This window comes from Cornus florida, unplaced genomic scaffold (genome assembly GCF_030987335.1).
Source record: "Cornus florida cultivar Cherokee Brave unplaced genomic scaffold, ASM3098733v1 CherokeeBrave_3.0.0_Hap2_Chr08, whole genome shotgun sequence".
Lineage (NCBI taxonomy): Eukaryota > Viridiplantae > Streptophyta > Magnoliopsida > Cornales > Cornaceae > Cornus > Cornus florida.
In genome coordinates this window covers 64,890,118-64,962,206 of record NW_026775578.1, presented here as the reverse complement: position 1 = coordinate 64,962,206, position 72,089 = coordinate 64,890,118, and the positions used below count along the sequence as shown (strand labels likewise).

General features: G+C 35.7%; 2 protein-coding genes, 1 long non-coding RNA gene and 1 pseudogene across 3 annotated transcripts; 3 read left to right on the top strand and 1 right to left on the bottom strand.

The window, feature by feature from the left end:
• Positions 1-19,592: 19,592 nt before the first annotated feature.
• LOC132272033 (small nucleolar RNA R71) lies at positions 19,593-19,690 on the top strand (annotated as a pseudogene).
• A 6,768-nt stretch (positions 19,691-26,458) lies between these two features.
• Positions 26,459-28,030, bottom strand: LOC132271910 (uncharacterized). The gene is made up of 2 exons (XR_009469875.1): positions 27,813-28,030; positions 26,459-26,816 (listed from the first exon to the last, which is right to left on the bottom strand). It is a non-coding gene; the product is annotated as an uncharacterized LOC132271910 (long non-coding RNA).
• Positions 28,031-36,348: 8,318 nt separating this feature from the next.
• Positions 36,349-37,029, top strand: LOC132271909 (receptor-like protein EIX1). The gene has a single exon (XM_059773417.1). The coding sequence runs from the start codon at positions 36,349-36,351 to the stop codon at positions 37,027-37,029; it is 681 nt and encodes a 226-aa protein (XP_059629400.1).
• Positions 37,030-37,258: 229 nt separating this feature from the next.
• On the top strand, positions 37,259-39,861 carry LOC132271908 (receptor-like protein EIX2). The gene has a single exon (XM_059773416.1). It carries the CDS (start codon positions 37,277-37,279, stop codon positions 39,461-39,463), a length of 2,187 nt encoding a protein of 728 aa, XP_059629399.1. The 5' UTR covers positions 37,259-37,276; the 3' UTR covers positions 39,464-39,861.
• The last annotated feature ends 32,228 nt before the right edge of the window (positions 39,862-72,089 follow it).

Here is a 72,089-nt window from a genome sequence, read left to right as displayed (position 1 = left end):
TTAGGAATAGTCCTATAGATTCATTTGCAACATAGATGTTAGGTGGCATGACCCACTTTGGTTGTTCTTGCATCTTAGATTTCAAGTTGATAACCTTGAGAATCTATATCTTGTTGCTTGTATATCATGCTTCTATGTGGTTTGAATTGCATGGGTGATGTGATTTATGCTAGAAATGATCTACGGTAGCTTAGGATGCTCCCTGAGTCTCACCCTTGACATAGACGTTAGGTGGTATGAATCCTTTAGCATGTTTCACCTTAAGGTGATAAAATTGTAAAATATAGGTCGATGCATGCTCATTTCCTACGAGTAGCTTTATGTTGCTCACCCCAAAGTTACTGGGGCATATTTCAAGTACACGATGCAAGATTGGAGATTTGCACTTGCTTTGATGATTTGCAGAATTAAAGTTTCTGTAGAAGCATTCTTGTTTACATGCAAGTGTTAGCATGTTTAAATTTTGCCTATGAAATGTAATTTTTCTAACTTGGAGGTTTGACATGTCAAATGTTGTAAATGAATTGTAATAAGGTCATAGGCCATTTTAGCATGTTTAAAATGTTATTTTACACTTGTGTGTATGTTCACATCATCACACACTTGCATACAATTTATTTTGATCATGCAATGGGGGATCTATTTGAGACTTAGGAATTTCTTTTCAGTATTGGTGCATAACAGGTTCATTCTTTGCATTTCTACCTGTTTCGGTCGACCGGTGGCTTGTTTTGGTCGACCAATGGCCTTTGAATTTCAATTGAACCGTAAAAGCCCAATTACAGTAGCCATTTTTCACTTCGAGCCACAAACTGGTCGACCGAAATGAAGGCTCATTTCTCTTCTCTTCCTGGTCCATTTCGGCAGACCGAAGCTCCATTTCGATCGACCGAAATGGAGCTGTTTTGGGGGTTTTACTTGGTCAGTTGTTTTCGCTGGTTGGCTTTATTTGTTTGTTCTAACATAACCTTGTCGATCTCATTTAAGCAATTTAATGGTGTACATAGTCTAGTTTGAACCAGATCTCATTCCTTTGGTCATCATTGGTGCCATAGGGTATCATTTGACCTTTTTACTCTAGTTCCGCTTCCGGTTATTTCTTTGAGTTTCATGACTTCATGGAAAGTCATTTGGGTGTCTTAGAGATGATTGATATCTCTACAGGTCTTGTTTTTGGTTTCGCTTCTGCATTTCGGATCCTTTATTAACGACCTGCTCCACCACATAGTATGATATTGTCCGCTTTGGGCCTGAGCGCGCACGGTTTTGCTCTTAGGCTTTACCCCAAAAGGCCTCATACCAACTGGAGATGACACACCTACATATAAGCACTTCACATTTCCTTTACCCAGGTGATGTGGGACTATGCACCCATAGCTCGCCAGTATGGTAGCCTGATAGTGTCTCTCGCACCTGCCCACGGCACACTCGCCCATAAGGTCATCACAATCCACCCCCCTTGGAGGCCCGACGTCCCCGTCGGCACATTTCCGGCCGGGTCAGGCTCTGATACCATTTGTAACGACCCACTCCACCACATGGTATGATATTTTCCGCTTTGGGCCTGAGCCAGCACGGTTTTGCTCTTTGGCTTTACCCCAAAAGGCCTCATACTAATTGGAGATGACACCTTTACATATAAGTACTTCACCTTTCCTGTACCCAGGCGATGTGGGACTATGCACCCGTAGCTCACCAGTGTAGTAGCTTGTGATGACCTTGTAGGCAGGTGTGCCATGGGCGTGTGCGAGAGATACTGACAAGCTACTATACTGGCGAGTTACGGGTGCACAGTCCCACATCGCCTGGGTAGAGGAAAAGTGAAGTACTTATATGTAAGTGTGTCATCTCTAATTGGTATGAGGCCTTTTGGGGTAAAGCCCAAGAGCAAAACCGTGCGGGCTCAGGCCCAAAGCGGACAATATCATACCATGTAGTGGAGTGGGTCGTTACAAATGGTATCAGAGCCTAACCCAGCCGGAAATGTGCCAATGGGGACGTCGGGCCTCCAAGGGGGGTGGATTGTGATGACTTTATGGGCGGGTGTGCTGTGGGCGGGTGCGAGAGACACTGACAAGCTACTACACTGGCGAGTTACGAGTGCACAGTCCCACATCGCTTGGGTAGAAGAAAGGTGAAGTGCTTGTATGTAAGTATGTCATCTCCAATTGGTATGAGGCCTTTTAGGGTAAAGCCCAAGAGCAAAACCGTGCGGACTCAGGCCCAAAGCGGACAATATCATACCATGTGGTGGAGTGGGTCATTACATTTATCGGGTAAACTTTCAGTTCATCACTGATACACCAGGTTGAAAAACTTAGGCCGTCATAAGTGGTATCAGAGCTCCTAGGTTTGAATATCTTGGACGACGGGTTTGGGTGCATATCATGCTTATGTTGCCATACTTTACATGTTTATATGCTTCCGGATAACATGTTGTGGTTTGATAACATGTTTATGTGCTTATGTGGCATATATGGTATGCAGTTTGTTTAAGCATGATTTTAATTCTTATGTAAAGAGCATGACATATGATGTATGCTAGATTAGATTTGTATATGCATAACTATTTTGTATATTTGGCATGACACGGGATTGGTCATTGAGGTATGAGTTGGGATTGATGGTGAATTTAGTCACAATCTCATGGTAGTATAGGTTGTTGTTGGCCCAGCATTGGTTTTTGGGGTAGGTGGATGGTCACCTTTTGTTTAGGCCCTCGTGAGGTGAGTCATTTAGAGTTGCTATAGTGCTGGATTTGTTGGTTTTGAGCCATGATGAGGTTATGGACCTCTTAAGATCCTTGGTTTTTCGGGATGATTCCTCTGGGATTGCGATTTTCGTGGGCGGGTACGTTTGTGGGCGGGTGCATGGCACTGTCATGCTACCGTACTGGCTAGCTACATGTACAGTTCGGATAGAATCAGTGTTGGTTTTGTTTTGGTAGGCGTTGTCCTTCTGATCGATGATGATGATGGTTGTTTTGGGGATCAGTCGCAGTGATTAATTTTGGTTGCTGTTGGTATGGCTATAGTTGCCATTTTCTTTGGAGTTCTCCTTGCGTGATAACGCTTTTGGGATTAAGTCGATTGATTGATGTTTCGGGTAGAGAGAACATTGCATTGTTAGTGTCACTTGTAGTGTCACCTTTAGATTCAGAGATGGATTGTTAGAGTCTTACCATTGTGGTAAGGGCTTACGTTTGTTTTGAGACAGGTTGTTGTCGCACTGATTTTTGGAGTCAGTTTATTGTTAGGACTAGTTTTTCCTTTTATTTAGACACTCTAGGACACGATGTCCATAGGGTTCATTGTTGCATCATTTTTATTTTCCGCAGTTTCATTTGCTACCATGTTAGTGGTTTGAATTATGATATTGTGATACATGAGTAGGTGGAGGTCTATCCACATTTGCCTTCTTGTTGTGTGGCATTAGCATGCTTTTTTTTGTATGCTTATAGATGCCATGCAGTTATTGCGCTTTAATGACATGCTTTTGTGCTTACGTGGAGATGTGTTGCATGTACCCTTAAATTTTATCTATGTGAGTAGATTTACTTTCTTGGTAGTTGCATTTCCTTATTATTTGCATGACTTCCACATTTAGTTTTCCCTTTTGTTTCCCCTTGGTCGCACGTAGCATGTATGTGGGTTTCTGTAAGGGTTTCATTGTGAAATTCCTTGTGGAGAAGTTGTCACATTTGTTTTGTCTGGAGCTGTCCACTTCCCTAAGGTGGGAATGACGCTCCATTTTTATGTTGCCATACACCTGTGGGAGAATAGGGTTTATTCTCTTTTCTTGGTTCGTGTTAGGGACTTCACAAAGAGTGAATCTCTTTTCTTCAAAGCGTTGTACGCTGTTTTGGGTTTGGCTGATCTGTGAGGATCACTATCATTGTCTTGAGTCCTTGGTGAGGAGTTGATGGATTTTGGTCGACTTACTTCTATATAGGGGGTGGAGTCTTTGACCTTATTGTCTTTTGTTTCAGAGATGGGATCGTCGTGTTGTTCTTTTTAGGACCGGTGGTTCCTTTTCCTTCGTGTTTTCCCTTGGGGAGCTTTTGCCGTGGTTGTTGATGGAGTTGTGGTGCTCAGAGTGAGTTGAATGATGTGAGGTCATTTTATGGGGACTTGTGTCCGTATCATTGAGGAATTATTTGATTCGTGAGGTGAGCTTGATGCTCTTTTGAGGATGTCTTTTAGAGACTTGTTTCTGTTTTGGAGATCTGGATGTGGTTGACTCTTAGGAGGAGTTTTGGAGGATCGCTGTTAGATATGGGTTGTTTGTAGAGTTTTCTCATCCTAGTTATGACTAGGCGTGGTCTTGAGGAATTGTAGTTCCAGTGATTGTTCTTGGATTGAAATTGAGGGATTTTGATTTAGCTTGGTGTTGCCAAGCGCGATTTTGAGAGATTCATTTTGTGACCTTGGTTGTTGGTATTTTGGTGTGTGTGCCACTTAGTGGACTTGTATTTTGAGGATTTAGTTATCCATGATAGGGATGTGGATCTGATGTTTGATCATGGTGATTGGTTTTGTAGTTGATCTGTTTCAGAGAGAGATGTAGGATTTTCGATGAAAAGTCTTGTGGTGAGGTTCGTTTTGATTTTTGGAGGTTTTGATTTGCTTTTTAGGTTTTGGATTCTTGATTAATGTTGTTGGTCGTAGCATTTTGAGACATTAGAGATGCTAGATTTGTTGTATTGAGGATTTGGGGCCTTAAGCATAATGGTGCCTATGACATTGTTGTCAGAATTTGGGATTGGCCAGGACGGTCCGGAACTCTTTGGACCATATTCCAACTCTCACAAATGCCTGGTTCCCATATTGCCTTTGGCCATGATCATTTTGCGACATTGATGTCATTTGTATTGAGAGTTTCATAGGTAGACCTAGTGGAGGGCAGGTTATGAACTAATGTTTTATACTGTCATGCTACCATATAAAGTTGTTTGTTGTGGGCGAGTGCTAGTTGCCGTTAATGTTACCTTACTGACGAGTAAATGTGGGCCGGCGTTGTGCACTGTCTTTGCTACCACACATTTGAGTACGCCGTAGGCGGGTTCTAGTCGCTATTTGTACTGCCCTGTCGTCTTTGTTCGGTACCCTGATTTGATATATGGTTATCTTGGAGTTCCTTTGGTGGTTGTTTTTGAATTGGTATGATGGTTCAGCAGGACGGATGGTTACGGTTGTTGTTTTCCGTTCCTTTGTCAGGCCTTGGGTTTAATATGTAAGTTCTGACTTGTCGTGTGGCCATATGGTCACTTTACCTTTGAGAGGTTGTCTTGTCATGAGTACGTTGGTGCAAATGACACTAGTTTGTGTGTTCCTTTCAGCTTTGAGGTCGCTGGTGTGGCGTGTTGTGTGGGGTACTCGGAGATGTGCTCCGTAGTTATCTTGGTTTTTCCTTTTGTTTTGTTTAGGGCTGGATTTTGGGGACGAAATCCCTTTAAGGTGGGAAGGTTGTAATGACCCGGTCATTTTCATTCCTTTCCTTTTCTCAAATTTTCACGAATTTTTTTTTTTTTTTTTTTCGTTGATCTTTTCCTTTCTGAGTTCAGTTTCTCATCACTTAGTGTCATCTTGAGTACTCGGGGATGGTTTTCGAGACTCTTTTCTTTGGATTGACAACTTTCTTTGAGGACCGAGTCATTTCCATATTTTCATTTTTCGGACACTATTCACTTTTCGTCGTTTTTCCTATTTCATCTTTTTCCCTATTTTGTCTTTTCCCCGTTTGTCACTTTATTTGCAAAACCATACTTCATGTGTTCAGAGTTGGTTTTTGACTTCATGTATCTTCATTCTAAGTGGTTTCCATGAAATACGTATCTTTACTTTTGTAAGAAAGTACTCTGGTTGCTCCTGGTATCCATAGGGGCATGGATGTATAGTTTTTCAGAATCTTTTTCTTTTCCTGGGGTGTTTTTCGTAAATATATTTTGAAGATATTTTATTTCAGGGGTTTTTAAGAAAATATTTTTGGAAGATATTTTTATTCTGGGCCATTAGCTCAGTTTTCACTTTTTGGAGGGGCCATTGTGCAATTAATGAAAGTTACTGCTAAAAGCCTTGTTTTGAACTTGGATCCTCGTGCGGGATTCATTTTCACTTTTCGTCGAGTCATGTACTCATAGAATTTCCTCCTGGTCGTTGTTTTCCAGTTTCAGGGTTTTTGGCCCCTGTTGCTGCCAAACTTGTTTGGGGCATAACTTTCTGCTCGGGACTCAGTTTTTGACACTGTTTCTTCCGTTATTTATCTTTTCTTATTTTGAATCTTTTTTATTCACAGAATTTTGCCATTTGAGCATGGCTACTTGAATTTCACTTTTTCAGACTCGGCGGGGTCCGTTCGGGGCACTTTTTGAGATTTCTATAAAAGGGGGATGAGATATTTTATTTTTCATCCTCTCCATTCTCCTTGCACGACCAGTAGCTCCCATGGCAGCCCAAGGGAGGTTGCCACCTTCTCTTTCCTCTTTTGAGCTTCATTCCTTTGTCAAAACATAGTATGGCCTTTGTGTTTATTGCTCGTCTTGGCGGTACGCATCTTTCACTCTTATTAGAACCCATTTTTGGCCACGTTTTGAGTTCGGGTTTGAGGTCAAGTTGGGATTTTGGTAGGTCCTCTTTGGAGTTTAATGTTCACGGCATTGTCCCCGACAAAACCCTGAAGTATCGTCGGATTCGGAGCCGTTTCATTTTGGTAGCTTTTGAGATTTTCATCTCAAATTGAGGTAGGGGGTGTTTTAGGATTTTATATGTGTTGTATGGAGTGTTTTCCATAATTATACAACTTGTATGCATGCTTTTGTTTAAGTCCTAGAATTTAATTTAATTAATTTATATGGTTAGAATTTAATTCTCATGATGATGTATAACTTAGAATTAAATTGTAGCATGCTAGAAATTTTGGATTTGATATCTTTGTTAACATATATTAAATTGAAATTATTTGAATACGAATTTCACTTTTTATTTAATATTTTTTCTTTTGCGAAAGATTAATTCCCATGGTCATACCTTGCATGAAATGAACTTGTAATATACTTTTAAATTAAGTCTTGGCATGTTCCTTAACCTAATTAATTTAAAAGCATTTGGATAAGTATAAAAATCTAGAGATTTTAATTAAAATCCATTTAATGGTTCCATTGGCTTAATTAAGTTTTTAACCTGATATTTGTGATGACTAGGGCTTGTATACTAGCATATGTTGATTTGGGACCATTTGATATTGTTTTAGAATTTAGGGATTTTATTATCATGTTTTAATTAAATTCTATCATATTGATCCAATGACCTAAGTAAGCTTTTGATTTGATTCATGTAATGAATAACTTATGTTGTTTAACATGTGTTAATTACTGTTCATTTAATTAAGATATGAAACTTAGAGAAATTAATTAGGTTATATAATTAATTTTCGTTTCTATTGCATTATTGATTAAATCATGTGTTTAACATTGATATTATGTTTGAAGTATGATTTTAGACTTGTAATGGACTTATGCGATTATGTTTCAATATTGGATTATGTTGTTATAGCGTGTAACGAATCGCACACTGAAGATTCGACATGTGATGTTATTATAGCGTGTAACGGATCGCACTCTGAAGATTCGACATTGTCATCCTATAGTAGTTGTGGATTTAGAGTATGTATTGTGTGGTTTCAACCTATTTGTGCATAAAGGTAGTTTCGTGTACTATTTAATACGTATATAAGTTGTTGACTTATTTATTTTGGAGTCACTTGGGACATTGTTACTGCGTTATGGCTAGAGTTTGGCTCTAGTGCGGGAGGTAGGAGTTCTCCCCGTCGAGATTGTGTGCACTAGGGGTGGTATTACCAGGGGTTAGTGCCCGTAATAGCCGTTAAGGTCTCGGCAGAATTCCGAGCTTAGATATCCAAGTATTCCACTATTTGATTTCGCACTTTTAGATTTCTAGTTGATAACCTAGAGAATCTATGTCTTGATGTGTGGTATTAGAAATTCTAATTATACTAAATTGCTATATTTAATTGATTCCACTCTTTTAGATTTCAAGTTGATAACTTTGAGAATCTATATCTTGTTACTTTCTATAGCATGCTTCTATGTTGGTTAAATTGCATAGATATTGTGATTCGTGCTTTAATATTCAAATGTGACTTAGGAATGATCCTATAGATTCGTTTGGAACATAGATGTTAGGTGGCATGACCCACTTTGGTTGTTCTTGCATCTTAGATTTCAAGTTGATAACCTTGAGAATCTATATCTTGTTGCTTGTATATCATGCTTCTATGTGGTTTGAATTGCATGGGTGATGTGATTTATGCTAAAAATAATCTAGGGTAGTTTAAGATGCTCCCTGAGTCTCACCCTTGACATAGATGTTAAGTGGTATGAGTCCTTTAGCAGGTTTCACCTTAAGGTGATAACTTGTAAAATGTAGGTCGATGCATGCTTATTTCCTACAAGTAGCTTTATGTTGCTCACCCCAAAGTTACTGGGGCATATTTCAGGTACAGGATGCAAGATTGGAGATTTGCACTTACTTTGGTGATTTGCAGAATTGAAGTTTCTTTAGAAGCATTCTTGTTCACATGCAAGTGTTAGCATGTTTAAGTTTTGCCTATGAAATGTAATTTTTCTAACTTGGAGGTTTGACATTTCAAATGTTGTAAATGAATTGTAATAAGGTCATAGGCCATTTCAGTATGTTTAAAATATTATTTTACACTTGCGAGTATATTCACATCATCACACACTTGCATACAATTTATTTTGATCATGCAATGGGGGATCCATTTGAGACTTAGGAATATCTTTTCAGTATTGGTGCATAACAAGTTCATTCTTTGCATTTTTACCTGTTTCGATCGACCGGTGGCTTGTTTCGGTCGACCGATGGCCTTTGAATTTCAATTGAATAGTAAAAACCCAATTCCAGTAGCCATTTTTCACTTCGAGCCACAAACTGGTCGACCGGTTTGTCATTTCGGTCGACCGAAATGAAGGCTCATTTCTCTTCTCTTCCTGGTCCATTTCGGCAGACCGAAGCTCCATTTCGGTCGACCGAAATGGAGCCGTTTTGTGGGTTAGCATGGTTAGTTGTTTCGGCTAGTTGGCTTTATTTGTTTGTTCCAACATAACCTTATCGATCTCGTTTAAGCGATTTAATGGTGTACGTAGTCTAGTTTAAACTAGATCTCATTCCTTTGGTCGTCATTGGTGCCATAGGGTATCATTTGACCTTTTTACTCTAGTTCCGCTTCCAGTTATTTCTTTGAGTTTTATGACTTCATGGAAAGTCATTTGGGTGTCTTAGGGATGATTGATATCTCTACAGGTCTTGTTTTTGGTTTCGCTTCTGCATTTCGGATCCTTTATCAGGTCAACTTTTGGTTCATCACTGACACACCGGGTTGAAAACTTAGGCCGTCATAATTTGGGGTCTAGTATCAACTTTTTCATGCCCTACACTGGGCCGCGCTCCTTCTAGGTCGAATTACCCCCGGGCTCTCGAAACTCGGTTCCATTTACAAAACCTTTTCTCATAAACCTTTCCAAACACATTTCTTTACAAAGAATCATTCCAACCTCACTTTTCCCAAACCATGCCCATGCCATTAATGGAATCATGCATGAATTAAATCAACATATATATGCTTGCAACTTTATCAATTTAGCCATGCATACTCATCATCATCATCATGTATATATATGTAACCTTAAGAAAATAATTCAACACAAGGCATGCTCATTAAACTACTTTGTAACTAAGCACAAATATATACATAATTAACGTCATCCTGAATATGCTTCGTCACATAAACACATAGCCAACATTCAAAATTTCAAAATTTATCATTTTAAGCATGCTAGGTAGGGAATTAAACTAAACTACTCAACTAAATTCAAAACGTAATGGCTTAGACATCCCTACCTCAAAATGCAGCTCAAAGGTATCCCCCGCCAAGAAGTCAACGCCGATCAACGACGGCCAAACATAGAACTATTCCATGGAAACATAGCCAATGACGAGGAAAGTAAACTTCTCTAAAGGCGTGGCTCCGGAATCTGACTCAAAATGACCCAAAATCCCCTCCGAAGCCTTAGATCTAAAATCTTCAAAAATTCATAAAATAATCATCGCTCCACCGAAAATTAAACCCTTGGGCTATGTGATAGATGATGATGAGAGGAACTAGTGTGTGCCGTACCTACACACCAAAAGTATGCAAAATGATATGAACTAAAAGTGTGAGTGTGCAATGTGGCTAAGTTTTAAATTTGTAAAAGCCACCACTACCTCTAACTAAAAATATAGCTAGGTTGAGTAGGGATCGTCCCAAGGGATTTGTGGGTGCCTTTGTAATGGAAACAATATATCGGGTTAGTAGGTCGAGTGATCAAAGATTGGTTAGATAGATTGATTAAAATATTATGCAAGTGAAATTAAAGAAAACAAAATTCATTGATTAATAAAGTAGAGAAAGATTTAGAAGGGAGGACTTGGGGTACTAGAGCTCACCACTAAGCTTGACTTTACTAGACACTAGCAATTGTAAATTAATGGGGAAATTGACATGTAACTTGTGTATGTGTGTAACATTAATTGAAACTAGGCATGGATGGCAAATAAGCATAGATTGTCAAGCCAAATCAAATGGAAAGCACAATCTATCAAATGAGACCAAAATTCATTGAATGAAACCACAATTTATACACACAGAACTATTTAGAAACATACACCTAATGCATTCATAAGTATGGAACACTAAGGAACAAGAGTAGATTGTCCACCTATCTATAAATTTAAAGCAACTACACTATATCTACACTAAAGAGATGAAATTTAACTAAATAAGCTAAAGTTGTGGTACAATCCATCAAGAAACAAGTGTGAACCATCAAATAAATTGCAAAAGTGTTCAATTAAGCTCTATGTTTTAACCATCTCTAGATTAACTTCATCCATACACATAAACATGCATAAATTCCACTAAATCTAGAGAAAAGCACATAAATCATCCATTCTAGCATTTATAGACATATGGTTAGAAATAGATAATCAATTGAAAGCATTAATCCATATACATTAAGTAGAAACCACAAGATATATATAAAAATCCAAGATCAAAACATTGTTACAAATAAATCCCCAAAAATATACAAAGAACAAAGTCTAGGAAGTAAACTTAGGGGCTATTCTAGCTCCAAGTAAATGTCTAGCCACTCATTGAAGTAGTCATCTAACCCTTAAGGGCTATCCCAATGGTAGGAATGACCTCCTTCTTGATGGAAACCCTAGTAGAATGGAAGAACTCCAAAAATGTGTAAAGCTCTCTAATCTCTAGCCTACTCTCCAACATAAGAAATATGTTGAATGTTACAAGTTATGAATATCAATTATGTTCTAAAAGTGGCTCTCAATCCTTATATAGGTAGGTCAAATATCACCCCAATGGTTTGGGCTCGTACACCAAGGTCCCTCCAATGATTACACCATGAGCCAACTTTTAATGAGCTGGAATCTATTTTTTTTTCAGACTTGAGGAAGTTCGATCGATCAAACTATGTTGAGATCGATCGAACATGGCTGAGATCCATCGAATGCTGCAGAGATCGATCATCCTTAGAGGCACCTTTTTGAATAAAGACAAATTTATGAGATATGTTTGGGAAGAAAACAAAAGTGGTAAGTGGGTGGTAGGTGTGGATAAGATCGAATCATTTCAATCGATTTGGAAAATATTTGATCTTGGATTCTAGCTCCAAGGCTTGGATCTATCTTGAACTGTTTAGATCGATAAACTTTCGATCGATCGAAGAAATGCTGAGATCGATCGAACATGCTGAATTTCTACACTTTGCTTCATTTTGCTCCTACTTTGCTCATTTCTTCCATTCAGCTTGAGTTAACTTCTTTAATGCTCTTATTTGGCTGAATTGACTTATTTTTGGGATAAGCACTTGAAAAGGGCAATAACACGAAATTAGTCTAAAATGAGAAAGTAAAATAGATAAAGGTCTTAGAATACCTTAGCTTAAGGGGTTTAAACGCACACTTTTCAGCGCTTATCACACCCCCAAACTTAAATACTGCTAGTCCCTACCAATGAACTACGAAGTAAAGGAATGAAATGAACAACTATACAACTATGAATCTATAAAGCAATAAATGGATAACGCCACTTTCGTAGGGAACATGATTGCATTTTGCATATGCAACAAGTCTTTTAAACCCCTAGGTTACCCCTAGTGGACTAGTAAAGTTTCGTAAGGGTTTCCAGAAATGATACCCACAAACATTAAGCTCATTCTCACTAAAGAGGCACCATTATTGCAAACAAGTATTGGGAGAAAACTACCTCAAGTATGCAATTTTTCAGCCATTTCCAAGCAATCTCCCAAAATTTCAACACCAAACAAGCAAATATGGTCCTCCACACATCAAGAAAATGATCATGCAAATGAAAACAACTCTAAAATCCTTTTTGAGTGAACCGGCATCAAATATGTTGCTATCTAAGCCAAGTAAAGAACTGATCACATCCTTACCCTTAAATTAGCACACAAATCTAGTACCGATCATCAAGACAAAGAATGGACCTTTTATTAAAACTTTATTGATTTAGGTGCGCTTATTCTTTTCACTCGATTTTTTTTTTTTTAACTAATCCTAAGGATCAAAGATGGAAGCATGGTGAATGTGTTGATCTATTAAACTTTCTAGCAATCTATGAGGTCGAGCGTTAGGTCAATGACTCCCAAACCGGACGGCTTTAGGATATTAGGTGTTCAAACACCCTTAAGGACTTACAAGCTCAAATCAACTAGGTTACAAATTAAAACAACCTCCATCTAATCATTTACCACTTCTCACCTTTTGGGAGATGTCCTCACTTTTTTTATTTGCTGTTGCAACAACTTTTTCTTTCTTTCTTTCTTTTTTTTTTTTTTTTTTTTTTTTTTTAGCAAGTTCAATTATTAACCTAGAGTTTGGGCCCTCCACCTTTCGGCATGAGAAATTCAGTGCTTGATGAGGCTAGAATCCCGGCTACTCAATGAAAAGGGTTTGTTATCCGCCTTTATCAAAAATGAAATCTCTCAATGCACTACTAGCCCAATTGGGATATAACCAATTCAATAATCAACAAAGTATGTATGCCACAAATGAATGTTAGTGTGCGCCAGTGCTAGTGTAGAATACTAGAGTGAATCTCAAAACAATCACAAAATCAGGATGATGTGGACCATAAATGCAAGCGAGATATTAATCTTTCAAAAAATTTACTCCTACATGGCATCCACAAGGCATACAAGGAGTATTGGACTCTTAAGTCAAGTTTTTAAATTCTAATCAATATAGTCTTCAAAAGATCAAAATCATAGCTAGTTATGGACCAATCATAGTAAATCCCTCAAATACACAAGTCATGCTCAAAATTTTGAATTGAGAGCAAATACTGTAAACAATACCCATTACCCCCAAACTTAAATGGCACAGTGCCCTCAATGTGCAAAGAGAATAAAGGAAAGACTATAACAGTGCAGTTATAGCAAGGAATGGTCGGGACAGAAGTATCTAAAGTGGGTGGTATAACCCCCCCAAACTTGGGATTAACTATGGTCCTGAAAAATTAGCACTGGGAGAAAAGCTGATCAAATAACAAAAGGGGTAATAATGGTGCACAGTGGACATGCAAGTGTAAATGGGATAATAAATGAACTAATGAGAGTGGAAAAGGGTGGTCCTGAAAAATTTGGGCAGCACTCTCTCATTGGTTTTGAATGAAATTTTGCACTTCACTTGCTGAACTTAAACTTTAGGGAACTAATGATTGGCTCTGTCTACAAAGATTTTGGATCTGTTCATAACGATCAAATTATATCTGGGATGCACCTGATGGAGTCAATCACAGACAGATATATCAATAGAAGAATATGACATCTAAAAGATTATGCATAAAACAGGAAAATAAAAACAGTATATGGTACATCACAGTAATAGGGCCGATAGACTAGTAGCAAAAATATCACAACGGTATCAAAAGAACAGTAATGTATCACAGATATAATGGAATAATGAAAGAGAGGAATAGAGATCAGGCAGATGAAGTAGGGCGAGTGGGGCATGATCCCCTGATGCCCTGCAGTGCAGCTAAGACATCGGAGCGGAGAGATGCCACATCTGAGCGAAGAGAGACAACGGCGTCCTACAAAGCCCGGATATGCTCTCCAAAGCCGAGTGTTGGTGCTGGAGCCTCAGGTACTACTGGATCAGGGAAATGATGTGCATCCTGAGCCTGCTCCTGGAAATGTAATGGTGACCCCGTTGGAGAATGATGTGGTAACTCCTCTGCTGGAGGCTCCTGCTCCAGATCGATCTCCATATGTACTACAGCCACCAGTACGACTACTGGATCATCTGCTGCTGCTACTATCTCATCCTCCTCAAGCTCCTCAGCTGCTAGAACAGCGTCCCCCACCAGACTCTTGATAAGAGCATTGTAGCTCTTATTCCATTCCTTCTTGCCATAGTGGCAAGCTCTTGTCTCTGAATACTCATCTGGGTGGAAGGGCTAGCGCTGATCTCGGAGGATCTGAGTGATAAGATGGTTAAATGGGAGGAAAGTGGCCCACCTAGGCTTGGCCTTGCTAATGCAGGTTGAGTACAATCTCATCATCACACTCTAGTAGAGTGCCGGCATAGATACCCAGTGGCCTGTGTAGAATACATATAAAGTAACCAGAAAGTCTGAACGCCTCTGGATCTTATGGCCCATCATAAATACGTTTCGGAAGAGTACCGAATCATAGAACCAAAGGTCATCGGGCAGATAAGTCCGAGTGGCGAAAGTCTCGCCATCTGCATAGTGGCCAGTCAGTGCCATGGCTATGTCTATGTAGGAAGGCCTCCACTCCAAAAGAGGATAATGAACATCAGGGGGGCGGACATGCGGGCATCGAGAAGATCTGCCAAGAATATCAACTGTGATCTGGATGGGGTAGCCATCAATAGTAGTGTACAGCTCTAACAGGTTACTCGGGGCCGGTCGGAGGTTCTGGTAGAACAACCGAACAAGCCGCGGGTAAACTGGATATGTTACTGGGGCCAAAATAGCTGAAATTTCAGGAGATACCAGGAGAAGAAAATAATATCAAATACTGACTCATGTGCCACCTCAAGGCGTGAGTATCTCCTGATAGGTCTATCGCGAACCTGGCCTGGCTGTGCCGGTGGTGTGAGGGATAAGGTATATGCTCAGTCTCAACTGTAGAAGATAATGTAGAAGCTGAAGACTATAGTCTAGAGTCGATTGATGGGGACTGAGCTGGATCTGCCTCTAACTGCTCTGGTTGCTTAGGCTACTCAGACTCATCAACCTGCTCTGGAGTTGGCTTCGGAATGGGGTCCTGAACATGAGATGGGCCTGCCTACTCTTCTACTCGCTGCCTTACTCGGCGTGGATAATGCCTACGGGCAACAGTCTTTACCCTAGCCATGGCCTGCAAAACAGGAAAAAAAAAAACAAAAAAAAAAAAAAAAAAAACACTTGCAGAATAAGTTAGTACCGGCATAGAGAATTAAAGCACAGTATATAGAAACATGTATGTCAAATAAGATAGGCAATTCAGAATAATAATCATAAATCTATGCAAGTGATGACGCAGCTAAATAAACAGTGACCAAGTGAAACATGCTAAACAATATAAGTATAGAATGTGTCCATTGTGGAAAACACAGGCATTGGGCATAAATAAGATAGCATGGAACACAAAAGATGGTGTGTGAAGTGAAAATGCAAATCTATGATGTTCGATTGATCTGGAAAAGATGAGATCGATCCAAGTTGGATCGATCTGGACTTAAGTGAGATCGATTTTTACCAGATCGATCTGAGAAAAACAGAGATCGATCGAACTTTGTTAACAATGCAAACAGTCACAGATCTGTGACTGTTTACATTGTTAGCAAAGTTCCTGTGACGTGGATGGCACGAGGGCACCCAAGCAAGCTTGTGGGGCCCTCTCACACAACAACAACACAATATAGGTCATTTGTCTTGGCACGTGACCCTCAAAATCACATTTGGAATCAAATATATACAAAAATCTATATACACATATATACACATGCTTCATCAACTCAAAAATGGCAAGAATCAAACATGGGAAGCTCAGATCTAACATGGCAACATCAAAAATATATGATTGAAACTCAAAAATGGAAATGAAACACAACTTACCCAAGCTAGCGAGAAAATTGGATTGAAGGAGAGAGAGATGAGATCTGAGATGAGGGAGAGAGATTCGAGGCTTGGAAAGCTCGCCGGAGAGTTCGCCGGAGCTGAGAGGGACGGGTTTTGCAGCGGCGAGAGATGAGGGTCTGAGATCGATTTACAAATCGATCAAAATGACCCTAGAGTTTTATTTTAAAAACTGGTCCTGACAAGTTCGATCGATGTGGAAAAATCTCAGATTGATCTTAAAGGAACACAGATCGGTCTATGCTTCGAAATTATTAAGTATTTTTGAAATTTTTGAATTTTTGAAAACTGAAAATATTTTTTGGATTTTTAGAAAGTTCTTTTTTTTATTATAAATAAAATGGAATTAAAAAGAAAATATTTTTATTTTATTATTATTATTTTTTATTTATTTAATTTTTTTGGATTTTTGGATAGTAAAATTAATAAAAATCTTTTGGAATTTTTGAAAATATTTTTAAGAAAAAAATAAAAACAAAAACAAAAATAAAAATAAAAATAAAAGGTAAAATAAAAATAAGATAAAATGAAAATATTTTTAGATTTTTGAAAAATTTCCTAAAATTCAAAATAAAATAAACTAAAAATTCAAAATATTTTTGGATTTTTATTAAATTAAAGTTCAAAAGCCAAATCAAAGTCAACAAAGGGGGTACAGATCGATTAATGCAAGATCAATCTGGAAGATACTTCGATCGATCGAACAGGTGAAAACCTGCAGACAAGTTCGAACGATGCATAGAGAGGCCTTTTTCATGGATCTCAAAAATTTTTCTAAGTGTGGGGTAAAGATCGATCTGAGAAAAAGTTGGATCGATCTAGGAACTTTCAGATCGATACACAGAGAGCTTATTTATGTAGGAAAATATCAATCGATGGAACAGAGGGATGATTGGATGCAAGAAGGGATGTTCGATCGATCGAACCTCTTTTAAGATCGATCTAACAGGAACAAAATGCCTATTTTCGGAATGAAAGTGCATGCATTCTCAATCATAGTTCCTATCAATGTGTATAAACCCCAAAACATATCTAGACGACCCAAGAAATGAAATGTAAAATAGAAATGAGGGAGGAATAGGGTTGTAAACCCTACGAAGCATGTACTAATCTTTAACATCCCTAGCAAGACGTTGTGCTCTTTTAGCCTGGATCGAATATCTTGTTATGCAACCCCTCCTTGATGGGGTGAATGGATTTTTGAATCCCACCCAATAAATTGCTCCCTAAGGAACTCATTGGATTTGATTCAAACGACATTGACGGTCCTTGATCAAAACAACTCTTGGGCTTCCATAATCTTGGAACACTTGACTTCAATACAATTTTCTATGCTTTCAAGTTGGTAGATAAACCATGGAAATGTTCAATATCAAGTAAAGACTTAACTTCATCAAATTCATGATTTACACACTCCTCTACAACACACACTTCTTCATGTTGGTATTGAATTTGGGGTTGGATTAAAAATGTTCAACTTCACTTTCATATGGCTAAATGAGATTTTCATTATCCCCGTCCTACAATTGATGTTGGCATTTGAAGTTGCTAAGAAAGGACAGCCAAGGATAACGGGAATTTGGCTTTTGAGATTTGGAATCGGTTCCGTGTCAATGACAACGAAATCAATCGGGAAGAAGAACTTATCAATTTTAATCAAAACATCCTCAATGATACCCCTAGGCTTTTTGATTGATCGGTCGGCAAGTTGTAAAACTACCGACGTCGGTTTCAAGTCTCCTAAGCCTAATTTGACATATACCGAGTATGGAAGAAGGTTAACACTTGCTCCTAAATCTAAGAGAGTCCGATTGATGAAATGGTCACCAATGATGCAAGAAATAGTAGGTGAACTAGGGTCTTTGAACTTTGGGAGAGTGTTATGTTGCAAAATATAGCTCACTTGCTCGGTCAAGACCACTTTTCTTGGTGCTTGGCTTTTGTTCTTCCTCTTTTGGGTGCAAAGATCTTTCAAGAACTTGGTATAAGCCGGAATTTGCTTAATTGCATCCAAAAGCGGGAGATTAATCTTCACTTGCCTAAACATTTCAATGATTTCATTGGTCTTGGTCTTTTGTTTATCAAGATAAATGGATCCTTTCAAGGCATCCGGAAATGGAGCTCTTGGCTCAAAAGCTTTTTCAAAATATTTCTTTGAAACATCATCAACATAAGAATTTTTCAAGTCTTTTTTCAAATCATGCTTTGATTCATCTTTCAAATCATTTTTCAATGCTTTCTCAACATGATGATCATGCACATGCAATGAAGGAGGAATAAAATGTGAAACGGGACGGGTGTCAACTTTTGGTTGCACCGGTTCACTCTCTTCATTGGACACACCTACTTGGTTGTCCACAATCTTCCCACTTCTCAAGGTTGTCACCGCATTGACATGCTCAATTGTGGGACCTTCCGATGAAGAATGAGTCTCCACAACACATTGTTGCTTTGGTGGGGCATTCAAAAGCATTTTCCCTTTCTCTCTAGCATTTAAAGTACTAGTTATTTGCCCTGCTTGGGTTTCTAACTCAGCAATGGATTGAGAGTGAGAATGAAACAATTGAGTGTTCGCCTCTAGAGTGCTTAAAGCGATCAAAACTTTTTCGTCAAAAGTGGGACTCCTAGAATTTCCTTGAGAATAAGATAGTTGGTTAAGGAAATGAGAATTAGAGAATTGATTGCCATTTGATTGAAATGATGATGATCTAAAACCTTGGGATCCTTGGCTTTGCATTAGAGGTGGAATATACTTCCCTTGGAAACCACCTTGGGGGGGTTTGAGCCTTCCCCTTGGCTTTTCCAAGAAAAATTCGAGTGATTCCTCTAACTAAAATTGTAATGGGTGCCATAGGGATTATTCCCTTGATTAACAAATGTCGCATTGACTTGCTCATGGTTGTCATTTTGCACATGTCCATGGGGACAATTGGAAGTAAAATGTAACACACTAGAACAAGTCATACATGATTCATTAGATGCACGATGATGAACATGATTTGAGGAGGAAGACATTTGATTCGCCGAAGTTTGGTTGATCAAAAATTGATCAAACCTTTGAGATAAGGATTTTATCTCAGCGGCTATATCATTGGAGTTGTCAACTTGATACAAGCCAACATTCTTCCTTCTACCTAGATTTCTACCATTTTTAGAAGATAAAGATCTATACATGGAATTTTCACTCATACTTTCATACAATTGCCACATATCATTTTCATGCTTATCAAGATAAGAACCACCCATAGATACATCCACCATACCCTTGTGATTATCCGGTAAACTTTCAAAGAAAGAAATATTGAACTAATTGTCACATAGGTATTTCATGATGTGGGCACTTCCTAAGCAAGTCATTGAAACGTTCCCATGCCTCATGAAACATTTCCCCATCCCCTTGAGAAAATTCACGAATGGAAGTTCTCATGGCATTGGTCTTCGAAACCGGGTAGTACTTCTTCAAGAACTCTTGTTGCATTTCTGCCCAAGAAGTTATCGAAAAAGGCCTAAGATTGTTAAACCAATATTTTGCCTTGTCTTTGAGGGTAAAAGGAAAAAGTTTGAGTCTTAACACTTCTTTTGGCATGTCCGTGTATTTTACGGTGGAACACACTTCAAGAAACTCATCCAAATGCTTATAGGGTTCTTCACTTGGAAGTCCATGATAGTTGGGAAGCATTTGAATGGTTTGTGGTTTGATTCCATAATGATGCGCTCTAAATGGAGGCAATTGAATGCAAGTGGGTGCATTATATTCATTAGGCACATAATGGTCTCTTAAAGCAAGAGGGGGAATTACAATCGGTGGTGCTACTCTAACACCGTGGTTAGCTTGAACCATAGGAGGTTATGGAGCAAAGATTGGTTGAGGCATTCCTAATGGAATTTGGCCTTGTTGTTATGGTGGAATAAATGGTCTAGGCATGCCTAATGGTACTTGGATGTTTTCATGATGCACATTAAGGTGGAGGGTGCCTTGTTGGTCTATGTAACCAAGGTCCTCTACAAGGTGATTATTTTGCTCCTCCATTGATGAAATGAAGTGATGAGAACTACCTCTTCCCCTAGGATTATGAACAACCGATTCAAAATGAAAATTAAGAGGGACAAGAATAGGATTCAATGACCTACGACCATGCATACACCAACAAAGACAAATAACAAGAAATAAGCAACTAACAAACACTTCGCCCCCACAACAAATCAACAAATCTTCACATACATTGATCCCAAGCTCCCATACTTGAACAATTTGCAAAGAAAAGTAAATTACCTCCACGCGGGCTCACGATTTATCTAAGAAATGAGAAACAAGCCTCCACGCGAGCCGACGATTTAACTAGAGCTGGAGTTAGAAAGATCTCACAAATAGTCCTTAAGCAACTTTAATATATTTTTCAACTTTTTAGCCTTGCTTTGCTTTGCAATTTTTTTAGATTTTTAGTCCTTTTTGTGCTTAGCTTAGCTCCACTTGGCTTCCTTGCTCTTCAATTCTCCTTTGTTTTATTTCTTTGCTCAATGCACCTAGTCAATCAAGAACAAACACAATAAGTAACTAGAAAGAAAATAAAGAAAAGACATGATTAAAAGAGTACTAATTCCTATTTGTTTCCAAAACACGGCGTTGCCAATAAGATTCCCGGCAACGGCGCCAAAAACCTAGTGTGTGCCGTACCTATGGACCAAAAGTTTGCAAAATGATATGACCTAAGAATGTGAGTGTACAATGTGGCCAAGTTTTAAATTTGTAAAAGCCACCACTACCTCTAACTAAAAATATAGCAAGGGTGAGTAGGTATCGTCCCAAGGGATTTGTGGGTGCCTTTGTAATGGAAACAATATATAGGGTTAGTGGGTCGAATAATCAAAGATTGGTTGGATTGATTGATTAAGCAATTATGCAAGTGAAATTAAAGTAAACAAAATTCAGTGATTAATAAAGTAAAGAAAGATATAGAAGGGAGGACTTGGGGTACTAGAGCTCTCCATTAAACTTGACTTCACTAGACACTAGTAATTATAAATTAATGGGGAAATTGACTTGTAACTTGTGTGCGTGTGTAACATCAATTGAAACTAGGCATAGATGGCAAATAAGTATAGATTGTCAAGCCAAATCAAATGGAAAGCACAACCTATCAAATGAGACCAAAATCCATTCAATGAGACCAAAATCCATTCAATGAAACCACAATTTATGCACACACAACTATTTAGAAACATACACCTAATGCATTCATAAGTATGGAACACCAAGGAACAAGAGTAGATTGTCCACCTATCTATGAATTTAAAACAACTAAACTATATCTACACTAAAGACATGAAATTTAACTGAGTAAGCTAAGTTGTGGTACAATCCATCAAAAAATAAGTGTGAACCATCAAATAAATTGCGAGAGTGTTCAATTAAGCTCTATGTTTTGACCATCTCTAGATTAACTTCATCTATACACATAGACATGCATAAATTCCACTAAATCTAGAGAAAAACACATGAATCATCCATTCTAGCATACATAGACATATGGTTAAAAGTAGATAATCAATTGAAAGCATTAATCCATACACATTAAGTAGAAACCACAAGATATATATATATATCCAAGATCAAAACTATAAATCACCAAAAATATACAAAGAACTAAGTCTAGGAAGCAAACTTAGGGGCTACTATAGGCCCAAGTAGATGTCTAGCCACTCATTGAAGTAGTCATCCAACCCTCAAGGGCTATCTCCATGGTAGGAATGACCTCCTTCTTGATGGAAACCCTAGAAGAATGGAAGAACTCCGAAAATGTGTAAAGCTCTCTAATCTCTAGCCTCCTCTCCAAGATAAGAAATATGTTGAATGTTACAAGTTATGAATATCAACTATACTCTAAAAGTGGCTCTCAATCCTTATATAGGTAGGTCAAATGTCACCCCAATGGTCTAGGCTCATACATCAAGGTCCCTCTAATGATTGCACCATGAGCCAACTTTTAATGAGCTGGAATCTATTTTTTTTTCGAACTTAAGGAAGTTCTATCGATCGAACTGTGTTGAGATCGATTGAACATGGCTGAGATCCATCGAATGCTATAGAGATCGATCATCCTTAGCGGTGCCTTTTTGAATAAAGACAAATCTCTGAAATAGTTTTGGGAAGAAGACAAAAGTGGTAGGTGGGTGGTAGGTGTGGATAAGATCGAATCATTTCGATCGATTTCGAAAATGTTGGATCGATCGAACTTATTGGATTCTTTTGGATAAAGACAAGGGCTTGGATCCATCTTGAACTGTTTAGATCAATGAACTTTCGATCGATCGAAGAAATGCTGAGATCGATCAAACATGCTAAATTTCCACACTTTGCTTCATTTTGCTCCCACTTTGCTCTTTTCTTCCATTCAGCTTGAGTTAACTTCTTTAATGGTCTTATTTGGCTTAATTGACTTATTTTTGAGATAAGCACCTGAAAAGGGCAATAACATGAAATTAGTCTAAAATGGGAAAGTAAGATAGATAAAGGTCCTAGAATACCTTAACTTAAGGGGTTTAAATGCTCACTTTTCAGCGCTCATCAGGAACATTTTCCGTTAGGTTCCGTTTAGTTAGATGGAAATAAGCAAGCAAAGAAAAGAAATGGAAAATGAAAGAAAAGTGAAGTGAATGAAAAAAATATATATTTATTTTCCTACATGCATTTGGTTAGAATGAAAATTTATTTAAGAAAATTGTAGAAAAATATTAATTTGTTATTTTGGTGGATAGCATGAAAGTGAAAAGAAATCGATTAAAGATACCAAATTTACCCTTATAATTTTAATTAATAATAAATAAATGAATTTGTATTTGTTGATGTTTATTTTTAGCAAAGAAATTGTAAAATAATGGATTATTAAATTTAATAATTAATATAATTATTTATATTTAAAATAAGACTTCATAATATTTTCTAAGGCAGAAGTAGAACTAATTATTAGTGTATGAGAAATGAAACTTAAAAAAAACAGAGATGTATTGACAGCAATACTATTTTTTTTTTTTTTTAGAGAGATTTGATTGTATTTTGTTGTTGCCAATTATATATGAACTTGTGCAAAAAAAAGAAAGGTGAAAAAAAACAAATATAGAAAAAGTTGTTTTGGAGAGAACTTGTCTCTTAGAAATCTAGTACAAAAATAAAAGAAGAAATTATTTTTCATGATTAAGTTAATGGGTAATATAGGAATGTCAAGTAAAAAGGCAAACATTTCACGTGAAAAAAAATTATTTCCCTGTGTTTTGTGCATGAAAAGTTTTGAGAGAAAATAAACAGTTATGGAAACAAAATTTTTCATTAATTTTCTCTTTCTATCTATCCAAACTCTAAAAAAATTTAACAATTTTCTCCTTCCTTTCTTTTCTAACTGTTTCCACCTAACCAAACAAAGCTTTAGGAACTGAGGCAGGAAACCCATCCGATTGGCCAGAAAATGGAAGAGAAATTTGAAGTTTAAAAGAAACGAAAATGAAAATAAAATAAGGAGAGGAGAGAGAGAGCTGCGGGAGAGAAGGAGAGAAATGAAAAGTTTGCCCCTTTTCAACCATAAAATGCCCAAGTAAGGTCCACACACCAAAAAAAAAAAAAAAATCTAATTTGCCTTTACTATATACACACATACATATACACGTCACAAACCTACCTCTAGGTACGTAGCCACTCAAACATGCACCAAATAGATAAATATGAAGTGTAATGACACTAATAAATAATTCCGTACACGAACAATCCGGGTGCGAATCCCGCCCGGGACCTGCCGACCCGAAAAACTGAAAAATGCCGAAATGGCTAACAATGCATTTCTAAGAGTACTATACTCGAAGAAATGCCCTAACCAACTCTCAGGACTCACCTGGCATACCCTACGGGGTTCGGTACGCTAATTGAGGCAAAAACGAAATAATACCGAAAAATCAAAAAATTCCCAAAAATGGAAAAGTGGAAAAATCCGAAACATTACACGTTTCATCTTATACCACGACTGAACAAGATGTGATCTTTCTTTCCTTTGATGAAACTATATTTGTTCCCACTAAATTGAAGCCGATCCTTTAAGCTTGAAGGCAACAAGCGGAACTTGCTTGTTTTCAAGTACATCAAAATATTCAAAAAAGTCTTCAACTTCTTCTTCAATAATAAACTTCCATTGAAAGTAAGTAGATCAAGTTTTACCTGAAATTCACGATTGTTACATCTACCTCGATCATGGAATATGCACTCCCCATCATCAGAAAAATCATCGAAATAATCCGTATAGGCTGGAGGCCTACGTGGATAAACAAGAATATAACCCATGCTCGGTTGGCTGTGAGACACATCATCAACGTGAACAAGAATTGAACCACGAACCTGGTTGCCACCAATTCTAAAACCAGTTGCTACGAATTGATCTTGAGTATGTATGGTTGGCTAAGGGGCCTTCACTCTGCGATCATTATCGGCAAAATGGGTGCTACCAAAACGAACAATCGTTATCAATTCAGGGTAAATCAAGGCTCTGATACCAACTGACATAAGCGGAAGCGATAAATTTGTTCACAAGGAAGGGGTTACTTTGAATCCACAAAGTATAGTGTTTGAATCCACAAAACAAGAAATAAATTCATAGGAATTCTGAAATATTATTGATAAAAAGGTTAAATTCTACTCTTGCAATACATGAATATATATTTATAATAGAGTAAACCTAACACTAGAAGGAAACTAAAACCTAGTCCAAGGAAACTAATCCTAGAAATAAGCATAAAAATAAATTATCTCTAAATAATCCTGGAAAAATAGAGAAAGAAACATAATTAAATAAAACTACTAAATATAAATTCTCAAAGCATTCGGACTTCAGTAAGGCCTCAAACAAAAATCCCATAACAATCAGCAGGCCTTCTACAACACAATAAAAGGCGATTTCAGAGCCCTAAACGAAGGTTTTCAGCCGAAAACCAATATAGCCCACAAGATAAAGCTAATGGGTTTTTCTCAATGCGTCATTTCCACCCAAAAAACACTATTGTTTTGACGAAAATGAATTTGTCAAACTGTGCAGAATTATATCCTACATCACATGAGTTGAGAATAGAATAAATTCTCATCTACCTCTGCCAAAGAGAGCACTGATATTCAACTACACAGAAACCCTTCAAATTGGAGAAAAATATCACACGACAACTCCGAATAATATCTTCCACTATGTAAAATAATGGGGTTATAATTGGTTTTCTTTAGATTATAATAGAGGTTTGCAAATTAGAAATATAACCCTCAAGTACCCACAGAAACAAGCTTCACCAAAATAAGGTGGATTCCATCAACAAAAATAATATACCCGTTGACGATAAGTTTCCTAGCATCACAAACATTCATCTAAAATTTCACCTTAATGATCATTGAGAAAAGTCGGTTAGTTGTCTTCCACAATTACTCTCTTCTAATGGCCAAAAACCCTAATCAGCAATAATTTATTTACAACTATTTTGAAAAACCACAATTCATCAGTTGCTAAAGAGAGGCACCACTTTCAGTACATATGCCTACAATTTTCAAAGAAAAACTAGTTTTAGTACATAAATACACCACTTTACTATACTTTGATGAGTAGTCTGGCCATAATCTTAAATTAGCAGCAATATGTTACATAATTAAAAATTCTTTACCAAAATTAGGATTTTTGTATTCTGCAATTTCAATATCAATATAACTACAATTAGAGTGCCCTAAATGAACATTTAGGTATTTCATTATTCTGTTTGCAACCAAAAATAGAAAACAAAATTTTCACTATGTTTTTATTTTTTTGCTTTATATATATATATATATATATATATATATATATATATATATATATATATTCTTGTTTTTCGTTCTATTTCTTTTCTTTTTTAATTGATCCACGATGGTGTACTGAGCAATTAATAGTCACCAGATATTAAAAATCATTCTACTTCTCATGCAGCCATTAGCCAGCCAAGTCAATAAAGTGATAGAAGTATCATCCAGTTGTGTAATGTCTAAGTCCAAGTATATACATAATGTGATAAAGGATGGTGGTTCTTTAATTTCTGCAAATTTAAAGCCCATGTAACGCCCCTAAATTGATACCAAATTCTTAAAAAAAAATTCGGCATGACCTCCCCTAAAAGGGTCCTACCACAACCTGTTCAAATGAAAAAAAAAAAAAAAAAAATACGATGACCTTTCAAGACCTATCCAACCTGTCCCAACACACAATACAAAAGAAATATAATACATTCCCCAATACCACAACATCAACAACCTCCCCAAGTTAGCCCATCATCGTCATCCTTTTCAACTTAATCATTTACATAGTCTTGTTTCCCTTCAAAATATCAACAAGAGTTATGATTTATAATACACTACCTTAGCTTGCAAAAATGAATACACGACATTTTAGTTTTGAGACTATACCAAAAAAATGGGCTAAGATACAAAAGATAACAAAATACAACTCCTAATCTTCTTCAAGCTTGCGGGGGATTTTCATCCGCCACTTCTTTCCCATTTCCTGAAGAAAAAAAAAGTTAAATAAATGAGGTGAGCATATTGCTCAATAGGTGGCACCTAAGACACACCTCTTGTATCCCCGTGAATCCATACAAAGAATAGAGCAATAGGAATCGGGGTCATACTATGTCGGGAAAGTACAACATCACATCCAAACTCAACATCAACAATACAATACAATGGAATGCAATGCGTGTCGAATGTCGCTCCCCATTTTCAAAATCATTCATCTGTCACTTTCCAAACTATTAATGTAACCCCCTTTAGTACCCCCGCAGCGCCGAGAGAAGGATTGGCTATTGTCCCTAGACCTTTGGTGACTCTGCAGCGTCATCGAGGGGCCCAGATAGCTCAACCACGCTAGGACAATCTCCCTAGTTCCCTCTAGGCTACATTAACCTACCAGCCCGTTGGTGACTCCGCAACGACCGGGTTTTCTCAAAATTCTTTTTATCAAAAACTTATTTCCCAAAATTCCCCTTTTTGTTTTCAAAACATTTTCCCTTTTTCCTTCATGCCCAATGCCATGGATGCATAATGCATACCCATTTTAAAATATGGAAATGGAAGGAACTATCATTACACAATTAACATTAATCCACACAAATTTCCTACAATTTATCAATCATCATAGTCATGGAAAATTCACATATCAAGCATACTCTCCACATAAATTAACAATTACACATATATAGGCATAATTTATTAATTCAACAATTGTATCACTTTCAAGGTAATCAATTTAAATAAGGCATGCTTTCCACATAACAGATTCTACCAAGTTACAAACACACAAGCATGTAAAATCAACATGTAAGCATGTTTATTTCACAAATCCACATATACACATAAATATGAATCTCACATACAAAATCACATCATTTTAGAGGCAATCAACTTAATTAAACATGTTAATCATCAATTTAAACACATTTAACCACAATTAACAAGGAATAACTTACAAGAGAGCAAGAACACATGGATTAAGAACCCCTACCTCTTCAAATGCGAAAACCCTCAAAATGGGTCTCTAATTTCGAACTCCCTAGGAAGCGCCGAATCTAAAATTGTTCGTACTAGTGCGTAGAGCTCGTTGTGGGCTTCGTTTTGCCTCAAATGGCACCTAAATCCGGTAAGAATTGAGAGAGAAACCTTGTTTCAAAGATTGGTTCCAAAATAAAAGAAAAATGAATAAGAGAAGAAGGAGAGAAAGAAGTTACGGGAAGAGAGAAAGAATGAGGGAGAGAGAAATGGTCTCTAGACCATAAAAATGTGAGTGGTGGGCCCCTCCAATTTTTTTGCTTTTCCCTTTTTCTTTTAGACTCTAATTTACACCATACAACATATAATTGCACCACATACAAATACCACTTGATCCACATAAATTAAGTTGCACAAATGCAATTAGACCCAACCACAATCCCGTACGCAAAACGTGAAAAGACATAATTACCCTTGCGGCGACAAAATCTCCGGAAAAAATGAAAATGGTAAAAATCGGAAACGTTACAATCTACCCTCCTTAAAAAGATTTCGTCCTCGAAATATATCCTCCTTAAAGAAGAAGGCACAACATCCACACACTCTCCAATAACACCTTATAAAATTTGAGACTATGAATCCACCGACATTATTGCCTTTGACACCGAACGTCAACAGGAAGTCACACTCTGCCGCCAGAAAACCCTGTTGACCCTAAAGGTCATTCAAAGATCGTCTAATCATTTTGATGATTACAAAACATTATGAAGTGTTCTCGGTCTAATGTTTGCATTGAGCTTGCAGGGCAAAGGAAATAAAATATGCCAAGCAACCAAGACAAAGAAATCATTTCAAGAGAAATCAAATCTACTCCAAGAATAATGCAATCATGATTGACTTGAAGATAAATGGGTAGATAGATCGGTGAGTGATTAGGATTTTCTGTCAAAGTAATCTATAAATTAATTTGAAACTCAAATCTATTGGCTCGTGCATTTTCATACACATCTTTCAAGATTCTGCACTTAAAAAGAAAAATCAAAAATCTCCTTAGAATCTGGTAATCGGTTAGGAAGTTTCATCTAACCGTTTAGATGAGCTAAAACAGAAAGCAACACTTGATCAAAGGTATCTCATAACCGGTTAGGAAGTTTCATCTAACCGTTTATATGAACAAAACAGAAAGCTTGATCTTTTTATCTGCACCTTGTAACCGGTTAGAAGAATTGTTCTAACCGTTTAGATCAACATACAAAACATTGTATCTACCTTCTCGTAACCGGTTAAGAGATCTCAAGTAACCGTTTACATGTACTTAAACAGAATATGATTTTTTTTCTTGGCCAATGATGTAACCGGTTAGAAGAAGCTATATAACCGGTTAGATGTGCTTTAATAGAACGAAACTTTTCTTAGCCATTGATGTAACCGGTTAGAAGAAGTTATATAACCGGTTAGATATGCGTTAACAGAACGACACTTATCTTGGCCTTTGATGTAACCGGTTAGGAAGCTTCTTGTGTTCGAATAGTTGGCCTTAACTAAAGAAGTCCCTCAGCAGATGTAACCGGTTTAGAAAAATCCTCTAACCAGTTAGATGAGATCCAATCTCACTGAAGCAGATCTGAAGTTGTTATATTTATTGCGCTAACGGTCACATAAACAATTAATGCTCTTCAACCTACCATAACAGATATATTTGAGCAATTAATGCATTTCATTTTCCAAAAACTCTATATAAAGACAAGCATTGAAGAAGGCTAGGGCGCGGTTGAGAGAATTCAAAAATATCATTCAAAGCATTTACTCAAGCATTCATTTCACTCAACCATACCAAGTTAAGCTTCATTTTAATTCATCTATTACTCTAGCCTTGTGAGCTTACATTTGTACATCTATCTCGAGAGAGATTCATTCTTGTATCACAACTACAATTTCTTCTACAAACTTGTAAAGGGTTGGTGTAACCCCAAGAAGCCTAGAAGAAGGGTATTCTTCTAGCAAAGAAGAGAAGCAAGTGTCTGCTTCATGTAAAGGTTTGCTCTCCACCCGTAAGGAGAAGTCATAGTGCATTGGGAAGTCTCAAGAAGGATCTTGAGCCGAGGAGTAGGAGTTTCCAAACCTCGCTAAAATCGCCAAGTCATTGTTTGAAATTTCTCTTCTCTTATCTCTTTTACAATTGTGCTAGTAATTGTTTACTTTCATATTTTGTATGTTGCATAATTGTTTGAATGGTAGAATAGAATTTACAAATCTATAAATTACGAAAATTGGCCATTGACTTTATTCACCCCCCCCCCCCTCTAGAGTCAATTAGCGGTTAACAAACCCAATGATCACCACCATACGAAGGAACTCATCACTCACAACATTATACACAAAATCCGCTGAATTCTATACTCAACTTAAAACCAACACTGGTCCTCTCTATATGACTATACAAGACTCGAACGAAAATGGTCACAAGACCCCTGAATCATGACAACATCCTATCTCACCCCGTCCCTTTAGAGGACAAACCAGACCCCAACGAGGATCAGACTCAAACTCAAATCAACACATCTTTATCAAATTAACACCTGTCATCAAACATACGGCTATACAACTACATAATCATACAATGACCATCAATTACATCAACCGGTTATTGTCATATGGATTAACCTCAAAATAACTAAACGATAAATCTCCCAACAATCATACAATCATAAGTCACCAAAATAATAAAATGTACTATCATTGTATTCTGAACATAAATCCTTAAAACGAGATTCTCAATAATCAATAATTGTACCACTAATCCGTTATCAAACACCCAACACCACCTAACACCGTTCATCACCCAAGATAAATTATGTAAGTCCACGTTGTCACACCAACACAACGTACAGTACTGTACTCTCACTATCACTAACAAGTCGGAACGATCATTGACCTTTGACTCGACATCGTGCCAAATAAGAATTGATTCAGGAGAAATGGTTGGCTTAGCCATTCTCATCCTCAATCCGATCTCAAAATGGACGTCGTTCCTGTCCTCAGGTCTAAACCTCAAACACAAACTCACATGGTTCTCAAAGCAACCACAAGATCCACTCTCTAATCAATTCATCGCTCTACATAAACTCAACAACCATACAGTCATATACCTATTCTAAGAATTCCAATCATATCTCAATCATCGACCAACATCAAAGCCCTCTAATCTTCTCATAATACCCGTACCAGGTAAACAACTCCATAACATTATTTGATTCAATTCTAACCTCGTCAAAACATATAATACAATTATCTCATACTCGAGATTTCAAAACCAAAATCAATCATTCCTATTTCCCTCGATGGAACCCCACAATCATTCCTTAACTGCAAAACATTCAACAATACCAACACCTGTCCTCAAGACATTGCTAGAGTCAATCACCTATAAAACATCTAAATACATGGGCCACATCATATCATCTATTCATCATCAACCTTTCATTCATAACAAAATCCTTGCCGCCACCACCCCGTAAACAACAAACATTAGAAACACAATTCTCATTTGGCAATTCGTGCCTCATATCTTACCAGTCAAAACCATTTCCCAAAACAAACACTGCAAAACTAAAAGCTATACCTCCCTCCGTGGGAGTAAGTCAACCCCTTCAATCAGAACTTCAATCAATGAACTCTAATGGTGTAACACCCGCTCACAAATCCGTCCACCTACAGACGCACTCAACTCGTAAAGGAAGAGCAATGTCTATGACAAACAACGTCCTCGCTAGAACTAGAACAAGCAGAAAGGATGACGAACCCCGCTCTCACGAAAGGTCAACAACTCGCACCTAAATGCACCTGACACTCTATCACATGTTATTCACCAGTCGTCCAACTATAAACACCCAATCTTACCTGAGATGAAAAAAATGAACTTCCTATGCACCAGGAAGAGAACCAACTAATAACACACTCAACAACCCCCATGCTAACCCAAACTAATCAGGTCCACAACACCCATTCATCAAGTACTGAGATGTAACTCATAACACAAACATCGAACAAGAGCACCAATGCTCACAACACATCCACTTTGAAAACAATCATAACCCTTCAAACACCGTGCCCCATTCTTCCTTGAATCAGTTACTCCCCAATCGACAACTTTCACACCATAAAACGACACCTTACTATCCACTTCAACCATACCAACCCAGGTGACATTGCCTCGGTCACCGTACATACTGGACTCGTAACTTCAATCACAATAATCCACTGACTCCTCAAAAGAAAAAGTACTTAGCTGGCAGCACTGCTCTTGCCGGCTCTAAGAACTAAGCCGTCCATAATCGCCTTAACTGGTGCACAATCCCATCATTAACTTGATAACGTACAATAACACTCCTAATTGTAATCCATCTTTGAATCATGCCTAAAACCATTATGCTCATCAATGCAAAATATCACGCCATAATGCCTCTACTACCACTCATTCGAAACAACGGTTCAAACCTACTAACCCGCCAGACCATTAAGCCACCACTAAGTGACTTTTCCTCAAACATCCTCAAAACAATACCACTATAACAAAAGAACAAACATTACTCTCGATACTCCCCATAATGATCACTGCCAACTACTAGAAAGGAGCTTCAAAACCAATGAATCCTCAAAACAAAAATGAGCATAAAACCCAAAATACCTAACGCCCAACTGTCACCTTAATACCATGAATGTTGCCATCAATCATTAACGCTCAACCGACCACCCGATCCACTCCTTCTAAGGCAATCCACATGACTAAACAAGAAAACCTCATGTCCTAGGTTCAATATCATTACTATAAGCATCACTATCTCCATTACTCGTTAGATCAAACACTTACCCAAAAGGAAACACCAATAAAATGCTAAAAATTAATGCAATTACATACCTTTGACTACAGGAGGTCTCTCTGGTGATTCAACAGGTAAAATCTGCCATTCATGCGACTCTCTAAGCTAAACACCAATCTGTGATACCAAAAGTCGAGTCGGTCCTTGCCCTGAACCTACCTCGCCAACTGGAATTCCACCTCTTTTGGGACAATCCTTCTTCCTATGATCAGGCTGACCATATTTAAAATAAACTCCAGAACTAGGCCGATCCCAAGGGCACTCTGCTCTCAAATAACCTATCTACTTGCACTTATAGCAAGCCTTCTCAATCTTAGGGGATGTCTCCAGTGATGATGTAAAAACAACGGGGGAATGAGAAAAATCACCCTTTAACACCTTTCGTACATGACTCTTGGACAACATCTCCACTTCCTTAACCTGATTCCACAAATCTCTATCTCCTGATCTGTCCTTTCTCTCTAACTGTACCACCGACCTCTGAGTTTCCATGACTACTGCACGTACAAAGTTTGTCGTAACCTCAACCAAATTCTTAACCAAAAGATTCCCTTTAAAGAGCTCGTCCTGCTCCCCATCATTATCTATTTCTCTACATCTCTTCGGAGGCATGACTCTAAAATGGAAAGAAAAAGGATCAGTACAATATAATCATGCGGCCCTGACTCAAAGCTATGAACACTCTCACACAATAAGAACATTTAGCCATGAAATATGAACTTGTTCTACTGTCCTACTCTAAGCGCTTCACCAAATGCGGCAAGAAAATCAAAATGATTACACACAAAATAGCTCAATTTATGAACTAGAAACCCACGCCATAGTTCGACAAGAACCAACACCCAAACAACCCTGGAGCAACCGAGCTCCTCACCTCCTCAGGTTAAAACACACAATTATCCTATGCTTGACCGCATACATGCATAAAGGTACATAGGTATACATACAAGGCATACGCATATATATATAGCTAAAATAACACTTTTGACACGACCGTGTCCTATCACATAAGTTTAAACTACGAATTTAATAAATTATTATGTGAAATTAATTATCCCTTCTATTCTCATCATCGTTTCCCCATACTACACACTTGCACAATCCGTACTTACAACTCGCCATTAACATGCTCGTCGTACTTATCATCATATCGAAATCAACATGCTTTCAATCATTATCCTAGTAATAGTATACATTGTTTTAAACACATAAACATGTGATCACATAAGCAAATAAGCAAGTAAACAAATAAACATGCTTCTTCAAATATCAAAACAAGCGACAAATAATCTCATACGGAAAGCAAACAACTTCCCATGCAATCCTACATAGGCCTCTACCCGTCATCCTAAGGTTTTCGAACCATCGCTTTGATACCAAATTTGTAACGCCCCTAAACTGATACCAAATTCTAAAAAAAAAATTCAGCATGACCTCCCTTAAAAGGGTCCTACCACAACCTGTTCAAATGAAGAAAAAAAAATGCGATAGCCTTTCAAGACCTATCCAACATGTCCCAACACACAATACAAAAGAAATATAATACATTCCCCAATACCACAACATCAACAACCTCCCCAAGTTAGCCCATCATCGTCATCCCATTTAACTTAAGCATTTACATAGTCTTGCTTCCCTTCAAAATATCAATAAGAGTTATGATTTATAATACATGACCTTGGCTTGCAAAAATGAATACACGACATTTTAGTTTTGAGACTATACAAAAAAAATGGGCTAAGATACAAAAGATAACAAAATACAACTCCTAATCTTCTTCAAGCTTGTGGAGGATTTTCATCCGCCACTTCTTTCCCATTTCCTGAAAAAAAAAGTTAAATAAATGAGGTGAGCATATTGCTAAGTAGGTGGCACCTAAGACACACCTCTTGTGTCCCCGTGAATCCATACAAAGAATAGAGCAATAGGAATCGGGGTCATACTATGTCGGGAAAGTACAACATCACATCCAAACTCAACATCAACAATACAATACAATGGAATGCAATGCGTGCCAAATGTCGCTCCCCATTTTCAAAATCATTCATCTGTCACTTTCCAAACTGTTAATGTAACCCCCTTTGGTACCCCCGCAGTGCCGAGAGAATGATTAGCTACTGTCCCTAGACCTTTGGTGACTCCGCAACGTCGTCGAGGGGCCCAGATAGCTCAACCACGCTAGGGCAATCTCCCTAATTACCCTTAGGCTACATTAACCTACCGGCTCGTTGGTGACTCCGCAGCAACCAGGTTTTCTCAAAATTCTTTTTATCAAAAACTTATTTCCCAAAATTCCCCTTTTTGTTTTCAAAACATTTTCCCTTTCTCCTTCATGCCCAATGCCATGGATGCATAATGCACACCCATTTTATACCATGGAAATGGAGAGAACTATCATTACACAATTAACATAGATCCACACAAATTTCCTACAATTTATCAATCATCATAGTCATGGAAAATTCACATATCAAGCATGCTCTCCACATAAATTAACAATTACACATATATAGGCATAATTTTCAAATTCAATAATTGTATCACTTTCAAGGTAATTAATTTAAATAAGGCATGCTTTCCACGTAACAAATTCTACCAAGTTACAAACACACAAGCATGTAAAATCAATATCTAAGCATGTTTATTTCACAAATCCACATATACACATAAATATGAATCTCACATACAAAATCACATTATTTTAGAGACAATCAACTTAATTAAACATGTTAATCATCAATTTAAACACATTTAGCGACAATTAACAAGGAATAACTCACAAGGGAGCAAGAACACATGGATTAGGAACCCCTACCTCTTAAAATGCGAAAACCCTCAAAATGGGTCTCTAATTTCGAACTCCCTAAGAAGCACCGAATCTGAAATTGTTCGTACTATCTCGTAGAGCTCGTTGTGGGCTTCGTTTTGCCTCAAACGGTACCTAAATCCGGCAAGAATTGAAAGAGACACCTTGTTTCAAAGATTGATTCCAAAAGAAAAGAAAAATGAATGAGAGAAGAGGAGAGAAAGAAGTTACGGGAAGAGAGAAAGAATGAGGGAGAGAGAAATGGTCTTTAGACCACAAAAATGTGAGTGGTGGATCCCTCCAATTTTATTTTCTTTTCCCTTTTTCTTTTAGCCTCTAATTTACACCATACAACATATAATAGCACCACATACAAATACCACTTGATCCACATAAATTAAGTTGCACAAATGCAATTGGACCCAACCACAATCCTGTACGCAAGGCGTGAAAAGACAAAATTACCCTTGCGGCGACAAAATCTCCGGAAAAAATGAAAAATGATAAAAATTAGAAATGTTACAGCCCACGCCACGTGGAAGGACTTTTTGTGAAGGACTCGCATCTAACATAGAATGGGAAGACTAAACTTGCAGTTGCGAAGACTAAAAAAATGAACCAGTACGTATTCTAAATCATACAAATGCAATCGAATGAGATATTTAATTTATTAGATGGCATTCACCTACCTAGCACAATCCCTCATTATACAATGGGTCCTATTCCATGAAGAAAATTTGACTCTTCTGTAGAAAAACCTATCAAGACTCCTTCAACTATTGGATAACTGTTGGGGCTGAGAGTTCACCAGCTACTACAAATGCAGGGATCTTCCTTACTTCTCATGCATTACACTTGCTGTGGGCATGATCATGGATAGATACATGAGAGATGTTAGCATTCTTCTGCTTGTGTTTCTCACTACAATCCAAACTTTTTATATTATCTTTTGCAGTGGAAACTCTCATATGTTTTGTGTTGAAAATGAGAGACAAACCCTTTTGAGGTTCAAACAAAGTTTTAATGATCCTTCCAACCGGCTATCCTCTTGGGCTGGTGAAGGCGACTGCTGCAAATGGGTTGGAGTTGTCTGCGACAACTTGACTGGCAATGTCAAGGAGCTCCACCTTCAAAATCCACTTTCGGATAGTGTTTCTGCTACTGAACATAAAGCTTATGTGAGGTCACAGCTGGGTGGTAAGCTGAACCCTTCCTTGCTCAACCTGAAGCATTTGAGTTACTTGGACCTCAGCAACAACAATTTTGGAGGAATTCAAATTCCAAGCTTCATCGGCTCTTTGGGGAGTTTAAGATATCTTAATCTCTCCAAAGCAAGATTTGGGGGAGTGATCCCATATCAACTTGGGAACATCTCGAGTTTGCACTACCTCGATCTTGAGGGAGATTTTGAGGGCTTAATTCCCCATCAACTGGGAAACCTCTCCAGTTTGCATTACCTTGTACTTGGGGGTGGTGATTTTGGAAGACTATATCCGATAATCTTCAATGGCTTTCTCGTCATTCCTTGTTGCAGCACCTTGATTTGAGGTTCGTAAACCTTACCAAAGCATCTGATTGGTTGCAGGTAACAAACATGCTTCCTTCTTTGGTAGAGTTACGTTTGTCCAATTGCAGTCTTGATCACTTTCCTTCTTTACTGCCTGTTAATTTTACTTCCCTTGTCATCCTCGATCTTTCAAATAACAACTTTAGATCAACAATCCCTGATTGGTTGTTCAGTCTTAATGGCCTTTGTTTTCTTGATCTGCAACACAACCAAATGGTCTCCAAAACATGAGTGTTCTTAGACATCTTGATTTGTCTGCTAACTTTTTCAACTCCACCATACCTGACTGGCTATACAGTTTTAGCCATCTTCAATTCCTACGCATGGCATCCAATGACTTCCAAGGTATGATCTCGAGTGCAATTGGGAACTTGAGTAATCTCATTACCCTTGACCTGTCAAACAATGAGCTTGCAGGGATATTGCCTACATCCTTAGGAGATCTTTGCAATTTGAAAGAAATTAGATTGTCAAGTATCAAGGTTGGTGGCAATATATCGCAAGTTTTAAACATTTTATCTGGATGCACTTTGGATGGGTTGGAAACTCTTGATTTATCAAGCAGTCAACTTTCTGGTCATTTTCCTGATGCCATTGATCAGCTTAAACAATCCAAAAATCTAGTTTTTCTCTATCTTTCCACAAATTCTCTTTTTGGTTACATTCCTGAGTCATTGGGAGTATTATCCTCCTTGAAAGTTTTGGATATTTCTTATAATAATTTGAGCGGACCTTTTCCAAAGAGTTTTGGACAACTTGCAAAGCTTGAATTATTTTGGATGACTCAAAATTCATTACAAGGTGATGTATCTGAAGTTCACTTTGCTAACCTCACAAGATTGAGAGAATTTGCTGGGTGCAAAAATCATTTGGTTTTGAAAGTGAGACTAGACTGGATTCCTCCTTTTCAAATTGAAATCATATCACTGATTTCATGGCAATTAGGGCCACAATTTCCTCTCTGGCTTCACTCACAAAAGAATTTATGGGGTCTAGACATATCCAATACAGGAATTTCAGATACCATTCCTACTTGGTTTTGGAACTTATCTCCCCAGCTTTACTATTTAAATCTCTCTCACAATCATATCCAAGGAGAGATCAAAAATATGCCTCTGGTTTTTCATGATTCCTCAGTAATTGACATTGGTTCCAACCATTTCTATGGTAGATTACCCCATCTATCCTCTCACGTAAGAGCACTAGATCTCTCCAACAATTCATTTTCAGGAACAATTTTCCATTTTCTATGTTATAGGATGGATGAAGAAAAGGATTTGGTACTTCTTAATCTTAAGGGGAATCTTTTATCAGGAGAAATTCCTAACTGTGGGATGAGTTGGGAAAGGTTGGAGTTTATAAATTTTGGAAACAACAGGCTCACTGGGAAAATTCCAAGCTCTATGGGATCTCTAAGCCTCCTCAAATCGTTGCATCTACGTAACAATAGCCTTTCTGGAGAATTACCTCTGTCTCTACAAAATTGTACAGATTTAATGTTTATTGACTTTGCTGAAAATAAATTTTCAGGAAGTATACCAGCATGGATTGGAGAAAGTCTTCCAAATCTCAAGATTCTCATCTTGCGGTCAAACAAGTTTCATGGAAACATTCCTAAAACACTTTGTGCACTCATTTCACTTCAAATCTTAGATATTGCTTGCAACAATTTGTTGGGAAGTATACCAAGATGTTTTATGAATTTGAGTGCCATGACTACACGACAAAACTCAGTTGGTCAAATGTTATATGGCCCTGGTACATTCATTGACAACCCTTTCACAGGCGTTTTGGAGAATGCATTGATTGTAATGAAAGGAGAATTGGTTGGATATAGCACTATACTTCACTTGGTAAGGTGCATGGACCTTTCAGACAACAATCTATTCCGAGAGATCCCTATGGAATTGATGAGTCTCCTAGGGCTTCAATCATTGAATTTGTCATATAATCTTTTGACAGGGAGGATTCCCGAGAATATAGGTGCTATGGGATTGCTTGAATCTATTGATTTCTCTGTAAACCATCTTTCTGGTAAAATCCCACCAAGCATTTCAAGTCTGACATTCTTAAGTCACTTGAATTTGTCTTATAACAATTTGATTGGAGAAATACCATCTAGCACTCAGCTTCAGAGCTTCGATGAATCTAGCTTCATGGGCAACAATTTGTGTGGACCTCCACTTATGGACAATTGCAGTGTGAAAAATGGGACACCTACTTTTGGAAATAAGAGAGGCAAAGGAGGAGGAGTTGAAGTGGACTGGTTTTATGTGAGCATGGCTCTAGGATTTGTGGTGGGCTTTTGGGGCATAGTTGGACCTTTTCTGTTCAATAAAGCATGGAGATTTGTGTGCTTCCAGCTTATGGACAGTATGTGGTACAAGTTCTATGATTTTATATGTATGCGTTGATAGATGTTGTCCATTTTCTTTTCAGTGTATGGAGCCACATTAATAAAGTGTTGTTCTTCATTTATCTCTTGGGCTGCTTGTAAAGATTTCCAATGAATAAACTTTATATTTTCTTTTATTTTCACATTCACTAGATATCAAATACAATTTTCTCATAAAATAAATTAAATATACAAAAAATAAGAAAAGAGGGAGAGAGACAATTTCATTGAACAGGAACCTCCTAAGAGCATAGCCATCTGTTTTCTAAAACCAATTGCTTCCTTCCTAACCAAAGAACCAATTGGCCAGCGCTATCACCCATTCCTTCCCAAAGGAGAAGTCGGAGGTTCGAACCTTGGTGGAGGTAGGGTGTGTGTAATTGCTTCAAAAAAAAAAAAAAAAAAAAAACCAAACAACTGCTTCCTTCCTATTCCTATCAACAAAATAATATAGTGAATATACATAAAAGCTTAAACTTCTAATTCTGACAACATTTGTAAATTCTGGGGCGGAATGAAAGTTCTGACTTGGGGTTAAATGGAATAAAAAGAAAATATATATCTATGATCATTTAGTATCAAATCTTAACAGAAACACTCACAATTTCTCTCTTTCAAAGTGTTTTTTTCGGTAAATAATCTCTCTTTCAATGTTGGCAACCAATCCTTCATTTTGTAGCAATTTTGTATTTAACATTTTCCATAACTGAAAATACCTTTTCACAAACAGATCATATTACTAATTTATGAAAAAAATTTACAAATAACCGAATCTGATTAATATGAGATTCAAGTAATATGAACATATCAGTCCATGTGTTTGGCCTCCTAGAACCGGATGGTGTAAATGAAGTGTGCCCACCATTGCTCCACACTCAGAATTTCAGGACGTCAATTTAACCGGCGCGGTTAAGGGTTGATTTGAAAAGAGAGCTTAAACCCCCAAAATTTTTAATTCGTACAGATTAATAATTAATGTATAAATAAATATTTTTTATTAATTAAAATTTTTATTTTTTCTTTATTTCTTATTATAATTTTAAATTTAACAACATTTTATTATTATTATTATGATTGTTTAAATATTTGACTACACTAAAAATTTACATTAAAATTTTTCAAGTTTGAATTATTTTTTATAAAAATATATGTATATTGATTGGGACGCCTTGAATTCGTCCCAATTTCAATGCAGGACACTTAAATTGAATTTGAAAAATAATTTTATTAGTAGAACCGGTTTGAAAAAGAGTGCCTCATCCCCAACCTGTTGCATTGACATTCCTAATAATTCAACATTTTTTTAGATTTTTTATTTATTTTTTTCTATCAGTTATCTAGATTGATTCTCTTAATCTTATTTCTTCATTCTCCTCAATTCACATGCTATAATGTTCTTTCGATCTTCTCCTCTCCTAGCACGATATGAAGCACAGCATTATCCCATACTGGTGCAATTACTGGTCATTGGTCCTCTTATTGGTATTATTTTTATATTATTTTTAATGGGCTCTATTTCGACTATCTGGTGAATGTATTTGTTTTTAGGTTTTTTATTTTCTTGTCTAAATATTTATTGCTCAAAGTTTAGTTTGTTTGGTAGTAAAATATTTTTAAAAATATATATTTCTATATTTTATGGTGTGTTTGGTCGACTCAAAACCAAGGATAGATAAATTTTTTTTTTCTCAAAACTTAACCAAAACAACTTACGAACTAATCTTTTGAAAAATCATATTTTGAGCCCATCGATCTCACCCTACCGCCTCGACCACCACCTCAACAAAAGGAACATGGAAACCTCATCTCCCCCTCACACACTCTGTCTGCCTGCCTATCTCTCACTCTCCATACAATAGAAGTTTTACCAAGTCTCTCACAGCAACTCTCTTCTTTGCACCATTGTTGTTCGTGTTTGTAAAACCTTGGAAGGAAGTTTTGAATATGTTCTTTCATTCTCTTCACAAAAAGGTAGGAATTGCTCTCTCAATCATTACCACCATATTATTTGATTAATCTATGTCTTCTCTTCAAAAGTAAGTGTAGGTACAAAAAGTTGCTTTACACATTTCCTCCCAAAACAACTCTCTATCTTTCTCTTCTCTCTTCTCCTTTCTTTTATCCTAGTAGTTATTTTCCCTCTACCCTAATTTCCTTCCTTGGCACCCACCACATATTGGCCTTCAAATTATTATTATTTTTTTCCCTAAGCCAAAAATTCTTGTAGATTGAGATTAAAATTTTGTATATTTTTTTTTCCCTACGCCAAAGATGTAGTTGACTAAAATTGAGATTATTTGGCCAAAATTTAATTTTAGTCCGTTCTATCTTTGGTTCCAAAAATTCGTTATTGCGAAAGCCATCATAGATGTATTTCATCTCATCAAAACTTGCTGAACTGTTTCCTTTTCAACTCTACAAGATGATGATAGTTGAATATAATTAATATGTATTAACTAAATGAATACATAGTTTGATAAAATTTTCATTTGGTGCAGCATTTCAAAAAAATCAAGTAACACATAAATCAGAAAAGTTATATCAAACTAATTTAGCTATTTCCTTGAATATTTCCTTCCCCATTGATCAGATATAAATCTATAAATAGACTTAAACAATTTTGGGTAAATCGTGAATTTTCTTGTGTGATATGTTTTTTTCTTGATTGTTTTCTTCTCTTAACACATACTGTATGTTAGTGTCGATTGATATCATCTTAATTATTACACTCACATGTAATTCACAATAAAGATTAAATTATGTGTTTTCTAACATTTTTATGTATTTTCCCTGAAGGTATATTTTCATGTTGGACATCATTGGTGAAAAAGTTAGAACCTTAATTTTTATCACTTAGTTTTCATAAAATAGTTTTTATAAAATTGAACTAAACAAAATTTTTTATACAGTTTTTTATTTTTAATTTTCTGATAATAAAAAATTCTTCTCAAAATTACAAACCAAATGAAAGTTATTCCCTTTTTTTTTTGGTTTGGTTCCCGAAAGTTAATGTTGTTGCTTTTTAACTGCAATGTAATTATCTAACTTTTTGACTAAATAATTGTGTCCATTTATCTCGGTCGTGTAACACATTATGAAGAATCATAACAATTTCAAATGCCTTCTGACAAAAAAGTTAAAGTTTCCAAATGGTAGATGCTCGCACAATCACTTTATCTAAAGCAAAGTAAATTATAAACTACGATACCCTTTTCATAAAACAAATTTGACACAATAGAACTTTTGGCTCCCGTTTGCTCTCCTTGTGTCTATTTCTCTCATATATATTTTTAACAATTCTACTTAAATGTAAATCTTCAAAATTATTATTATATATATATATTTTTTTTGTCATACGCCAAAATTTGGTCAATAATTTTGACTACAAACCAGATTTGGCCGAAATTTCTTTATTGTCTTTAAATAAAATGCTCTATGCATGTGTCTATGCATTTATCTATTGTAATAGTTAGCACAAACATTTAATATCTTTATGTGCTTATATTTAAAATTATGAATTAAAATAAAATATCTCATATCTATAGCAAGCTTCCCAAGACAAATGGTCCGGCAACCAACCTAAATTACTCGTCCAAGTCCTATGAAAAGATTAGGTAATATTGTATGATGAATAAGTTTCTTAAATTCTAAATAAATTGAGTATTCAGTTAAGCATTTGTGATAACACAATTTAAATATTATTTAAAAGAAATTTTCAACTATAATAAGGTAAATTTTTATTGGTCGATTCCTAATTAGTGCTATAGTGAGGATATTAAATTTTAACTGCATTTAAAAGACACTTGTGTAGGTCTAATCACCCAAAGTTTGGCCCAACAGATGAATTATTGAATTTCTACAACCATGGCCAGCACATTTTTCGTGAGACACATTTTATTGAATCATAGACTTCTGAAAGTTGAGTCTAAAAGATTTTATAATAAAATCTATCAAAACGACATTCTCACTTTGTGTGTGCCCCCTAGCATGATATTATGGAAATAATTATTTGTATGGGTTGTTCGATGCGAAAATAATTAATTAATTTAATAAAATTTAATGTTCTTAAAATCTAGAAAGGTGAATAGGTATTCTTGTTCAATTTTTATAATTGATTAATTTTCCAAACTCATTAACAATTCATTGTAAACCAATCTCAAATAAACACTAAAGTAAAAAAGTAAGCAAGAAAAAAAAACGCATTAACAATTCATTGTAAACCAATCTCAAATAAACACTAAAGTAAAAAAGTAAGCAAGAAAAAAAAAAAAGAAATTGGGGGTGAAAATATCTAAATGAAGAGAGTTAAGAAAAAATCTCTTGCAGGAAGGTATCTCAAGCAGAATTACACACACTTATCTGAGTCTCACATCCACTACATTCTACCAATGTCTAGTTGCTAAAAATCCCAGTCTGAACCCTGAAATCCAGGTGCCGTTGTTGCGGACTCTGGACCTTGCTCATAGATTACTGTAGATTTCTGGAAGACCACGACTGGTCCTCAAACAAAATTTTCATAAATATTCCAACTTTTTAAAAAAAAAAGTATAATAAATAAATATTCCAACTTTTTGAAAAAAAAAATAATAATAAATATTCCATGTACGAATGGAGACTTAAAATGGAATTATAAAAGCTGTTTACCCTCGTCACACCCAAAGTGTAACGACCCACTCCACTACATGGTATAATATTGTCCGCTTTAGGCCTGAACCCGCACGGTTTTACTCTTGAGTTTCACCCCAAAAGGCCTCATACCAATTGGAGATGGCACACATACATATACACATTTCACCTCTTCTCTACCCAGGCGATGTGGGACTGTGCACCCGTAACTCGCCAGTATGGTAGTCTGACAGTGTCTCTCGCACCCGCCCACGGCACACCTGCACACAGAGTCATCACAATCCACCCCCCTTGGAGGCCTGACGTCCCCATCGGTACACTTCCGGCTGTGTCAAGCTCTGACACCATTTGTAACGACCCATTCCACCACATGGTATGATATTGTCCGCTTTGAACATGAACCCGCACAGTTTTGCTCTTGAACTTTACCCCAAAAGGTCTCATATAGAGTGACACACCTACATATAAGCACTTCACCTTTTCTTTTCCCATGCGATGTTGGATTGTGCAGCCGTAGCTTGCCAATGTGGTAGCCTGACAGTGTCTCACACCCGCCCACAGCACACCCCGCCCACAAGGTCATCACAATTCACCCCCTTTGGAGGCCCGACGTCCATGTCGGCACACTTCCGGCTGGGTAGGCTCTAATACTATTTGTAGGGGCCCACTCCACCACATGGTATGATATTGTCCGCTTTGAGTCTGAGTCCACACAGTTTTGCTCTTGGGCTTTACCTAAAAAGGTCTCATACTAATTGGAGATGACACACTTACATTTAAGCATTTCAGCTTTCCTTTACCCAGGCAATGTGAGACTGTGTACCCGTAACTCGCCAGTGTGGTAGCCTAACAATATCTCTCGCACCCACCCACAACACACCCGCTGACAAGGCCATCACACAAAGACTTTAGACAAAGCCATCATGTCTAACATATAATTGTCTAATATTAATTTTATTGGAGCAAAGACTTGTGAAAGTGAGCAATATTAGTCGAAAGTTTGTGAAAGTTTTTACCTTTTTTTTCTTCTTCCGTGGATATTAAAGTTATTGCTTTTTTACTCTAATGTAATTGTTCAGCTTTTCGACTAATCCTTTAACACGTTACGAAGAATCATGAAAATTTCAAATGCGTTTGGACAGGCGATGTTAAAATTGCAAATGGCCGATATTCACATCACTTTAAATTAAAATAAATTATACACTCCACTCTTTTCATAAAGCAAATAAAAATAGTCATCAGTGAAAATTAAGTAAACTTGTTAAGAATGTATATATGTTAGTAGTGTCTTTCTCTTCACTTATGATTAGCATCAAAATAAGATTAGAGTGACAAAAAAAAAAAAAAAAAATGGATGAGATTGGATTACACATACACACATGAACTTACTAGATGAATTTCTAAATTTTTCTTTAAAAATGGCAAGTTAAATTTCATGTGGTGATTGCCTTCTAAGATTTGAAAAATATTGAAAAATGTGTGGAGTCAAAAATTTGTGTTGATAAACATTCATAAAATTCTATGAAAATTTGGATCATGTGTTGATTTGAAAAATTATGAGATTATATTACTCAAGCTTTGGATTGAAATGAAATAAATAAATAAATAAATAAAAATAAAAGAAGATTTTTGTGGTTCTTTTTGGTCATTGGGTGTTTGATATTTTTGAAATTTTTCTAGAAAAATTTTAGTATGTTGATTACTTGAACCGGTTCCACATTCCTTGAACCGGTTCAAGATTGAAAGGTTTCAATGTATTTGAAACTGTCAAACTTAAACCGGTTCAAGATGTGCGTTATTCCTTGATTTTGGATCTGCCAGACCTAAACCGGTTCCATATTCTTGAACCGGTTGAAGCCTACGTGCCTAGGCACTTAAGGCATGCCATTTGTGCACTGTTGGGTCATTTTTTTTAACCCTCCTTGGCTGTGACTCTTACCCTTCTTCTCTCTATATTTTGTTCTTATTATCTCATATACATATATTACATCATCTATACTTGTTATTTGAGATAATAATCATAATACACTTTAAATTACATGTTTTAATCATCATTACATCAAATTGACATTGTTAAAAAGATTTGGAGGTTGTAGTTTTATTTTGGAGTTTGGGTTTGGAGAACTTAGAGGATCAGTTAAGAAGCTTGTTGTTTTGTTAACATTGAAGACTCGGGGTTTGAAATTATTGAATTGTTAAGCATTGTTGATTGTTTCGGTGATTGATTTTGGGGCTTTGAAGATTAAAACAAGATTTCTTAAGAACACTTTTGGGGTTGCACACCAAGTGTTCAACAAAATTCCCGAAAGAACTTAGAAGCTTCAAATCAAAATCTTCTAAAGATCAAATGGCTCTGAGCCTGTCCAAGGAAGCTAAGGGAAAAGGTATTGCGGCACCGAAGACTCCAAAGAGAGTTAGAACCGGCATAGTCATCCATGAACCCCAAGAAGTTTCAAATGCTCCTATGGACATGCCGTTGTCTCCCATGGACTTGAGCTCTCCTTCTTATGAGATACCAGCTCGGTATCCATCTGTTTCTGCTACTAGGATGATTGAGTTCACATAAAATCACTTCTATGATGCCCATGCATGGAAAGCTTATAATGACGTCTACAAATACGGTCCCATCAAGACTGAAAGGAATGTGAAGCTAAACAAGTTAAGAGACAGTGTTAGGAAGAAGCTAGTTGACTACATTGAGTCAAATAAATGGTTGTTCTTCACAAAAATGAAGGGTGGTTTTTCTCCGGATATGGTTCACTATTTCTATTCTAATATCCGAGACATTTTTGAAACATATTTTGTTGTGTCTATTTTTGGGACAGACTATGTAGTTGATGAAGAAGAGATACAAACCATCTTTGAAATCCCAGACAGAGATACAACCACAGGACATGTTTTGCCATTAGAAGGTTCAAGTCCTGAATTACCAAAAATTTTAAACATATTTTGTGTTCCTGGATCTCCATGGTATGATCATTACATTCCTGCACGTCATCTCACAGATGAAGGGACATTCTTCAATTTGTTCGCCATGGCTAATCTTGGATATTTCGGGAAGAAAGATGAAATTACTTTAGAGCGAGCACAAGTTTTGTATTTTCTTGCTACAAGGGAACACATTCAACTTGCACCTTCCATTGTGCAATTGATGATGGTTCGTTGCAAGAAGAATTCTCGTCGCTATTCATCTCTGTTTCCCATGGTGATTTTGAGTTTCTATAGGAAGCATAAAATTTTGATTCCTCCTAAAGCTTATCATCAAAAAATCATGACTGTGTTGGATCTGCGTGCTCTAAACAAATCCAAGACAACTAGAGAGAATGCTAGGAAAGCACAGAGAGGATCAGATGAGACATCATCTGTGACAACCCTAAAATAATACCAGTCATAAAAAAAAAAAATTCGACATGACCTTTGCTAAAAAGGTCTAACCACAACCTATAGAAATGCATAAAAAAAAAAAATGTAATAGCCTCACTTGGCCATAAACTAATCTATACTATCCCAATGCACAACGCAAATAATATAAAACATTTCCAAATCAACAATATAGAAATAAAAAGAGTCCTTTTCCTCCAATTCCTTCAATAAAAAATATATATATAAGCGCTAGTCCACTACCTAGCCCCATACTTCCTTATAAGGAACATAATCTAATTACATCAATTTATAGTCCATGAAATACAGCTGAAATCAAAAGTCCATAATTTACAACATTATACAAATTATACTAAAGTTTTACAGAATAGTCAAGATTTACATTTACAAAATATTAAAGTTCTAAAACAAAAATAGCAAAATATAAATCTCCAATCCCGTTTAAACTTGTGGTGGATGGTCGTTCGCCACCTCCTTTCCGTATCCTGAAAAATATTAATAATAAAGGGTAAGTAAAATTGCTCAATAGGTGGTGCCTAAGACACACCTCTTGTAATCCCTTAAATCCAGACAATGAATAAAAATAAAGGGAACAGGATCATGATATACCGAGGAAGAATACAATACAATTTCAAAGCTAAAAACAATTAATGCCATGCCATAAAATGCAATGTCGTGCTATGTAGCTCTCCATTTTCAAAATCATCCATCACTTTTAAAACTGTTAATATAACTCGTCCGTTGGTGACTCAGCGGCGATACGAGAGAAGGATTGGCCACTGTCCTTGACTCTTGGTACCTCTGCGGCGTCATTTGGGGCCCAGATAGCTTAACCACGCTAGGGTGACTTCCCTAGTTCCCTCTAGGTTATATTAACTCCACGGCCCTTTGGTAACTCTGCGGCGACCGGGTTTTTCATAAAACCATTTTTAATCAAAACTTTACCCCAAAACCCCTTTTTCATTCACTTCCAATCACTTTGCCCATTTTCATGTCCAATGCTATGCATGAACATCACATACTTTTCTAATGTAATGACAATAAAAGATTTTATATTATACAATTCAACATACTTTCACATAGCAATTTCTAGCAAATTAATAAGTAATAAAGGTATGAAATTTAACACATTAGGCATGCTTTTCATACAAATCAATTAATACACATATTCAGAGATTTTATATTACATAATTCAACATACTTTCACATAGCAATTTCTAACAAATTAATAAGCACGAAAGGCATAGAATTTAACACATTAGGCATGATTTTCTCACACAACAATAACAATACACATAATTATAATTTTCATATACAATAATTCAATCATATTAAAGAAATTCATCACAATTATGGCATGCTAGATATCAAAATATGGAGAATAATTCACTAAAATCCAAGAAGTTATGGATTAAACATCCATACCTCAATTTTGTAGAAAACCCTCAAATTGGTCCAAATTTTCAGAATTCTTATAATGGCCAAAAGCTGAAATTGCTTACATCAACTTGAAGATCTCATTGAGCTCTTCGATTTGCCGTAAACAGCACCTAAAAATTCCAAAAGATGAGAGAACAATTGAAGCTTGAATTTTGCTTGAAAAGAAAAAGAAAAATGAACAAGAAAAGAGAGAGAAAAGGGAGCTTACGGGAGAGAAGATAAAATGAGGCCAAACATGGCCTCTTGGCCACTAATATGGTAGTGATGGGTCCCACCACTAAAGGATTTCTTTTTTTTTTATTTATTTTCCACCATAAAATTATATATATATATATATATATATATATATATATATATATGCTCCCATTATATCATAGCCACACAATTTAGCACTTAAATAATTTACTTAGGCACCAAAATAATAATGAATGGTATGAAAATGACCCGTGACCCCGTACACAACAACTTTGGTAACGGGTCCCACCCGAGACTGTCCGGTCCAGAAAATTGAAAAATGTCGAAATGGCAACCCTTGCATTTCAAAGAGTCATAAACTCAATGAAATGCTCCAATTAACTCTCGGACACACCTGGCACACCCCACGGTGTCTGGTACGTAAAACGAAGTACTAAAATTAAATAAATTCAGAAAATTCAAAAAACACACGAAAACGAAAAAAAAAAAAAATAAGAAAAAAGAAAAATAAGAAACTTCACATCATCACAGATTCTAGAGATTGCATAGTTATTTGTGAATCTGATGTATGCTCTGTTACTTCAGAATCAAGAGGCCATGCTAGATAAGATTTGAGATCTCCGTTTGCATGAAAGAAATGACTGATAATGTAAATAGCATAATTAAAACATTGCAAAAAGAAGAATAAGTTACTAGAACTTAGTTTCCTTGAATGAAAATTGCTATTTGGACAAAAGAAATAAAGAAATTGATAAATGACGTAAAGTCAATTGAATAAGAAATTCATGTTTTGTGAGTGGTGCTGGACCAATTGAAATATAATTACAATACTTTTATTTATAGAAGTCCTAAATCTAACTAATTTATCTTTATTCTTTTCTAAAAAATCTCTTCTGCCTCGATTCTTTCTCTTCGTAATTCGAATTGAGTCAAATCCCATGAATATTTCTGCTTCCTTTCTTGTCTTTGAATTTCTCTTTTTATTCCTTGCTTCAGTAGAAAATCTCCGCTGAAGAAAACCCTCCTTGATTTACTTAGTGCTAGATGCTAGAATGTTGCTGAAAAGTTGCTAATTTTTAGCAACTTCTTTCCTTATACTTGGTCACCGTATATTCCCTTAAATGGCGAAAAAGCCATTTATGGCTTTTATATTTATTCATGACGCGGCTGTCCTTTGTATCTTTCCTTCTCTTCTCTAACTAAATCCCTATCTCATAGTCTTTCTTCCCCTATAAATAACTCATTTAAATTTAGTCAAATATTACTTGCTATATTTCAAGAATAACCTTATTGATAAGGAAACTGAGAATATTTTCCAAGATTCTCTCCTTTTGTTTCTGAATTAGCCGTCTCCACTCAAAAATCATACTGAACACTTGTCGGCTCCTCACTGGTCCACGTCACAGCTGAGGTGGCTGCCAAGTTTTGGTGCCAATAGACTCAAAATCAATTGGCCTATAATTTTGATTTTTAAGACACAATTAATTAAAATTATTGGTCATGTGATTGTGCTAGATCTACATGCCTCCCCACCTTATATTAATGGCTATTATCAGTCAATGGTCAATTGGCTTGAAACTGGTGACCAATTAAAAAACTCCTCATTTTTTCACAAATGCTTTAGTAAATCCAATCAAGTAAGCTTGCCAGCATCAATTCTAATTCTAGTCCCCTCTTATACGTTATAGATTTATGGTCTTTTAACTTTTTCTAATTCAATCATCAATTGTGACATCTAAGGCACTATTAATACTTTTTTAATTCCCTATTATGCGTTAAAGACTTCTTTCATTTGAATGATACTTGCATGAAATTTCTATGAAGAATGCATGTCTCAAAAGAAACTTTGACATGGACTTGACTAGTGATTTAAAGATGAGATGAACTTATATAAACAATCTTACACATACATTAGAATCTTAAATCCGTTATAAGAAACTAAGAACATAATACATGACCTTTAATTTATATTTCAACAATTTACATATATATCAAAACATTTATGTTGACAAGGTCACAATAATAACAAAAAATATGAATTTACAATGAATAGAGAACATGTATAAGGATGAGTTTCTCAACATTTATAATTAGGAAAAAAAAATTGTAATTAGAAACAACATAATTCACATAGAATTTTCACAACATAAATAACTAAATAATAGAAATTAAGAATGGAAATCAACCATTTGCATTTAATCAAAAGAAAAGAGAAGAAAAGAAAAGAAAGGAAAACAACAAGATATAATAAATTAAATAAGAAAGAATTGGCATAGATAACATATGTTAGTCATTCATTCTAAAATTATTAACCGTCCAGTAGTTCTCAAAATAAATTTATCAGTGGTCTTTTTCGCTTCCAATATGTCCAAAGACTATAAAAGTCTATATTCAAAAAGAAAGGATGTCTACCATGATGAAATTTTCATAAAGAAAGTATGTGTTATAGAAGAGGAATGGCCATAGACACTTTTAAATTTCCACAAAGAAAGTATGTCTGGATCAGAAGAAACAATTTTGCATTGCAGCCATAGAAGACTTTGATGTGGACCTTTCTTTTTGACGAAAGAAGAGATATATGTATTATGTATGGGATCATAACTGACTTTGAGGTGCACACCTTGACGACTCCTGATTTGATTTCCTTTCCATTGGGATAACAGGTAAATTTGTTAAAATATATTAACATATTTTTGAATAATTAATTAAGGCATGTGATTGGATGGAGCCAATAAGAAGCATGTTGGCATTGCGGTGCATCAATTCCTAAATTTATGGCTTTAGAAAGTTCTAATAACAATCCGGTTTTTTTTTTTTTTTTTTTTTTTTTTGACGGATAAATAAAATGAATGGAAACTAAGAAAAAAAAATGAATGAAGATAGGTAAAGCAAGCAAATATATCTTTTTACTTAAAAAAATAAATAAATATATAAATAATAAAAAAATAAAAAACAGAGACAATACTTAAGTCCTCAGTCCTCACTAGTGAGACCTACACTTATACATCATAATTGATTGTTAATAAAATTATAAAAAATATATATGGAAATTAGATGAGCCCATTTCATTTTTGGATGATATTATTTTATTTTATTTTTAATTAATGCTATAATAAAATTGTGCCACATTGCTCATTATTTTTGTAGTGACCACCGTATCCAATCTAATTAATTAGAATATAAAACTAAAATTAATCTTTTTACATATATATAACTAAATTGTCTCACTTTCGTTGACAAGGGAAGAAGGGACCTAATAAATAGATACTGAAAAAGATATAATACACATATATAATACACATATATGTTGACACTTTTTTTTTTTGCAAAATAACGTGGCAGTGGCGTGGCTAGTGATTGGCTGCTCATGTGAGGCTATTTTGTGATAATGTGGTAGTTACCCAAGTGATGCTATGATAAGGTAGTTGTATTGTACTTAAACTATAGGTGATTTTATATTATGAAGAGATAATTAGAATTGTTAAAGGATATAATTAAGAATTTATCATACAGAGAGATAAGAGTTTTGAATCAAGTAAATGATAAGGTAGTTGTATTGTGCTTAAACTGTACGTGATTTTATATTATGAAGAGATAATTGGAATTGTTAAAGGATATAATTAAGAAATTATCATACAGAGAGATAAAAGTTTTGAATTAAGTAAAAGTGTTATAAATAATTTTGTATTTTTTTACTTTTCCAAATTTTCAATTGTATGTGGTAATGGAATTCGAAATGCGAAAAAATGATAAGAAAAAAGAAATCAAAAGAAAAGGTTTCACTAAGATAGTCCTATAAATAAAGGTGATCACATGACTAGGTTAGAGAACATAAGCAAATCAACTTTTTTCTTCACTAATTCTAAAAATAATTGCGTGAGGAAGTACATAAATAAATCGGAAAAACAGAAACAAAAATCCATAGATTATTGTGGTCTCATGGAAATCAATTCATTATCTCAAAGGAAATATTTCTAACTCTCTATTTCAGTCACACATCAGCTACTCTTTGACAAGACTTGTCCTTGAACAATTTGAGCCAACTCTTGCGACCCTACCTCCAGTGGCGACAAACTGCAGTCTTACTCCACAAGTCTTGTAGGCAAGTTGTTAATAATCAATCGTAACACAATCAGCAAAAATACTTCATTTGTCTCAAATTAATGTCCGCCTTTGAAATCAGGAGTTTTTTTTTTAAATATATAATTAATGCATTATTTCCATTTAAAATTAGGATCCTCAAATAAGAAATTACTTTTCTATAGCATAAGAAGTCGACTGTGTTCTGCCTCATCTTCTCATCCATAAGAAATTGAGTGATCTTTATGATGGAATTCTTTGCCCCCTTTCTTTTGACAAAAGGTACATCTCACCTTTGTGGTTTCATTTACTTTTCATTGCGGTATCAAATGAAATGTACATTCATGCATGATTAATTAAGGCATATAACAGGATTGAGCAAACATTCCATGTGTATAAAAATTCAGTTTTAAATATAAACAATAAATAGATAAAAATAAATAAATAAATAAATAAGTAGATAGGAAATGAGGTTGTCACATATAAATCACACGAGTGCAAGGAAAAAAAAATTTAAGAAAAAAATAAAAAGAAAGAAGACAAAAATATGAAAGAATTTTGAAGCGAAAAAAAAGTTAGATTTTGATTAAATAAAGGAAATGTAAATTTTTTTTATAGTTTTTACAAATTAAATGCATAATATCTAATAAAAACTAATGGGCCAAAGGTAACAGTTGCCCTCCCATCTAGAACGTATGACCTCCAAAATACAAGTCATATCCGTCAGTAATGTTTTTCTCTTGGGATATGTTCAAATAACATGCTATGAACTTATGACTCCTTCATTTAATTTGAGTGATACTTTGATGAAAATTTCACCAAGAAATTAAGTATGTGTGGACCAAACTAAGTTGCATTATTGTCGTAGAAGACTTTGATGTGGACCTGCCTATTGATTTCTTTGCCTCGTTTCGTTTGACAAAAGATGAGATGTGCGGGGATTATACATGACTTTGGGGGTGGACCTTGAATTCTGGTTTATTTTTTTTATTTATTTTTTATTTTTTATTTTTTTTTCAATATGGTAACAAATGAAATGTGTAATTCTAATTCTAGCTTTACAAATAATTACCAGAAAAAAAAAAAAAAAAAAAACCAAATGAAATGTGAAATTATATTGGAATATTAATTAAGGCATATAATTGAATTGAGCAGATTAAAAATAAATTATTAAACCAAGAGTCTTGTAATCCAATGGTATCTACTCTACTTCTTAAAGTAGATGATGAGGATTGGAGTATCCAAAAGAGTAAAGTGGACATGTAACTCTGAATGCCTTGAAAAGTTCTAATTATAGATGAGTATATGACTTAGGTTGCTCCTTGTTATAAATGAAGATGTCACTAGTGACAATCTTGTTTAGGGCAATGACTGCAAAAAAATTACTTTTCTCACTATTTTTGTAGTGATCCGTATCCAATTTAATTAATTAGAATATGAAACTAAAATTAATTTTATTAAATATAACTAATAATTGTCTCGCTTTTGTTGATAAAATGATACATTTCTCACTTTTTTTTTTTTTTTTTTTTTTTGTTTTTCGTTTTTTGCATTAGCTAAAGATTCAGTACTTGAATGTCAATCTCTACATGGATGAAAAGTGCCACACATAAACAAAAAAAATTATTAGTTACTTGGTTTATAAACTAGTGTTGGCTGGTCAATTTCACATTGGTTAAAACTGATTACTAACAAATATATATATATATATATATATATATATATATATATAAATTTTTAAGTGGAAGTTACTTAATTAACGGGTTATGAGCAGGTAAGGATCTACTGTGGACTCAGTAGGAGCATCCATCACTACTGAAATTTTTTGTTATTTCATTTTATATCTCTAAATTTTTATTATTATTATTATTATTTCATTTATACTTATAAAATTTTGAAATTGCCCCTATTAAAATCATGAAAAAAAACTCTCTATATAAATTCCGCCTTTTCCCGTGAATTTCTAGATCCGTACCTGGGTATGAGGTTATGTCTTGTTCCTCTTGAAGCTAAAAGTTTTGTAAGTCAGTCCTACAACAATTAATGTGTTGCCTTCAAGAAAAGAAAATTGCAAGTTATTGCTCTAGATATTATTTCTTGCCTGTGGACTCTTAGTTATGTTCAATTGTATGTATAAAGATCATAAAAATCAAAATGAAGGTTTATTATGAATCTACATGGAGAGTTTTTACGCAATTTACTCAAATTATAATATAAGATTGATTAATAAATTTAAATAAATTTTTTTTTTTCTTTCTCTGAACTATTTAAGACAATTTTTCTACTCCCCTGTCAGACGTTGCACTAATGCCATAGAAGACTTTGACATGGACTTGGACTAGTCCTTGTTAGACGTTAAAGACTTTTACTCCATATGCATTAAGGGCATGTTTGGATTAACTTTTCAAATTCTGCTTTTGATTTTTGGAGCTCAAAAGCTATTTAAAATGGTGTTTGGCTAATTTTTTAAAAGAGCTTTTGAATTTTAGAAGAGCGTTTTAGAAAAGCCGGTACCCCCTAACTTTTCCTAAACGCTCTTAAATCTTGGTAAGACTCCTTTCACTGAACGATACTTCTAGTCCCCATCAGACGTTGCCTTAATGCCATACAAGACTTTTGGTAGTGATTTTTATTTTGGTTTATTTTGGAAAGAAATATGAAATGTGTGAAGCCATAAAAAGTTAGATTTTGGTTGAATAAAGGAAATGTAAGATATTTTTTTATAGTTTTTACAAATTAAATGCATAATGTTTCAGTGGAAACTACTTAACCTGTATAAGTGACGAGCTTCTGTTTTGTTCCCGTTGAAGATAAATTCCTACCAGACAACGGTTCGGTGTACCCACTGAAGCTAGCTCATATTCTTACGTGATTTATTATTTCTCATAATGTATTTCGGACCATTTATGTACCAACACTGTTTCTTGTATATTATCGTTTTTTTGGTTCTCTAATAATTGTTTTCTTATGCTATGTTTGGTGTACAGGAATGAAATGAAATGTAAGTGGGAATGGAATGAGAATGTGAATAGAATGGAATAGTCATTCTCATTCTATTGTTTGGTTGTAAATATGAAATGTGTAGGAATGAAATGATAACAATCATTCTAGTGTTTGGTTTGATCAATTTAAAATTTAGAATGGAATAAATTTTAAATTAAATTCTCTAAAATATCTCTCTTAGTAACAAATAAATAAAATTAACAAAATGACATTCTCTAATAATTTTTTAAAAATAAATAGTGACAGTGGCGGTGGTGGATGGTGGTGGTGGAGGAAAGCGGTGGTGATGTTTGAAGGCGGCGGCTACGGCAATGGTGGAAGACGGTGGAAGGCGGCGGTAGTGATGGTGGCAGTAGTGTAATGGTGGCAATGGAAGGAGATAGTGGTGTAGGTAATGGTGGTGGACGCCGATGGAAGTGACTGTAGCGGTGGTGGTGGAAGGTAATAGAGGTGGCGGTGGTGGAAAGTGGTGGTGGTGGTGGTGGTGGAAGGTGGTGACGATGGTGGTGGTGGAAGGTGGAGGCGGTGGTGGTGGAGGCGATGGTGGTGGTGGAAGGCGGTGGCAGTAGCAGTGGCGGTGGTGGAAGGCGGTGGCAGTAGCAGTGGTGGTGGAGGAAAGCGATGGCGGTGGTGGAGGTAGTGGTGGTGGTGAAAGGTGTTGGTGAAAGGCGGTGGCAGAAAGTGGTAGTGGTGGTGAAAGGCAGTGGCGGTAGTGGTGATGATGGAATGCGGTGGCAGTGGTGAAAGGCAGTGGCGGCGGTGGTAGTGAAAGGTGGTAGCGGTAGTGGTGATGGTGGAAAGTGGTGGCAGTGGTGAAAGGCAATGATGGTGGAAGGTGGTGACGGTGGTGAAAGGCAATGGTAGTGGAAGGTGGTGGTGGTAGCGGTAATGGATGATAGTGGCGGTAGCGGCAATGGAAGGCAGTGGCAGTGGTAGTGGAAGATAATGGCAATAGAAGGTAGGGATGTCAATTTTTACTGCCCCGCCGGGGCCCCGCCCCGTCCCGCCCCGTTAATAACGGATATGGGAACACTTGTTATACCGTTGGGGCGGACATGGATACAAATTTTGTACCCGTCGAGGGTCACGGGGCGGGTAAGGGTTCAATATACATATCCTAGGGGCCCCGCCCCGCCCCGCATATAACTATATTTAATATATATATATATATATTAATAAGTTATTTTAGCGGCTTACCTAATTACCCATATCTTATAATCCTAATTTGAGATGTAAACTTGGTATTAAATTTGCTTTTGTTTTGGTTATGGTGGAAGTTGGAGCTTAGAACTTCTTGTGATTTGGTTATATTAAACTTTTATTTTTGTTTATTATGTTCTCTGAATTATGTTATGTGCATGTTATTATTATTATTATTTTTTATTAGGATACATAATTTTATTTATGTTGTGTCATTCCTAGGCTTTGCACATTTAAATAGCAGGAGTTTAAGTTCCAAAAAGTGGGAGAAAAAAATTTGTTAGTGGGGCGGGCATGGAGGCACAGTATTTCCTAACGGGGCGGGGTTGGATATGAAAATCCAACCCGTCGCTGGTCTCGGGGCGGGCATGGACTTGACAAAAATTAAAAGGGGCGGGGCGGGATTTAGAGAAACCCGCTCCAAACCCGCCCTGTTGCCATCCCTAATAGAAGGCGATGGTGGTGGTGAAAGGCAGTTGTGGAAAGTGGTAGTGGTGGTGAACGGCGGTGGCAGTGATGGTGGAAGGTGGTGGCGATGATGAAAGACAGTGGTGGCAGTGGTAGTGACGAAAATGAAAGGCGATGGCGGCGGTGGTGGCGGCGGCGGAAGGCGATAGCGGTGGTGGCGGAAAGTGGTGGCGGTAGTGAAAGGCAATGGTAGTGGTAGTGGTGAAAGGTAGTGGCGGTAGCGGTGTTGAAAGGCGGTGGCAATACGTGGTGGTGATGGAAAGCGGTGGGCGATGGTGAAAGTCGGTGCCGGTAGTGGTGGTGGAAAGCAATGGTAGTGGTGGTGGTGGTGGTGGTGGTGGTGGTGGAAGGCAATGGTGATATTTTGGACTTGGAAATGAGGGTTTTTTGGGAAAGTTATTTTTTTAAAAAAAATTACTTGGGAATGGAATGGCCATTCCATAGGTTTTGTTGTGGAATGGATTTTCATTCCAATGGAATGACCATTCCCACTTTAAATTGCATACCAAACAATGGAATGGTTGGAATGGGCATTCCATTCCATTCCATTCCATTCCTGCACACCAAACACAACATTAAGCTATTTCTCTAACAAATTCAGCGAAAAAACAGAGTAAAATTTTTGGAAGTCAATCCTATAGCTATTAATGTGTTGCCGTCAAGAAAAAGGAAATGTAAATACTCGTTCTGGATGTCAATTTTTGTTTGCAGAAATGGGCCTTAGATATCATATATATCATTTGATTTTTGGTTTGCAGAAATGGGCCTTAGATATCATATGTCATTTGCATTTTCACAGTAGAAGTGATACTGAGTTCTTATTTTATTTACCAATCTTCCAAATTCATCATGGTAATTCATTAAAGTTTATGCAAAAAAAAAATTTGAAATATTTTTCAAAAAATATTTTATTTTTATTTTTTTGATATTTGGTTGTCATAAAATATTTAGAAACAAAAATAACTTACTCATCGATTTTCAATAAGTTATTTTACATGCTCTACCCGATAGATTCGATCTCAGCCTGACTTAAATCTTTACCGAACACCAAAAATTAAAAATTTTATAAAATATTTTACCTGAAAAAAGAAAGAAAAAATATTTTGCAACCTAAAATGTTCCTTGCTATCCTAATCTGCCAACAAGAGATATTCAAAGTTGTAATAACTGAAGCTCGTCATTTCCTATCAAAAAAAAATTATTGATTCATTTAAGGAAGACATGAAATATTCCAAAAATTATACTTATAAATTATATTTGTATACACTCTAATTATTTTCAAGTGTATGCCATAAAGATCATAAGATATTGCTTTTAGCATGTTCCCGCGGTTCTTATTTAGAATGATATATATATTTTTGCAACTAACAGCATACCAAAACACAAAACAAAATGATTGCCAAACATTCCATTACTGTATAAATTTAAAAACTAAATAGATGAAAAATGAAGAATGTACACACAAATTTTGCAAAAAAATGAAATGTACATTCTTGGACCATTAATTAAGGCATATAACAGGATTGAATAAACAATAATAGATTTAAAAAATGAATAATTTAAACAATAATAGATTTAAAAAATGAATAAGAAGATAGAAAATAAGGTTGTCAAGTATAAATCACAAATGAGTGCAAGGAAAAAAAATTTAAGAAGAAAATAAAAAGAAAGAAGACAAAAATATGAAAGAATTTTGAAGCCAAAAAAAGTTAGATTTTGATTGAATAAAGGAAATGTAAGATTTTTTTTTTATAGTTTTTACAAATTAAATACATAATATCTAATAAAAACTAATGGGCCAAAGGGGACAGTTGCCCTCCCATCTGGAACGTATGGCCTCCCTACATATAAATATCTTCAAAATACAACTCATATCCCTGTAATGTATGTTCAAATAACATATTATGAACTTATGACTCCATTTAATTTGAGTGATACTTTGATGAAATTTTCACGAAGAAATTAAGTATGTGTGGACCAAACAAAGTTGCATTATTGTTGTAGAAGTTTTTGATGCGAACCTCTAACTTTATAAATAATTACTTGAAAAAAAAAAAAAAAAATTTATTGTGGGCTCAGTGGAGCATCCACCCCCACAAAAAATTTTTATTATATAATTTTATATCTTTAAATTTGTATTTTTTTTTTTTTTTGGTGCTTTTATACTCATAAAATTTTAAAATTGTCCTTACTAAAATTATGAAAAAAACCTCTCCATATAAATTTTTCTCTCCTCATATGAATTTTTAAATTCATCTCCTGTTCCTCTTGAAGATAAAAGTTTTGTCAGTCAGTCCTACAACCATTAATGTGTTGCCTTCAAGAAAAGAAAAATGTAAGTTATTGTTTGCAGAAAAGGGCCTTAGAGATATACTATCTGAATTTTCACACTTCTAATCTTGTATATGAATCTTCCAAATTCATCATGGAAATTAGTTATACTTTATTTGGGTTTTGCAAACGAAACTAAAATGTTCCTTACTCGCCAACGAAAGATTCAACAATCGATAGTAATTGAAGCTCTCAATTTCCTGTGGTTACCTAGAATCAGAAATAACATATTACATGTGGCAGCAGGTATAGGTGCATTTACATGAAGACATGAAATTCAAAATAATACTTATAATGACATAGACTCTAGTTAAGTTCAATTGTGTGTATAAACATCATAAATATTAAAATGAAGGTTTACTATGAAGCTACATAGAGGGTTTTTATGCAATTTACTCAAATTATAATATAAGATTGATTAATAAATTTACATAATTTTTTTTTTTTTTTTTTTTTTCTCACATTACAATTTACATAGACTGAACTATTTAAGGCAACTTTTCTACACCCTTGTCAGACGTTGCATTGATGCCATAGAAGACTTTTGACATGGACTTCGACTAGTCCCTGTTGGACGTTAAAGACTCTTACTCCCTATGCATTAAATCTTGGTAAGACTCCTTTCACTTGAACATACTTCTAGTCCCCATCAGACGTTGCCTTAATGCCATACTAGACTTTTGGTAGTGATTTTTATTTTATTTTATTTTGGAAAGAAATATTAAATGTGCCAAGTCATAAATGAGTTTGAGGTGAATCATGACTTTTGATTTCTTTTCTGTTGTGGCAAAAATGAGACTGGATTTGTATTATCTAAGACATAAATTAGAATCTAAATTTAATATTTTCTACTAAAAAATTTAAATACTCCAGGATATGGTATGTGAGTTACGGGGTGTGAAAGCTGTTAGTTGATTTAATTATGATTAAATTCTTAAATAACTTAAATGAGATTATTAGTTCAACTTGCTCAATTTTTGTTATTGATTAATTTACCGAAGCAATATGATCAATTAGACATCCATAATCAGAATGATAAATACTGAAAAGTAAAGTTAAAGAGATACCAGGATTTTAGCGAGGAAACCAATTGGAAAATCTCGATGATTTTTGCGTTATCTCAAGCGTAAATGATCCACTATGTATGAAGCAAAGTATACTGAACTTTGATTCAGGCTTACACCCATTCGCTCTACCAAGACCCAATCTGCTGATTTCCTCTGGCATTGCAATTTTCCGTTCAACAGCTCTCGACTTCAGACTTATGCCTCGAACCTTGTAGAAGGATAGTTGGTAGATCAACAATACTCCGCAAGTGCCTTGATCCCTTCAAAATGTGATCGAAAATTCTTCTTATATAAACCTGAATTTGTTGTAGAAGAAATTGATCTACTTTTCAAAATTTCTGAATCTTCAATTATGCTCCAAATCTGATGAAATAGAAAACAATACTACTAAATCACTCTTGTACATATGTGAGTGCTCTCAAAACAAAAATAGAAAAATCATATTTGATTTTCTAAAAAATATCTCTCAAAAAGGCTCTCTCAAAATAATGAATTTGTATTCCAAAAGGCCATAATTCAATGTTGAATAAAAAAGAGATTATATAGAAGTTTAGAAGACCTAAATACTTAATTGGAAACTAAGTCAAATTCGTACATAGGTTTTTGGAAGGAATTCTACCCACAATAGGAATCAAACAGACCAGGAAGGTAAGTTACCAAAACAGATCTGAAGAACTTGAATCGGTTTAATTAGGGTGGTTGAACCGGTTTAAGTTGGCCAGTAGGTTTTTCGAACAAAAATGACATTAACACTTGAACCGGTTCAAGGTGCTAGAACCAGTTCAAGTTGACCAGCAGTGAATTTCGAAAAACACCTCAGAGTGGTTCAAGTTGGCCAGTAGTGAATTTTTAGAAACACCTTCGACACTTGAACAAGTTCAAGTTGGTTAGACTTGAAAACCACTAAAAAGCCTCAAAAGTTGAACATATTCGAAGAGACTTGAATAAGTTCAAGTTGGGTAAAATGTAAAATCTTCCTAAAAACTTGTGAATCAAACTTCCCAAACCTCCTAAGTGTTCTCACACACTCATATACTTTTCTAAAGCACTGTTCTCGTTATCCCAGAGTGCATTAAAATATGAACACTTGCACTTTTTCAAATCCGACTCCTATCTTGAATCTTGAAATTTTGAACCAAAATTTTACAACTTGATTGGAATCGTTTTGACAACAAAATTAGCCAATTACAATATATATCTAAAGAGCCTTTTTAAGATGAAAAATACGAAAAATGCCAAAATAATCCAAAATACATTTCTAAGAGTCCAAAGAAATGTCCCAAACCAGTTTCGAAACCATCATGACATGCTAATCAGTGCGTGGCAGGCAAAATGAGACGAGAAAATAAAATAATCCAAAAATTAAAAAAATACCCAAAAAAGAATGGAAAATTACGGAACATCACACCTTTGACACTTAAACAAGTCCAGAGTGGTTGAACTAGTTCAAGTTGATCAGACTTGATGTGATACCCCTGAATTTTCGAGTGCAGGTTGGCCAGGCTCACACCCGAAAACCCGGGGATATCAAGAACATTCAGGTAATCAACGAACACATAATACAAAACTAATATTATAAAATAAATAATAATGCTAAATGGAAAACTAAATAATAAATAATTAATAAATCCTCTTATACCAATACTTCAAATAAATTTAATATTCCATAAATCTCAAAAGTACAACTCGAGAATCCATATATCAAGGACCCCTAATAAAAATCTCACAACTAAAATAATAAATAACTACTAAGTCTGAGAAATAAAAGAATATCTTAAATAATATCCTGCATCAATGATACGGAAGAGTGAAGATAAACGATCTCTAATCTTCACGAACAATTCTAAGATTGATACTGCCGAAGACCTGAAAAATAAATAGTGGGTCAAACCCACAAACAAGTTTCCTCTACTACGACCCACTTGGCTGGTGATATGGATAATGGGAAGAGTATTACGTGGTATGTGTTTACTTTGGGTGGTACAGCAGTGAGTTAGGTTTCTCAGTTGCAGAAGATTGTGGCTCTATCGACTACAAAAGCTGAATATGTTACGATTACAGAAGCTAGCAAGGAGATGATTTAGTTGTAGGGTTTTTTTGGAAGAATTGGGTAAGAAGCAAGATAATAGTATTTTTGTATAGTGATAGTTAGAGTGCTATTCATCTTGCTAAGAATCTGGCGTTCCATTCCAGAACAAAGCATATACATTTGAGGTACCATTTCATACGCTTACACTTAGAGGATAAAGTTTTATCACTTGAGAAGATCCATGGGAGTAAAAATCCAGTAGATATGTTAACTAAGGCAGTGACATTGAGAAACTAAAGCTTTGTTTAGTTTCAGTTGGTGTTCAAGCTTGAGAACAAAGGAGTGAGTTGTTGTGGTGTGTTTGTTATGTATGAAGGTATATAAGAGTTGATAGTTTGATATTTATCAATCTCCAAGTGGGAGATTGATGAGTAGTGTGGAGTCTGATAGATATTGTATAGTAAGCCCCAACTTCGCGGTAAGTTGGCGGGGGGTCGCTGGCTCCCTGCTCGAAGGTGGGGGTTTGGGGGCTTGCCCCCGACCTGAATTTTTTGGAGGGTATTTTGGTTATTTTCGCACTTGTTATGTTGCCCTAGTGCGAGGGTATTTATTCATTCTGAACTCTCTGTATCCGCTGCTATTTTTTGATCATCATAATGAAATCCCTACAACCCTTAGACTTAGCCCTAGATTTTGGGTGAACCAAGTAAAATCTGTGTGTTCTTGGGATATGTGTGTGTGTAATCTATTTCTTGAGTTTTCTGTTTGATTTCGCAACAAACTGGTATTAGAGTGTAGATGAGTTTGAGACCGTAGATGAGTTTGAGGTGCACCTTGACTTCTAGTTTCATTCAACTTTGATTGTCGCAATAATGCAATTGTGAAATTATATAAACAATCTTACACATAAAATAGAATCTTAAATCTGTTACAAGAAACTAAGAACATAATACATGACCTTTAATTTATATTTCAATAATTTATATATTAAAACATTTTATGTTGACAAGGTGACAATAATAACAAAAAATATGAATTTACAATGAATAGAGAGCATGTATAAAGATGAGTTTCTCAACATTTATAATTAGAACAAAAAAAACATTTGTAATTCGAAACAACATAATTCACGTAGAATTTTCACAACATAAATAACTAAATAATAGAAATTAAGAATGGAAATCAACCATTTGCATTTAATCAAAAAAAAAAAAAAAAAAAAAAAAAAGGAAGAGAAGGAAAGAAAAGAAAGGAAAACAAGAAGATATAATAAACTAAATAGGAAATAATTGGCATAAATAACGCATGTTAGTCGTTCATTCTAAAATTGTTAACCGTCCAGTAATTTTCAAAATACAACTCATATTCTTTAGTGGTTTTCTTCTTTTCGGATAGGTACAAAGACTATAAAAGTTTATCTTCAAAAAGAAAGTATGTCTACCTTGATGAAATTTCCACAAAGAAAGTATGTGTTAAAGAAGAGTAATGTTGCATTGCAGCCATAGAAGACTTTTAAATTTCCACAGAAGAAACAATGTTGCATTGCTGCATTCATAGAAGACTTTGATGTGGTAACAGGTAAAATTGTGTCATATATCGAACCATAGCTGACTTTGAGGTGCACACCTTGACGACTCCTAATTTGATTTCCTTTCTCTGTGGTAACAGGTTAAATTGTTAAAATATATTAACATATTTTTTGAAGATTAATTAAGGCATGTGATTGGATAGATCCAATGAGAAGTGATGAACGCTTAAAAGTGCGCATTTAAACCCTTTAAGCTTAGGTATTCTAGGACCTTTATCTATCTTACTTTCCCATTTTAGACTAATTTTGTGTTATTACCCTTTTCAGGCGCTTATCCCCAAAATAAGTTAATTCAGCCAAATAAGAGCTTAAAAGAAGTTAACTCAAGCTAGATGGAAGAAAGGAGCAAAGTGGAAGCAAAGTGTAGAGAATTAACAAGTTCGATCGATCAAACATTCCTTCGATCGATCATAGCAAGATCAATCTAAACATTCCAAGATGGATCCAAGCATTTGTCCTTATCCAAAAGATCTCATTATCTTCGATCGATCCAACCTTTCTTCGATCGATCAAAAATATTCGATCTTATCCTCACCTACCACCCCACTTACCACTTTTGTTTCTTTCCCAAAACATCTCAGAGATTTGTCTTTATTCAAAAAGGTGCAGCCAAGGATGATCGATCTCTACAATATTCGATGGATCTCAGCAATGTTCGATCGATCTCAAGACAGTTCGATTGATCGAACCTCCTTAAGTCTGAAAAAAATAAGTTTCAGCTCATTAAAAGTTGGCTCATAGTGCAATCAATTCAAGGACCATAGTGCACGAATCCAGATCATTGGGTGTGACACTTGAGCCTCATATATAAGGATTTTGAGCCTCTTTTACATTAGATACCATCATAACTTATAGAACATCATATGTCATATCTTGGAGAGGAGGCTAGAGACTAGAGAGAGCTTTTACTCATCTTTGGGGAGTTCTTCCATTCTTTTAGGGTTTCTATGAAGAAGGAGGTCATTCCTACCATGGAGATAACCCTTGAGGGTTGGATGACTACTTCAATGAGTGGCTAGACATCTACTTAAGGTAGCCTTTAAGTTTGCTTCCTAGACTTATTGTTTTATATATTTTTGGGGATTTACTTATAACAAATGTTTTGATCTTGGATTTGTATATATATCTTATGGTTTCTACTGGATGTGTATAGATTAATGTTTTCAATTGATTATCTATTTCTAATCATATGTCTATGTATGCTAGAATGGATGATTCATGTGTTTTCTTTAGATTTAATGAAATTCATGCATGTCTATGTGTATGGATGAAGTTAATCTAGAGATGATCAAAACATAGTACTTAATTGAACACTCTTGCAATTTATTTGATGGTTCACACTTGTTTCTTAATGGATTGTGCCACACCTTTAGCTTACGTAGTTTAATTTTCATGTCTTTAGTGTAGATGTAGTGTAATTGCTTTAGATTCATAGATAGGTGGACAATCTATTCTTGTTCCTTGGTGTTCCATACTTATGAATGCAAATGGTGTATGTTTCTAAATAGTTGTGTGTGCATAAATTGTGGTTTCATTGAATGGATTTTGGTCTCATTTGATAGGTTGTGCTTTCCATTTGAATTGGTTTAACAATTTATACTTATTTGCCATCCGTGCCTAGTTTCAATTAATGTCACACACACCCACAAGTTACAATTCAATTTCCCCATTGATATACAATTGCTAATATCTAATGAAGTTAAGCTTAGTGATGATCTCTAGTACCCGAAGTCCTCTCCTCTATACCTTTTTCCCTACTTTCTAAATTATTATTTTTGCTTGCTTTAATTCCAATTGCATTTTAGTTTAATCAACCCAAACAATCTACCTTTGATCACTCGACCTACTAACCATAAGCATTGTTTCCTTATCACATTGTCTCTAATCCCTTGGGACGATCCCTACTCACCCTTGCTGCGTTAGTAGCAGTGGTTTTTATAAATTTAAACTTGACCAAAAAGGCTTTTCTTGAATCACACATTCACTACATTATTTTGGCATATACAAGCGCCCCGTCAAGAAGCATGTTAGCATTATGGTGCATCAATTCCTAAATTTATGGCTTTGAAAGTTCTAATAACAATCCTGCATTTTTTTTTTTTTTTTTGATGGAGAAATAAATGAATGGAAACTAAGAAAAAAAATTGACTGAAGATGAAAAAAAAGTTGACTAAAGATAAGCAAAGTAAGCAAATATACCATTTAACTATTACCATTTACTGTACAGAAAAAAAGACAATACTTAGACCCTAAGTTTTCAGTCCTCACTAGTAAGACCTACACTCACACATCATAATTGATTGTCAATAAAATTACAAAAAAATATGGATATTAGGTGAGCCCATTTCATTTTTAGATGATATTCTTTACTTTATCTCATTTTCTATCATTCAACTTTCTTTAATTCATTATTCTATTTTCATTGTTAATTAAATCTCCTTTTATTTGCATTCCTTTTGCAAGTAGTTTATTACTCATGTTTTTGTTATTTCCATTCACAGTAAGCTCAATTAAGATCAATTTATTTCTCCGAAGCTATATAGTTTGCTTTTCCATTTTCAATTTCATTCTAAGTGTGTGTTTTCATTGCAATTCATTTACTATTAAAGTCCGTTTTCTCACTTAAAGCAAATTGAATTCAATTGAGAGTTTCATATTCTCTCTCATTTTCTATTCTTTTATTAAAGAGAATCAGTTTGACTTGATCTTCATCAATCGAACTAAGCCCTCGTCATTAATCGAACCAAACACATTAGTTCTAACACGCATGCATCATATAATTTCTAAATTGGCAAAGCTTGCCAATTTAAAGGCTCAACATTATATAATTAAGGGTTCCCCCCTGAACTATTGACTAATTAGCAACAAACCCCCCTGAACTACAAAAATTACAAGAAACCCCCTAAACTATACATTTTTGTTGCAGATGACTCCATCCGGTGACTTTCCGGTCGAATCTCACTGGCAAAATGATCATGTGCCATCACGTGATACAAAATATCTAACTTTATGACCATATTGTCCTTTATAAGCATGAAAAGACTCCATTGCCCTTCTTGTGACCATCACCATCATCGCCGAAACAATCCATCGCCACCACCATCATGGCCGAAACAATCCACTGCCACCACCATCAAGCACAATCACCACCTCATCCATGGTCCCTAGCAATCCAAACGCACACATCAACACATTCTCTCTCCTCTCCCTGCAGACCAATCCTTTTCAGGTTGTTCATCAATGATTTCACCCGCATCGCATACTAGGATTTTGGTAAAATTCAAGCAACAGTTTCACCCTCTGATTTAAATAAAAAAAACAAAAAACTAACAAATTGTAATCAAAATGGATAAATAGAGACAATAAACAAAATAATATGGAATAACACTGGGTTTTTTTCCCACAGAATTTAGAAAAATCAGTAAAACAGCCATCAGTCCTCCGAGCTCATCGCCGCCACAATTCTTCGTCACAGTCGAGAGCTCCATCAGCCGAGCTCGATAGTCCATCTCCGCCGCTGTGCAGTTCATCCTCGCCGGAACAATCTATAATTTTAGACGGATTATTACAGTACCTTGTTCATTGAAGTTTCATCAATCCGAACCTTGTCGCCGCGGGTTCGCAATCACTTATCACGCCAACTCATACAGCTTTGGCTAGATTGCACGACGACCGGCGAGCAAGAGGGAGACTCGGTGTGCTTGCTGTGCTATACCGGCTGGCAAGGCAGTGACGAGCCCGCAAAGGTGTAAGGCTGTGCTCGACTCAGCAAGGATGAAGATGGGTTCGGCAGTGAGGAAGAAATGAGGCGGTGAGCTCGACCGTTAATGGAAAAAGATGGGATCGTACTCTGATCTTGGTGGGAATGGAAGTCAAGAATCATCCTTGGCCTTAGTGGGTTGAAAAATTAGGGGTTTTGATGGAGAGATGTGGAGGAAAAAATTGCCTATATGAGGAAGAAGACGACTGCCTCGGTGTGGGTATTTGTAGTTACCGGTGTGTGTTGAAGGCATGAAATTATGTCGTCGCCGCCACTGCTACAGATCTATTTATTGATGACGATTTGGTAAACCCATGGCCACCACCTGCAAATTAAAACCGGTGGTTGTAGTGATGTTGCAATCTCTGGCACCACCCATACCAAGTGTTGATTCAAACCCAAACGGCATAAAGGTGGGTGATGAAAGGTCAGATTTGAAGGTTTGGTGGTTCATTTATCTCGACAGTCAGTTGGCGTCTTTTTCTGATGAGGTTCAACACGACTGCCGTTGCAAATCCATCTCTGCCGGCGACCACAAACCCAAAATCAATCAACTAATCACAACCCCAACACTCAACCCAACCAATTTAACCACCCAATCACCAATTCGGATCAGAGAGATTTTCAGATTAGAGAGATTTTCATGCCGGCGCTGAGCTCCACCATGACCGAGGGCAAGATTGTGTCGTGGGTCAAGTGAGAGGGTAACAAGCTCTCCAAGGGCGAGAGTGTAGTCGTTATCGAGTCTTACAAGGCCGACATGGACGTCGAGACCTTCTAAGACGGTTACTTGGCTGCCATCATGGTTGACAAAGGTGATGTCTGTCGAGTTCCTCACGGCGGTACATATATACACATCTATATATCTATATCTATATACACACAACAAACATATTCCCGTCGCTCAGCAGCCGTGCGCCGCCTTCTTTGGGCTCAGGTCGATAGTGGATGAAGGTTAATTTTAACAAACTGCGTCGTTTTATTAGAAGGGCAATTTTGTCCTCTTATTTTCTGGTGGCCTGAGTGGGCAAATTGTTACAAATTTATAGTTTAGGGAAGTTTCTTGTAATTCAGGGGGTTAGTTGCAAAATCTCTATAGTTCAGAAAAATTTTTTGCATTTAACCCTATAATTAATTTGTCAAAAAAATAATAACACTAAAAAGTAAACTTCAGTTGAATAAGAACAGGAGACAAAGTCTTACACTACCGCATGAACTCTTTCTCTAGTCTCTACTTTCCTCTTGTCACAATCAATTGAATGGCTCTTTTCGGACAAAGTGTCCTTTTCTATTTCGGATGATGAGACTTTTGAAGTTATAAATGAGTTTGAGACCGGCCAACTAGGTAAATGATGAACTGAACTTTGACTTTTTTTATTATTATTATTATTATTTAGTTGGATGTTTAATTGACCCAGAATCATTTGGTTAATAATTTTGATTTTTATGACACAATGAATTAAAAATATGAAATTCAACATTCGAGCAAGGTTTGTCTCTTAGAAGTAATCTTTATCAACATCTTTGACAATATGGTGATTAAAATTTAGTATTTGTTTACTTTTCTAAATTTTCTTTTGGATGTGGTATTCAAATTTGAAATCAAAAGAAAAGGTTCTAGTAAGATAGTCCTATAAATAAAGGTGATCACATGACTAGGTAGAGAACATAAACAAACTGACATTTTTCTTCACTAAAAATGATCGCGTGAGGAAATACATAAAAATAAAAAATAAAAGTAAAAATAATAAAAAAATAAAAAATTATAGACAAGACTTTGTCATTGAACAATTCAAGCTAACTCTTGCGACCCTACCTCGAGTGGCTACAAACTTCAATCTTACTCCTCAAATCTTGTAGGCAAGTTGTTAATAATCAAACATAATACAATCCACAAAATACTCCATTTGTCTCGGATTAGTGTCCCTCTTTGAAATCAGAAGTTTTTAAGGAAATATACAATTTATGTATCATTCTTTTTTAAAATTATCAATTTGTATGTTTAAATTTAAATATATATATTACTTGGTTAAAAAATTTAAAATCAAGTCCCCTTTTAAAATTATCATTTTGTCATTTTAAATTTAAATATATATATATATATATATAGGTTAAAAGATAAAAGACTTAAAAGATATTAATAAAATAAACTGACACACCACGTTTTTTTTTTTAAATACTTAAATTTTGAACCTTGTACTTCACAAAGGTGAGGTAGTACATAATAAAAAATAAAAAAAAATTCTCAAAGGCTCACACAAAATTGCAACAATATTTTCTTATATTAATTTTAGGACACAATTAATTAAAAATTAAGAATTTAACGTTGCATCAGTGGAACCTTCCGTTAGTCCAATGTAATGGATCCTTCAGTTAGTCCAAACATAGCAGGAATGGTGTCTTTCAATGGGTCCTTCGTTATGAATGTATTGTTGACTTTTCCAAGGAAGACCTTTTGTCTTTTGGATGACCTATTGAAATCTGTAACTTTTGTCTCAGCAGGTAGTACTATAAATATGGGTCATCACATGGCTAGAGATGATAAAGAAAACCACGAGTTTTATTGTTTCACTTATTGTGAGTGGGTTATCTCCACCGCTTCTGAAAATGAAACATTTCAAAGTGTTGGTTTTTTTAGTAATATTGTGCTTGAAAATGAAACCAGCTCTAGGATTATTCGGTAATTCAAGTGTTGGTAAAGTAGTGAGGTGCATAGAGAGGGAGAGAAGCTCTCCTTCAGTTTAAAGAATGGCTCGTTGATGATTATGGCGTTCTCTCTTCTTGGGGAAACTCAACTGAAGACTGCTGCAAATGGAGAGGAGTCCGATGTAGCAACCGCACTGCTCACGTGACCGTGCTTGATCTTCTTGGCTGGGGTAAATATTATCAGCCTTTGGGAGGTAAGATTAGTCCTTCTTTGCTTGAATTGCAGCATTTGAAGTATTTGGACCTCAGTTTCAATTATTTTGAAAGAAGCCCCATCCCAGAATTCATTGGTTCCTTTAGCAGTTTACAATACCTCGATCTTTCAAATAATGGTTTTGTGGGTACGATTCCTAATCAGTTTGGGAATCTTTCCGAATTGCGTTCTCTTGATTTGGGCAATAATATTTGTTAGTGTAAAAAGTTTAGAGTGGGTTTCTCATCTTTCTTTATTAAGATACCTTGATCTGAGCTGGGTTAATCTTAACAATGCAATAGATTGGATGGAAGCAACCAATAATCTCCCTCTCCTAACGGAATTGCACTTGAGTGTTTGTCATCTCCCTGGTATCATTTCACCCCAACTTCCATTGATAAATTCTTCTGCATCGTCTCTTGTTGTCCTTGATCTATCGCCATTTTGTTTATATATTTTCTAGTGTTTCTATTGATATGTATGTAGATAATGCATTGGTGCTATGGAAAGGGAAAGAGAGTGAGTACAAAAATAATTTAGTACTAATAGGAGGCATTGATCTTTCTGGCAATAGATTA

Excerpts from the sequence above, each read along its gene's own strand:
- LOC132271909 (XM_059773417.1), top strand. The coding sequence starts at position 36,349 with ATGATCATGGATAGATACATGAGAGATGTTAGCATTCTTCTGCTTGTG.
- LOC132271908 (XM_059773416.1), top strand. The coding sequence starts at position 37,277 with ATGAGTGTTCTTAGACATCTTGATTTGTCTGCTAACTTTTTCAACTCC.